Source organism: Rana temporaria, chromosome 5 (genome assembly GCF_905171775.1).
Source record: "Rana temporaria chromosome 5, aRanTem1.1, whole genome shotgun sequence".
Taxonomy (NCBI): domain Eukaryota; kingdom Metazoa; phylum Chordata; class Amphibia; order Anura; family Ranidae; genus Rana; species Rana temporaria.
This window is the reverse complement of record NC_053493.1, coordinates 225,800,989-225,873,077: the sequence shown is the minus strand read 5'-3', so window position 1 is coordinate 225,873,077 and position 72,089 is coordinate 225,800,989. Positions and strand designations below refer to the sequence as shown.

General features: G+C 42.2%; 1 protein-coding gene and 1 long non-coding RNA gene across 6 annotated transcripts; one reads left to right on the top strand and one right to left on the bottom strand.

Moving 5' to 3' along the window:
- The first annotated feature begins 62,501 nt into the window (after positions 1-62,501).
- Positions 62,502-69,448, top strand: LOC120940614. 5 transcript variants are annotated; one of them, XR_005749462.1, is made up of 6 exons: positions 62,502-62,886; positions 62,976-63,083; positions 63,478-63,635; positions 66,489-66,611; positions 67,061-67,364; positions 69,124-69,448. It is a non-coding gene; the product is annotated as an uncharacterized LOC120940614 (long non-coding RNA). The 5 variants fall into 5 exon arrangements; XR_005749461.1 differs by having other exon boundaries at positions 62,502-63,083; positions 67,061-67,132; positions 67,258-67,364; XR_005749463.1 differs by having other exon boundaries at positions 62,502-63,083; positions 67,258-67,364.
- LOC120940613 lies at positions 65,484-69,906 on the bottom strand. The gene is made up of 5 exons (XM_040353568.1): positions 69,520-69,906; positions 69,118-69,287; positions 68,915-68,983; positions 67,271-67,330; positions 65,484-66,152 (listed from the first exon to the last, which is right to left on the bottom strand). Exons 1-5 carry the CDS (start codon positions 69,759-69,761, stop codon positions 65,776-65,778), a joined length of 918 nt encoding a protein of 305 aa, XP_040209502.1. The 5' UTR covers positions 69,762-69,906; the 3' UTR covers positions 65,484-65,775.
- Positions 69,907-72,089: the final 2,183 nt, after the last annotated feature.

Genomic DNA, 72,089 nt, shown 5'->3' with positions numbered 1-72,089 from the left:
CCGTGGAAACCCGTGCATGCTCGAAATGACTTTGAGGCATGCAAGGTAGCTTCCACGGCATAGGTAGGGTGAAGCAAGATGGCGTCGACGGCATTGAATGTGACGAGCGCATGCCAACAGGGCATCGTCATGATGAATAATCGTGTACAAGGAGGACATATCCGCCGTTACTAGAAAGGCAGGTGTGTCTACCCCTAATTCTATTCTATTTAGTGAACACAACAAATCCTTGGTGTCTTTCAAAAATGTCTTTGTTTTTACAACACTAGGCTGGAGGAATTTGTCTAGATATTCCCCCCAGTCTAGCTGTAACCAAACCAATACCATTTACTATGGGTCGTGCAGGCGGGTGTTTGTCATCTTTATGTTTCTTGGGGAGTGTATAGTTAATAGGGATTCTACAGGCACTCGGTACTTAGTATCTTTTTTCTTTATTAGTTAAAACATGGGTTTTGTATCCAAAGTCTATTAAAGATTTCAGTTCACCTTTGAATCTCAGTGTGGGATCTTTGGATAATTTGGTATATGTCATCTGATCAAAGAACATATTGCTTAACTGTTAGGGGGAAAACTCTCTATCTAAAATCACCACCCCTCCCCCATTATCTGCCGGCCTAATTATAATGTCTTTGCAACGTTCAAGGCTTTATATTTCATCTCTAATATGTCTATTCCTAAAATCTTTCCTGGGTTTAATCTGTTTTAAATCTTTCAGAACTAGACCTTAACATAATGGTTATTTCTCAGGGGGGGTTACAAATTGATTTATTTCGCAGAACACTATCAATTCCACATACTATTAGAATTAGAATTACTAATAGAAGTGACAGGGTTATTTAGAAAGGGTTTCTTTCAAGTTCAACTTCCTAATATATTTATGTGTATCAATATAAACATTAAACTTATTAACTGGTCCTTAAGGAGTGCATTTCAGGACCTGTTTTAGATTATGTAATTCATTTTTAGTTAGATTCACCATACTCAAATTTAATATCCCTTGATTTAATAATCTCGCCTGTGTTTTTTTTGTACTGGACCCTTCGTCCTGCTCTACAACCTCTTCTTGTCTTGTTCCTATCCTATCTCTTATCATGTCCCATTGATGATTTTGGATGTATGGACAATTTTGTCCTCTGCCTTTGCCCCTCCCCCTCCCAAAAAAGGTGGTGGTTAGGGTTTTGTGGGAACCCATCTACTTCCAAATAATCACTTAGGGCCTGATAATTATTATATTTTGGGATTTATCCATAATCAGATTTATTTTGCCAGCTCTGAGCTGTATACAGTTTATTACCTTGTAGGTCTGAGTTACCTCTGTAGTTACCGCTAAAATGTGGCAAAAAATTACCTCTCAGACTCCCTCGCCTTTCGGAAAGAACTGGTCCACTATGCGATTTCCTCCCCTCCTACTCTGACCTTTCTATTAGTATTTCTAGGTGTCATAGGTTGATTATTAACCACTTCAATTCCGAGCACTTTCCCCCCTCCTGCCCAGGACAATTTTCAGCTTTCAGTGTTGTCGCACTTAGAATGACAATTGCGCTGTCATGCAACACTGTACCCAAACTACATTTTTTATAATTTTCTTGCCACAACTAGAGCTTTCTTTTGGTGGTATTTGATCACCACCATTTTTTTTGCTAAAAAAAACAGAATGGCCACTGATAGGCGGCACTGATGGGGACTAATAGGTGCACTGATAGGCAGCACTGATGGCACTGATAGGCGGCACTGATGGACACTGATAGGTGGCACTGTTGTACACTGATAGATGGCACTGGATAGGCAGCACTGATGAGGAGCTACTGACTGGCATATGAAGGGCACTGACAGGCATTACCATTGGGGCACTGATTGGCACTTTTATGGGCAATGATTGGCACATTTAAAGGCATTGATTGGCACTTTGGGCACTGACAGGCATTCTTTATGGGGTACTGGCTAGCAGCTAAAAGACAGTGATTGGGAACTTATGGGCACCTGTGATGGGGGCTGCACAGATAATCAATGTGCTGATTATCAGCACAGACCAGTGACATTATTACAGTCATCAGTGCTAAAAAAAATGCACTGAATATATAAATGATACTGGCAGGGAAGGGGTTAACACTAGGGGGCGATCAATGGGTTAACTGTGCTCCCTGGATGTGTTCTAACTGTGTGGGGGATGGGCTTACTGGGACAACACAGAGATCGTTATTACTGATCGCTAGGTACAGCAGATCTCAGAATTGTCCCCTGTCAAAATGGGGATCCCCTTTTTTACATAGGCAGAACCCTGTTATGCCTCTCTGTACCACGATCGTGGGTGGGCAACGGACATCAAGTCCACCGGACCTGGGGGCACGCACCTGCCCACTGTATGTCATGCATGGACCGACGTACAGGTACGTTGATTCGCACAGCCAGGCTGCCCTTCTGCAGTATATGTGTGGTGGGCGGCCTGAAAGTGGTTAAAGAGGACTGCTATTGGACTTATTTTTATAACATTATAATTGTACTGTCTTTTATATTTTTTATATTTTCTTTGCATATGGAATATTATATATATTCGAGCATTACATTTTTGTATTGAACATTGAATTAATTAGGTGTCATTTCGGTATATATACAGGTATTTCATTTTAACTGGTCCAAATAACAAACAACAACAAAAAAATACAACCAATGCTACTACTTACAACCATAAATATCAATATTTATGGTTGTAAGTAGTAGCATTGGCCCAGATTCAGGTACGACTTGCCCCTTTCTTACGGAGGCGCAGTGTACCGTTTTAACACTGCGCCTCCGTAAATTTCCTGCGCTACGCTTGATTCACGGAGCAGTAGCTCCGTAAATTGCGTGTGCACTCCGGAAAAATGCCCGGCGTAAGGGCGCGTAATTTAAATGATCCCGTAGGGGGCGTGGATCATTTAAATTAGGCGCGTTCCCGCGCCGAGCATAGTGCTCATGCTCTGTCGGGAAACTTTCCCGACGTGCATTGCGGTAAATGACGTCGCAAGGACGTCATTTGCTTCAAAGTGAACGTGAATGGCGTCCAGCGCCATTCACGATTCACTTACGCAAACTACGTAATTTTTCAAAAACGCAACGCGGGAACGACGGGTATACGTAGCATTGGCTGCCCCTGCTAATAGCAGGGGCAGCCTTATGCAAAAACCGGCGTGTGCAAACAACGTAAACTGCGTACGCAGGGCTCGCGTAGGGTTGTGAATCGGCGTTAGTATGCAATTTGCATACTATACGCTGACCACTACGGGAACACCCCCCTAGCGGCCATCGTAAGAATGCAGCCTACGATATGACTGGCATAAGAGCCTTATGCTTGTCATATCTTAGGCTGCCGTCGGGGTAACGAGGTTCCTGAATCAGGAGCATTCGAAACGCAGGCGCAAGTAAGCAATTGCGATGCGTAACTATGGTTACGCAGACGCAATTGCTACCTGAATCTGGACCATTGATTGCAATTTTACCATGGCGGCAAAAGCTGCAGGGTGCAATGGTGCTTTAGCCAGTAGAGGCTCACACTGCAGAGCTGAGTCACTAAAACATTTTGTTTGAATAATGCATTTTTGTATGTTTCACTTATAGAGTTCAGTAGGGTTATCTGTTTAGTTTGGGTTTGCAAATTTGAAAAAAGGATACAATAAACTCCCACTAATTCCGGGGGCAGAATTGATCTTTCATACTCAGCAGCGTGGGACAATTTTAATGTTTCTGTTGTTGAATGCACCATTGTGATCAGCAGCCTACACTTGCAAATTGATAAGTGGATGATTTGCTAAGGGGTTTATTATCTTTAATCCAAGAACATATTTTTTTACACCATTTTCATTTTCAGATTGCTCTGAAATATTATCTACTCATAGTAATCTCAAAAACTTAAACTGCTATTATTGGTTGATTTTATTTTGTTTATTTTAAAGGCTAAGTTTACCTTTTCATCTATGTTTTAACATTTATTTCTCTGCGGCAGAAAATAGCTTGACTTTTAAAGTTAGGTTGGATCATGGAGCAAAGGCTGGAGCAACAGCCGTTTTGAGATTTACTAAAGGAATGCGCTGCTAAAGCAGCACAATTCCTTATTTACTATAATGCCTAGTGCGCCCAAGAGGGGGCACATGGTGCGCCTCTATGGACCTGGCGCACAGCATTTAGAAATTAAGGTGTTTGTGAGAGAGTTTATTAGGGGGGATGTGGGGTGATTTGGGAAAGTGTAGTGACATGTGTATGTTTAAGTTTTAAGGGCCGAATTGAAAGTGAAAGTGATTTTTGTGAAAACGAGCGGCTACGCAGGCAAGTACGTTTAAACCTCCGGGAGCAGCAGATTCGGCCACTTACGCACGCCGCTTCACTACACCGGCAAAATGTTGGTAAATATCAAGCGGCGTAGCTTGAAGTGGCGCACGTGAATGCCCGAATCGTTTTCAGCTTATGCTGGCCATGAAGGGGAACTCCGCAGCGTGGGTTCCCCTCCAAGAGCACATCAGGCCCTTAGGTTTGGTCTGGATCGTAAGGGGGAAAACCTACGCTGAAAAAACGGCGTGGGGGTTCCCCCAAGATCCATACCAAACCCTTATCCGAGCACACCGCCTGGCCGGACAGGAATGGGGGTGGGGACGAGCAAGCACCCCCCCTCCGGAGCCGTACCAGGCCACATGCCCTCAACATGGGGGAGTGTGTGCTTTGGGGCAGGGGGCATTGCACCCCCACCCTAAAGCACTCTTGTCCCCATGTCAATAGGGACAAGGGCCTCTTCCCGACAACCCTGGCCATTGGTTGTCGGGATCTGTGGGTGGGGGCTTATTGGAATCTAGGAGCCCCCTTTAATAAGGTGGCCCCCAGATGCTGGCCCCCACCCTATGTGAATGAGTATGGGGTACCCATTCACCTGGGGGGAAAATGTTAAGTTAAAAAAACACACTACACAGGTTTTTGAAGTCATTTATTAGTCAGCTGGGGGGTCTTCTGCTGGACCCCCCTTTCTTCTTTAAGCTCTTTTACAAGGGGGGGAAGGCCCGGTCTTCTCTGCCATTTTCTGCAGGGGGGGGCAGGTCTTCTCTGTTCCCTCTTCTGCCAGGCTCCAGCACGGGGCCCGGTCTTCTCCTCCGCTGTCTTCTCTGTTCCCTATTCTACCGGGCTCCAACGCAGGGCCCGGTCTTCTCCTTCGCTGTCTTCTCTGTTCCCTCTTCTGCCGGGCTCCAGCGTGGGGCCCGGTCTTCTCCTCTGCTGTCTTCTCGGTTCCCTCTTCTGCTGGGCTCCGCGGGGGGGGGGGTCTTCTCTTCTAGCAATTTTATCTTTCAATACGTTTTTATTGAAAATTTTTCAAGTAGCAGATAACAAGGCTCGAGGCCCATAGCTGATGCAACAGCAACATATACGTTCATTACTTAGCAATGTAATCTCAAATGAAGCGTTCAAGTACTTTTAGAAGGCCTAATGGGCCAAGAAATCATAGAAAATAACATAACAAAGAAAATAAATTTAAGATACTATAAAACAGTAGAAACAAGGTACAAAAGTAAAATAAACAAAATAAACAAGCGCAACACTCCGTCCGCCCTCCACCACACCAATGGAGGCAACAAACCTCGTTTTGAAGAGTTAAGGAATCAAAATTCTATATTCTGCAAAATTTGTATTCAAAGAATCTTGTACCGCTCGTACCAATCAAGCCATAGTTGCCACAGGGGGCGTATTTTATGTATGGAATTTTGCGAGGAGGCGAATAGTAGTTCGTATGTGGCATGAGTGTGGGTAGTCGTGATCACCTCTAGTAGGGGAGGGGGATTTACTTGTTTCCAGTGGCGGGCGAGTACTATTCTCGCACTTAGGAGAATGTGTGTGGCTATTATTCTTTTATCAGGGGGGAGAGACTCAATACCCAACGAAAGCAAAGCCATACCTGGCTCCATTGGTAGTGGTAGACCTAGGACATCGAGTATAACCTAAAAGACATCCTTCCAGTATTTAGTCACCAAAGGACAATCCCAGAAAATATGGAACAGAGTTCCTAAATTCCCACACAACCTCCAGCAACAGTTCGGGACCTGTGGGGCGAATTTTGCTATTCTAGAGGGAGTTAAGTACCATCTTAATAAAATTTTCTGGTTAAGTTCCCACAAGTTCACACATTTTGTAGCCGTATATGTTATGTTAAAAGCCCTGTGCCACTGTTCAGCGGAATATGCTGTACCCCACTCCCTTTCCCACTCAAGTACTGCTGAAGATTTAGTAAAGACCTCTTTATCATTGAGTAACATGTAGAACATAGAAATACCCCTAGTCTTGACTGTAGGGCTAGTGTAGAACAAGGTGACCTGCCATGGCAAGGAGATGGTCTTTATCGGATGAGTTCGCAAAAGGTGACTAATCTGCAAATAATAGTAAACATCTTTAGCCGATAAGCCAAATTCCAATTGAAGAGCACGAAATGATTTTAGGGCCAGGCCTACCATTAAGTCCGTTACGTCTCTTATCCCTTTGGCCACCCATTCGTCCAAATTCACATTAGGAATTGCACTGGTTAGACACTGGATCGGGACAGGTACCTTTGAGCACACTTGTTGGTGAAAACTAAGAGAGGTAAATACCTCCCACCCCTGAAGCGACGCCAGAATTGTCGGGGAAAACTCGTCCCGTTGCAGATTGACGCTACGAGACATTATGAGGAAGGTGTATAGATCATGACCTGGTATCTGATAACTCTCTAATTCCGACCATCTCCTATGCCCTGAATTTGGAAACCATGCTTTAATTTGGGCTAGAAGAGTTGCTATGTAGTAATCCCTTAGCACCACCATGCCCACTCCTCCCGCTCGTCTAGACTTGACTAGTTTGGAGAATGCACAACGGGCCCTCCGACCTTGCCATAAATATTTGCTGAGAAGTGATTGTGCGGCATTGAAAAAGGATTTTGGCACTGGAATAGGGAGCGTTCTAAACATATATATCATCTGCGGCAGTACTACCATCTTAAAGGCCGCCAATCTGGGTGGTCTGGGTGACCAGGATAATTCAGTTTTCGCCAGCTCCTGCAATTTGCCCCTAAGCCTGTCCAGAAAGGGCGTGTAGTTGGCTCTGACCAAGGTGGCGGTTGTTGGTGTTAGGGTGATGCCTAAATATTTTATCCCCACCTTGTCCCAAGTATATGGAAAGGAGTTGGCTAGCTTTTTCTGTAGACCATCACTTATGTTTAAGCCCAAAATGTAGGATTTGTGTTCATTGACCTTGTAATAAGACATTTGACCGAATATTTGCAATACCTGATGTACCGAAGCCAGGGATCTCTCCACATCCGACAGTATCAATATTACGTCGTCCGCAAAAAGGCTGATCTTATGTGTGGATCTGGGGGTTTTAAAACCAGAGATCTGTGGGTGTTCGCGAATGTAACACGCCAGGGGTTCCATCACCAAGTTGAAGATCAGTGGTGAGAGCGGGCAACCCTGGCGTGTGCCATTTGTGATTTGGAATGGTGTGGATAAAACTCCAGACGTGAACACCTGTGCCATCGGACAGGTATACAACGCTATAATGGCCGATAAAATTGATCCTGTAAAGCCAAAAGCACTCAGCACCTTAGCTAAGTAGCCCCAGTGAACTCTATCGAACGCCTTCTCTGCATCCAAAGCGAGGAGCAGAGAAGGCGTTCTTGTTCTATTTAAGCAGTGGATAATGTTGATTAAGCGCCTGGTGGCATCCGACGTCTGGCGTCCCATCGTGAAGCCAGATTGATCAGGATGCACCAGGCCCGGGAGAACTGTATTCAAACGAAGGGCAATGAGTTTAGCATACAACTTTAAGTCTATATTAAGAAGCGAGATGGGCCGAAAATTTTGCGGTTCAGTTGGATCCTTCCCTGGCTTGGGTAAAGTAATAATCAATGCTTTCAACATTTCTGAGGGGAAAGAGGCCGAGGCAACCGCACCATTGAACACCTCAACCAGGTAGGGAGACAATATTAGTTTAAATGTTTTATAATATTCCCCTATAAACCCATCTGGGCCTGGGGATTTATTAGATGGCAGAGAATCTATGGCCCTGTGAACTTCCTGTGTGGAAAATGGGGAATTTAGCATCTGGAGTTGATCGGATGTGAGACGGGGAAGTGACAGCCTGGACAAAAAGTCATCTATCAGGGCAGGTTTAGGTTGATAGGTGTGGGGGTCCTGCTCGAGATTGTAGAGGGAGGCATAGTAGCTGCTAAAAGCATCCGCTATATCCCTAGGATGGTAATGTTTAATTCTAGACGTGGGGTGGATGATGAAGAGTATCTTAGATTTATATCTATAGCCGCGGAGTCGACGAGCTAAGATTTTGCCTGCTTTGTTACTATTAGCGTAAAATTGGGCTTTAAGTCGTCTAGATGATTTCTCAAAGTCATCCAGAAGGCATAGTCTAAGATCACATCGTAGCTTCGTGAGTTTATTAGAGATCGAAAGAGATGGGGCCTTTTTGTTCTGGTCTTCTAAAACTTCAATTTCACTGGTTAAGTCTTTGATACGTTTTTGCCTCCGCCTCTTTACCCCTGCTCCAATCTTAATAAATATTCCTCTCATGTAAGCTTTATGAGCATTCCACAAAACAGAACAGTCGCTAACTGAGTTCACATTAACCTCAAAGAATTCCTTCAAATGATCCTCCAAGGAGGCTTTCGAGTCTGGTAGTTGTAGGAGTGAGGGGTTAGCTCTCCATACTGGGCATGTACCCACTGAAAAAGCGTCAGCTAGTGAGAGAGAGATGGACGCGTGGTCCGACCAGGTGATAGCATTGATGGCCGTTTTGGTAGTTTTGTTTAACAGGCCAAAGTCAACCAAGAATAAGTCAATCCTCGAATAAGATCTATGCGGGGATGAAAAAAAGGTGAAGTCCTTTTCATCAGCATGTTGACACCTCCAAGCATCAAATAGACTGTGTTGTCGTATTGTTTGCTGAAGCGAAGGACCCACCCGGGAGGGTGTGTAAGTAGAATCCATGGATCGGTCAGGGACCAGGTTGAAGTCTCCACAGACGAGCAAGGCGCCTTTCCTGATACGCTCAACCTTTTCATAAGTCTGTTGATGAAGCGTAATTGATGACGGTTAGGGAAGTATACGTTGACCAGCGTATATGTGACTGTGATAATATGTGAGTTAAAGTCACATATTATGATCAGGAATCTTCCATTGCTATCACTGATTTCCTTGTGTAATTTAAAGGATACTGAGTCTCGTATAGCCGTGAGGACGCCCCGCTTCTTAATGTCGGCACTCGCCGTGAAAACATGTGGAAAATTTTTGTGAGAGCAGTGGGGTTGTGCTGAGGTGCAGAAATGCGTTTCCTGGGCGCACAGGATGTCTCCTCCATGTTGCAGGGCTTCGGCCCACATTTCCCTACGCTTTACGGGGTGGTTTAGTCCCTTAGTATTGATGGATAGGAACGTTACTCCCATAATACCTGAGTAGTATCATTGATATGAGAGCTCCCTATTGGAGAGAGGTGAGGTGGAAGTTGAGCAGACTCCCTCAATGTGTATATAGAGCAGTCCCAGCACTTGTATAAGCACATAGTGAGTGTAATCATATTACTCACGGTTGTGAAGATGGCCATACGGCTTTGGGTTTCATCGGTGTCGGTGGCGCTCCATGGAGGTTCACAGTCGAATCCAGGTAGCAGGTAGTGAGGTGATTGTTCAATAAGTGAAATCTCAGACGGATCTTGGTGGATGGCCAGCCGGCCCTCCGGGTGCGCTTCGGCGGACGGAAAAAAACAAGACAAAAGTACTAAACGAAATAAGTTGAGAAAGAAAATAGAAAAACAAGGTTGTAATTCCGGCATCAGAGCCGTAGCAAACATTTAACTGAAGAACTGACCAATTGGTCAAGCGAGAACAACAGTATCTCAAAGTGCAGCAAGAAGCTGCTCAGGCACAATTGGGGGGAAAACGTTTGTGTTAGAGAAAGCCAAGCCCCTCCTCAGCGGGACTCAGTACTGCGGTCATGTAAGCCAGGCTTTAGGTGTGTTTTGTAGAGTTTTTGGCGGTGACCTTCGTCCACTCCTGGGTCACAGGTTTCGGTTTTTTCACAGCGTCAGTATCGTTTGCTGCATCAGGGAGAATATTCCATGCTCTGAGTAAGACCAAGCCACCATCCAGCGAATTCACCACATGGTTTCTGCCCTCTTTAGTAATGGTGATGCTAGTTGGAAAGCCCCATCTATAGGTTATCTGATGATTTCTCAGTGCCTTAGTTATAGTAGCCAGATTCCTCCGTTTTTTCAGGGTATACTGAGAAAGATCGGCGTAGAATTGCAATTGTTGATATACTCTTTGGAGCGCATGACCGCCATTAATTGCTCCTTAACGTGAAAGAAGTGCATTCTCAGGATAACATCTCTGGGTATATTTTCGGGAAGATAAGATGGTTTCGGGAGACGATGGATCCTGTCGATCGTAATGTCGATCGCTGTGAGATCTGGGAGTAGCTCCGAGAACATAGTGGTGGCGTAGGTTTTGAGCTCACCTTGCTGTCCTGATTCAGGGACTTCTCCTACTCCTGTCTTCCAAGTCTGCTAATTTAGCTTTGACACCCTCCAACTCATCTTCTCCCTGTTCCTGGGCGTCTACCAGATCATTGATCGTAGTGGCGTATTCGCCCATCTTGGTTTCAATATGTTCCACCCTCGATTCCACTGCTTGTATGTTTTTGTTAAACTTATTCATGCAGGACATCATGTCTGCCTGGATGGTGCTCCTGAGGGAGAGCAGCATGTCCTTCAGCATGGTATCCATGACAGGCTGGTTTGTGGTGGGGAATTTTTCGATCTGAGCAGGTAGTTCCCTCGTGTCATCCCCCGAATCAGCATCAGGTCCCGGCACTGGGCTGCATTGTGGCTCCTCCATCCTAAACCTAGCCTTTGCTGGACTGGCTGTTTGTGGAGTGTCTGGGTATGATTGTGGGCTGCCCTGGGATCCACTATGCCTGCTATGTGAGGCAGAGGAGAGGGGAGGAGAGCGAGCAGGGCGCGTCGGCGTGGATGACACACCGACGCTATTCCGCCTATCTCCATGCTGACTGAGCGGGAAGAATTCCGTCAGTTTGTGCGGCTTTCTGTCTTCCTTCCTCTTCCTTGTCATGGTCTGAGTGTTACTCAAGGGTGTGGGAACTGGTCACTGGTCGTGCGATTCGCCTGGTCTGCTGCTTTGTGTTGCTAAGTGTCCCACCGGTATGGGGCTCCGCTCTCAAGTGTCCATCTCTGTCTGCGGCTAGTCTCTCCTAAGGAGGGTCACTCCTGAAGCGGCGATGTTGTTACAATTGTTAGCGGTTTATGCATCTGGAGTGGGGCAGCGGTGTCACAAAGCCATTGGGTGCGTAGCAATAGCGCTCCCCCTTTGCTCTCTAGATTGGTGGACTACATTAAAATTTTCTGGATGCAAGTGTTCCTGGGATTAATTCAGACAGCGGTTAATGAATGAGCCCAGTATTCTGTGGGTGAGTCCAACGAGGCACTGATCAGGGAATAGGGGTAGTTCGGCTATCTGAGAAGTCTGGGAGTGCGTGGAGTAGCAATGTCTCCGCCGACCTCCAGGAGTAGGCCGAAGCCGCTGATTTTCCTGAGAGGGGGGAGCTGGCTGATTGATCTCAGAGTCTGTGAGGGCCCAATGTCACCCCCCAAGCCGCGGTCGTATCCCCACACCTGGCCGCAAGCCAGAGACAGCCCAGAAAGTCAGTAGGTCAGGGGTAGGCCGGAGCCTGGCTACTCACTGTGACCCGCTGGAAGAAGAGCCCGGATAGTAGGCCGCAGGGTGGCGCCTCATAGCTCCGCGATCCACGGCTGGATTTTCGGGGCCGCTCTCCAGCAGAGCGGGCAGGTTGTGGCCTCCGGGGCCTCGGTTGCTGGTGGAAGCAGCTCTCCCCTCCGATGGGCAGGATGCAGGCGCCGCGGGCTCCGGATGTAGTGTAGGCCGCAGGATGGCGCCGCAGAACGCCACGCTCCACGGCCGGGATTTCAGGGGTATATCCCTAGCAGAGCGGGTAGGTTGTAGCCTCCGGGGGTGCCCCTTCTGGTGGTGTAGGCAGTACTTCTCTCCGATGGGTAGTATGCAGGCGCCGCGGGCTCCGGAGGTAGGGTAGGCCGCAAGATGGCGGCGGCGTGGAGCGAGTCTCCCTCCGGCCACGACCCGGAATCCTCGGTAATTGTGCCCCAAAAACACTCCGGGCCTACCCCAGGTAGCCTCCCAAGGCAGGCTTTGCTTTTGTTCTTGAGTAAGGTGTAGATTAAGGCAAGGATGGCGGTGGATTCGCTCTGTCAGAACGGAGCTCAGCTTCCACACGTCCTCCCTGCTTCACGTTCGGACACGCCCCCTTCTAGCAATTTTGACACGACAAGCTCTCCCGCTGTAATGCCGTGTGGGCATGGGGCGTGGTCACCGGGTGATGCCACCCAGCGACCCCACCCTTTGTTACATCACATTCCCATCAATCTGATGTAACCAGGGGTGGGGTCACTGGGTGGTACCAATGTAAAAGAGCTTAAAGGGGGAGGGTGTCCCGGCAGAAGGTGGCGGAGGAGACCGTACTCCCCCCCGGGCAGAAAACGACAGAGAAGACCAGGCGCACCCCCCCCACATGTAAAAGAGCTTAAAGGGGTAGGGTGCCCCGGCAGAAGGCGGCGGAGGAGACCGGCTCCCCCCGGCAGAAAACGATGGAGAAGACCGGGCGCACCCCCCCTCCACATGTAAAAGAGCTTAAAGGGGGAGGGGGCCCCGCCGCGACCCCCCAGCTGACTAATAAATTGCTTCAAAAACCTGTGTAGTGTGTTTTTTTAACTTAACATTTTTCCACCAGGTGAATGGGTAGGGGTACGATGTAGCCCATACTCATTCACATAGGGTGGGGGGCCGGTATCTGGGGGCCCCCTTATTAAAGTGGGCTCCCAGATTCCGATAAGTCCCCCGCCCGAAGACCCTGCAACCAATGGCCAGGGTTGTTGGGAAGAGGCCCTTGTCCTCATCAACATGGGAACAAGGTGCTTTGGGTTGGGGGGCGCAGAACCCCCCTGCCCCAAAGCACCCACCCCCCCCACGTTGAGGGCATGTGGTCTGGTACGGCTCAGGAGGGGGGGGGGGGGCGGGCGCTCGTCCCCACCCCCATTCCTGTCCGGCCAGGCAGCATGCTCGGATAAGGGTTTGGTATGGATCTTGGGGGGAACCCCCACGTCGTTTTTTCGGCGTAGGTGTTCCCCCTTACAATCCATACCAAACCTAAGGGCCTGATATGCTCCTGAAGGGGAACCCACGCCTTTTTTTTCTTTTTTTTTTGGTGCGGAGTCCCTTTTTATGATCAGCGTCCCCTGCTCGCCCCTGGTCCCGACGCGGGTGCCCGGAGGGCGCGATCATGGCAGGGCACCCGTGCTTGCTCATTACAGAGCGAGAACTGGGAGCTGTGTGTGTAAACACACAGCTCCCGGTCCTGTCAGGGGGAGAAATGCCTGATCGTCTGTTCATACAATGTATGGACAGCGATCTGTCATTTCCCCAAGTCAGTCTCACCCCCCCTTCAGTTAGAACACACACAGGGAACATAATTGACCCCTTACTTGACCCCTAGTGTTAACCCCCTTCCCTGCCAGTGGCATTTTTATAGTAATCAATGCATTTTTATAGCACTGATCGCTATAAAAATGTCAATGGTCCCAAAAATGTGTCAATAGTGTCCGATGTGTCCGCCATAAGGTCGCAATACTGATAAAAATCGATGATCGCCGCCATTACTAGTAAAAATGCCATAAAACTATCCCCTATTTTGTAGACGCTATAACTTTTGCGCAAACCAATCAATAAACGCTTATTGCGATATTTTTATACCAAAAATATGTAGAAGAATACGTATCGGCCTAAACTGAGGAAAAAAATAGTTTTTTTATATATATTTTTGGGGATATTTATTATAGCAAAAAGTAAAAAATATTCATTTTTTCTAAATTGTCGCTCTATTTTTGTTTATAGCACAAAAAATAAAAAACGCAGAGGTGATCAAATACCACCAAAAGAAAGCTCTATCTGTGGGAAAAAAAGTACGCCAATTTTGTTTGGGAGTCACGTCGCACGATTGCACAATTGTCAGTTAAACTGACGCAGTGACGAATCGCAAAAAGTGGCCCGGTCATTGACCAGCAATATGGTAATAATAAATGCTATCCACTACACCACTGTGCTGAACGAACATGATTGCGGCTGAAAGCATGAGATCAGTGTTTTTTTTTTTCCGATCTCATGCTTTCCAGCCTGGAGGACAGATGTGGGGTCTTATTGACCCCACCTCTCTCCTTAAAGAGGACCTGTCACACACTAGTCCTTTTACAAGGGATGTTTACATTTCTTGTAATAGGAATAAAAGTGATCAAAAAAAAAAGGAAAAAAAGTGCAAAACTACAAAAAAAAAGACGCCCCTGTCCCTAGTAGCTCACACTCAGAAGCAAAGGCCCATGTAAGTCCCACCCACATATGTAAACGCCGTTCAAACCACACATGTGAGGTATTGACACGTGCATTAGAGCGAGAGCAATAATTTTAGCACTAGACCTCCTCTGTATCTCTAAACTGGTAACCTGTAAATAAAATTCAAGCGTCGCCTATGGAGATTTTTAACCCCCGAAGGTTGGCGCCATTCCATGAGTGTGTACAATATTAAAGCGTGACAAGTTAGTGAGTGAGTGAGTGAGTGAGAAACTTATATAGCGCAACACATGCAAACTGAATCGCCTCTGGGCGCTTGGTATCCATGATCTCAGAAGAAATGGGTTTTGATCTTTCTTCTGAATGCCAAGTGGTTCTCCTCTAACCGGATGCTGGTTGGTAGCGCGTTCCACAGTCTAGGTCCTTGGACCGCAAATCTTCTTTCTCCTTTGGACCTATACTTGGCTTTGGGAATCTGAAGTAGATTTTGGTTTGTGGATCGCAGAATGCGATTGGGGTTGTGAGCTTTTAGTTTTTCACATAGATATTGGGGGGAATTTCCTAGAATACACTTATGCGTAAGACAGAGTGCTTTGAAAGTGATTCTGGGCCATATTCTGAGTAAAGTTACGATGGAGTATCTCAGGATACTCCATCGTATCTCTCTTTTTTGTCCAGTGTATCTATGCGAGTGATTCTTAGAATCATTTTCGCATAGATACACTGAAGATCCGACATGTGTAAGTCACTTACACTTTCGGATCTTAAATGTAATTACTCCGCCGGCCGCTAGGTGGCGTTTACGTTCAGGTCTCATTTGTTTATGCAAATGAGCCTGATACGCCGATTCCCGAACGAATTTGCGTCGCGTAACCGTCGCTTACGTCGTTTGCGTAGGCGTAAGGTTAACCCTGCTATATGAGGGGTAACCTTACGCCAGTCCCACGTAGGCCATGTTAAGTATGGCGTCCGGTCCGCGTCGTGTTTTCCCATCGGGAACATCGTTTTACTAAGTCGTTCTTGAATACGACTTTACGTCAATGACGCACATGTCGGCGTCATTGACGTTTTACGCCGAGAACTGGAGAATGCGCACTGGGCTATTTTAAGCCCGGCGCATGCGCAGTTCGTTAGAATCGGGGGCGCGCTTAATTTAAATAGAAGCCGCCCCCTTGGAGATACGCGGGGATACGCCGGGCCAAATACACTCCGCCGCCCCAAACTACGGAGCAAGTGTTTGGGGAATACAGCACTTGCTCCTGTAGGTTGGGGAGGCGGAGTGTAAATGGCTTACGCGCCGCCCGCCGGAAATCTACGAGAATATGGCCCTCTGTCTTTTACTGGCAATCAGTGAAGGGATCTCAGTGAAGGTGAGATTGATTCCCACGTTTTTTTCCCAGTCACCAGTCGATCGGCCGTATTTTGAACGACTTGCAGACGAGTGATTTGATACTTTGGGAGTCCAAGATAGAGGGCATTTGCATCGTCGAGTCTGGAGTTAATAATTGTTCCCACTACGACTGAATGTCCTCTTTTGGGATAAAGGGGATGAGTCTGCGTAGTAGGCGCAGCAGATGATGTGATCCGCTGACTACTGACCCAATTTGTGCATCCATTGCCATGTAAGTGTCGAAAATTACTCCGAGACTCTTGACTTTGGTGCTGGGGGTGATGATTTTTCCCAGAATGTCCATGTTGTTGCCGGATGATTTTTCCGATTGGCACGAAACAGGAGACGTTCTGTTTTTGAACCGTTGAGTTTAAGATAACTCTTTGTCATCCAATTAAGGTATCTATTTACTCGGTGTAACATCGTCTTTCACATTATTCCTAAAAATTGGGCTAACTTTACTGCTTTGTTATTTTTTTAATTCATGAAACCGTGCATAGAACTGTCCCTGTACAAGATGTAATTTCTGAAGGAAAAAAAAAAGTAATTTAAAAGTACTCATGGCTATAAAGAATACAGTCATTGCTCATAAAAAAAAATGTGGGGGTCCCCCCCAAATTCAATTACCAGGCCCTTCAGGTCTGCTATGGATATTAAGGGGAACCCCGCCGTCAAATAAAAAAAAATAACGTGGGGTTCCCCCCAAATATCCATACCAGGCCCTTCAGGTCTGGTATGGATTTTAAGGGGAACTCCATGCCTAATTTAATAAAACAAAATGGCCTGGAGTTCCCCCAAAAATCCACACCAGACCCCTTATCCGAGCACGCAACCTGGCCGGCCACAGAAAAGAGGGGGGGGACGAGAGAGCGCCCCCTCTCCTGAACTGTACCAGGCCACATGCCTTCAACATGGGGAGGGTGCTTTGGGATCAAGGGCCTCATCCCCACAACCCTGGCCGGTGGTTGTGGGGGTCTGTGGGCAGGGGGCTTATCGGAATCTGGAAGACCCCTTTAACAAAGGGGACCCCCAGATCCCCCCCCCTTTGTGAAATGGTAATGGGATACATTGTACCTCTACCATTTCACCAAAAAAAAGTGTCAAAAATGTAAAAAAAGACAATAGCCGGTTTTTGACAATTCCTTTATTAATGTCTTCATTACGCGCTTCATTTTCCTCCATCTTCTTCTCCTTCCTTCAGTCTTCTCGTCCACATCTTGCACGGCTTCTTATTCCCCGGACGATCCGCTTGCAATTGAAGTTCTTGCTGTGTGACGCTCCTGTGACCCCGCCCCCTCTGACGCCATGGGGAAAGTCATAAGAAAGTCCCCGTGTGGTGCATGTGCATCAGAGGGGGGCGGGGTCACAGGAGCGTCACACAGCGGGAACTTTAATTGCAAGCGGATCGTCCGCATCTTGCATGGCTTCTTCTTCCCTGGACGATCCGCTTCCAATTGAAGTTCCCGCTGTCTGACGCTCCTGTGACCCCACCCCCTCTGACGCCACGGGGAAAGCCATAAGAAATAAGAAATTCCTGTGTGGTACATGTGCGTCAGGGGGGGGTCACAGGAGCATTACACAGCGGGAACTTCAATTGGAAGCGGATCATCCGGGGAAGAAGATGCGGACGAGAAGACTGAAGGAGAAGAAGATGGAGGAAGAAGCCGGTGCAAGATGCGGATGAGAATACCCAAGAAAGAAGCAGAGGAAGAAGAAGATGAAGGAAGAAACCTGAATGAAAGCAGAAAAGAAGAAGATGGAAGAAGAAGAAGCGCGGAAAGAAGACATTAATAAACGAATTGTCAAAAACCGGCTATTGTCTTTTTTTACATTTTTGACACTTTTTTTGGGTGAAATGGTAGAGATAAAATGCACCCCATTACCATTTCACACAGGGGGGGCAGGATCTGGGGGTCCCCTTTGTTAAAGGGGTCTTCCAGATTCTGATAAGCCCCCCACCCGCAGACCCCCACAACCACCGGCCAGGGTTGTGGGGATGAGGCCCTTGTCCCCATCAACATGGGGACAAGGTCCTTTAGGGGGGACCCCAAAGCATCCTCCCCATGTTGAGAGCATGTGGCCTGGTACGGTTCAGGAGAGGGGGAAGGGCCTGGTAATGGAATTTGGGGGGAACCCACGCTTTTTTTTTTTATGAATGAATTGGCTCTGAATTGCCGGGAGCCGACAATTCATTATAGCCGCGAGTCATTTTTCAAATGACTTTTTTTCCTTCAGAATGTCATTTTAAACAGAAACAGTTCTAAGTACGGGAAACATGCGCTATTTCACATGCTTACTTTACACCCCCCTAGGTACGAAATTTAAAGGAATTTTCACTTTTATTGTTGCACTTTAAGCTCCCGAAAAAACGGATGTTTTAAAAAATAAAAAAAAGCATTGATACAGGTCCCCAAACACTTTTTAGGACAACAATTTGCATATTCACCTTTAAAATTAACACTTTTGATTTCTCCCATAGACTTCTAAAGGGAGTTAGGCGGCGGCTTTACATATTAATTGCATTGCGCCCGCTGCTACGCCGGTTCATGCGCCTAATTAAGGATTCATCTGGTGCACTAATTAAGCCATGAACCGGCGCAGAGCATTGTTTTTAGTAAGTCAGCCCCAATATCTTTTACTTTTTGCTATAATAAATATCACATTTTTTTAATCTAATAAATACCTCAATTTAGGCATATACCGTATATATGGAATTTAATTGCACAAAAGTTAGGGTGTTTACAAAATAGGGGATAGACTTATGGCATTTTTATTATTATTATTATTTTACTAGTGATGGCAGTGATCAGAAAATTTTATTGGGACTGCAACATTGCGGTGGACACTTTTGACAAATTTAATGGAACCAGTGACAATTATACAGTGATCCGTGCTATAAAAATGCACCAATTACTTTATAAATGTCACTGGCAGGGAAGGGGTTAACACTAGGGGGAGATCAAGACGTTAACTTGTTCCCTAGGTGTGTTCTAACTGTGGGGGGGATGGGACTGACTAGGAGAGAGAGAGTTCATATTTATTATGAACATATGATCAGACTTCTCTTCCCTGAGAGAACTGGGATCTGTGTGTTTACACACACAGATCCTGGTTCTTGCTCTGTCATGAGCTATCGCAGGTGCCTGGCGGTCATCACGTCAAGCCTCAGGTGTGCGCACGTGCCTACGGGGGAAATTGCGGACCCTAGTGGCCAAAAGGCGAAGCAATGTAAGGTAGCGTTTTGCCCAGGGGAGCCAACCTGTCACAGTAAAACTGTGGCAGCTGGTCGGGAAGGGGTTAACTTTACGTTTCCTTAATTGATTATCCCTATAGGCAACATCTAAGATATGCATCTGTGTACAAACACAACAACATCATATTGCAGACATGGATCAACAAGGCCTCATCTGTATTTCTTGTCCTTATGCTCAAAGATTTGATAGATCATTTTTCTGAAACACTTCTCATCTCTATAAAAGTCAAATACTGAATAATGATAAAGGATATGTTATCACCTTTACTTTTGAGGTGAATGATTGGCTAATAATTAAAAAAATAATTGGTTGCCTAAAGTCTTCATACATGTTTGGTGTTATGTGCAATTATTTGAAAACAAAAAAAAAGGCTAAATTGAAAAAATGTGTTTATGTGCTTTCCATGTTTTTTTATAACAGCAGAAATGTTGACTTGGGGCCAGATTCACAAAGCAGATGCGCCGACTTAACTCGAGATGCACGGCGTAATTGAAATTTGCGCTATGCGGGTATTTTTGCGCCTGATCCTCAAAACGAGATACGCCTGAAATCCAGGTTTTTCCGTCCTACCTAAAATAATTACACCGGCGCTTCTTCACACGCAAAATACGCTAGACACGCCGCTGTTTTGATAGGCAAAGATGCAAATGAGGGAGATAAGGCGATCCACAAAATTAAGTGTGTGCGGCGTAGATTACGCCCTGTGCGCTTCTGTTAGTTTCATGGTGTAAAATTACACTTTATAAAAGGTGCCCTAATTTTACACAAGCCGTGTAAAGGTCAGCTAAAGCAACACCATTAAGGAAGAGCTGAGCACACACACTTGCAGGACAACAATCTGTATGCCAACATGCCAGGGGCATCCATGCTCATAACTATACTAGTGACTTCAGTAACCGAGGGTACCCCCTCTTCTGAGGGAACAGCAGTCAGGAGACGCCTCGCAGAATGCATCTTTGCACAGTAAACACACACATTAATCATGTCACAATGAGAATGCATGAATGCACACCACTGTGGTCCCTAGCACAGACACATCACATGCACATCTAATTGGATTAGATCCAAGTACCCCCAATGGTACTTGGGAGCAGTAACACCCCGCCATGGCTCCAATTATGTCACTGTGCATTCATACACCATTCACATGGACCTGGGATCACTTCTCCCTGGTCCTGGGGATCCCTACTCCACCAAAACTGAGGGTGACACCCTTATTTAATCAGGAATGCCACCCGCACATTCACATATCATTCACACACATTAAACAAATCATAAGTACAGTATACAAAAAAAAAATCAAAAGTACCCCCACAAATTAACGGTGGCGGCGTAAGCTACGCCTGGGCCGCCCACGGGCATGGCCATGGCCAACCAGGGGAGCCTCCTGGGGGGTGTGAGCAGGGGAAGGAGGATCATCCTGGGGGGGTGGGTGAGCAGGGGAAGGAGGATCATCTTGGGGGGGTGGGTGAGCAGGGGAAGGAGGAGCCTCCCCTGGTGACTGTCCTCTTGCTGGCCTGCCCTCCAAAGCCACTGCTATCCTGGTCAGACTGAGAGTGAGGGCAGCTGTATTGTTCTGGACAGCCTGGGTCAGGGTACTCACCTCCTGGGCCACGCCTGTTGTGGTGGTCTGCAGGTCACAAAGGCATGTGATGACCGCCAAGGAGTTTGTGGCCACATCAGTGAGTGACTCCTTAATTGAACCCAAGCTGTCCTCCATCTGGCTCACAGTCTGTTTGATCTGAGCCAGATTGCGGGTCTTCTGAGCATTGTCCCTCTGCAGATTGGCCAGCAGACGCTCGGCCACCCCCCTGGTCTCATGGGTCGCCATCCTGCCTGCAGCTGAGGCTTGTGGCCTGGGAGGAGGGGAGAGAGAGACCCTTGTGGGTTGAGGCCTGTTGGGGGAGGAGTGGGAGGGCCTACCCCTGATGGTGGCCTGACTGCTGCCAGCCTCAGGGGTAGCCTCAAGGGTCAACAAATCCGAGGCCAAAAGGACTTGCCTGGCAATGTCCATATCTTCATCCTCAGCCTCCACCCCCTCATCCTCCTCCCCCTCAATCTCCTCATGAGGGGAGGTGTGGCCACTCCCCTCCCCTGGGGACTCCTGCCCTTCTTGGGACTCTTCTGCAGCCTGTTGTCCAGGGGATGGTGCAGCAGCCTGGTCTGATGGCCCAGCAATCTCCTGGCCTGATGGCCCAGCAATCTCCTGGCCATCTGTGGAGGACACAAAACAATCACAGGTTGGAGGATCCACACACTTGGCACATCTTCCCTTCCCCCACCCACACATGCTAATCACCAGATAGACAAACCCAAAACTTACCTGTCCTCACAGGAGAATCAGATTTTCAAGTGTGTGGGGTCATTTTGGTGTACTTCGGCAAAGTGACGGGATACACTGTGTTTGGGAAAACCGCATTCTATGTTTTTGACATGCTCCTTAATGCGGATCCTCAGGAGCCTTTTAGTGCGCCCAATGTACTGAAGGCCGCAGCTGCATTCCAAACAGTATACCGCACCTTCCGTATTGCACCCAATAAATTCTCTGACCTCGTATTGGGTCCCATTACTATTGGACTGGAACTTAGTTACTTTCTGATTGGGTTTATTGGTATGGATGCATGAATAGCATTTTTTTGCAAGGATAAAACCCTTTGCCCGTAAAGAAGGAAAATGCTTTTCTAGGGGGATCAATCACGTTCTTAACCAGTTGGTCACCCTTCCATAAAACGAAAATATTGTCTATGTATCTTTTATACATTAGAAGATCTGGTGGAGCATCAGAAAAAACGGACTCTTCCTCCCACTTGGACATAAACAGTCCTGCTACGCTAGGTGCAAACTTTGCCCCCATTGCGACCCCGGTTCTTTGTAGGTAATATTGATTACTGTACCAGAAGTGACTATGCTTGAGGCAAAAGTCCAGGCATTTGATCAAATATTTCCTTTGGAGGCATGGGAGCTTGGTGTATTGGCGAAGGCCCCATTTTGTGGCATCACAAGCTAGATGGTGAGGGATGATAGTATATAAGGAGGATACGTCCGCCGTCGCCATCAGAAGTGGTCCATTATTACCTCTACCATCTAGAAGTCTCAGCATTTCTTTCGTGTCTTTAAGGTACGCACGCGTTTTCTGCACGGCCGGCTGTAAGTATCGGTCGACATATTGGCCAAGTCTGGCTGTTAAAGACTCAATCCCGTTCACTATAGGGCGAAATGGGGGGGTAACTATGTCCTTATGAATTTTAGGCAGCGCGTAGATAATGGGGGTTCTACAGGCCTCTGGGACAAGATATTTGGCCTCCCTTTTATCTAGAATATTCTTCCTAATGCCTAATTGAACTACTTGTTCTAGCTCTTTTTTCCATTTAAAAATGGGATTTTTGGATAGCACACTGTATGTGTCAGGATCTTCTAGTAATTTCATCATCCTTATGTGATATTGTTCAGTGGTTAGAATGACAATTCCTCCTCCCTTGTCTGAGGGTCTGATCACGAGATCTTTCCTTTTAGTAAGTCTGCTAATGCCAGTTTTCATAGAAATAGGTTCTTCCACTTTTTTGATATTTAAATTCTTAATTTCCTCAGTTACCATTTGTTTAAAAACCTCAATATGTTTCCCATCTTTCAATTTAGGGTTGAAGGTCGATCTATTCCTCAAATGGCTGTGCACCACCTGCTGATTATCCCTCGTCTGGGTCACAAAGGGTTTCTCTAACATATATTTCTTTATATTTAGTTTCCGAACATATTTCTGTATGCCAATGTAGGTTTGGAATTTATCCAAATTCTTCACTGGTGCATATTTCAGACCCTTGTCCAGTACTAGGATTTCTTCAGTGGTAAGTGGTGTGTCAGTGAGGTTAAAGATCCCTTCGCCCATTAGTCTCTTCTTCTGTTTTCTCTTCCCTGCTCGGCAGCCTCTTTTCTTATAGGACTTTTTTGCTTCGGTTCCTCCAGTTTCCTTGGGGGATGGTATACTGTCCCTCGATCTAAAAAAGTCGAAGGGTAATTGTATCCGTGTTCTTGACGTAAGTCTTGGTCTCTCCTTACGTCTCTGTGGGTATCACGTATGTCCCTCGAGGAGGCATAATAATTTTGGGTGTACACTGGACTTCTCTCTCTTGGTCTCATCTGAGATTGTGGATCATGCCTATAGTAGGCCTCTGAAGTTGGGGTTCTCCTGTACGGTGGTTCTCCATGGTGTTGGTCTCTTCTATATTCTCTATTTTCGTGATATCCTCTAGGATAGTCCGGACTTCTTGTTTGTTAATAGGGTACATCTGGTGGTTCTCTATTGTCCCTTGGTCCCGGGTTTGCTTTATTCCAATTATTATGTGTTTTTTTTATTTTTGTTTTTCCTTTTCGGTTTTTTCCAACCTTGCTGTGGGGTATGTTCATACGATTGGTGTTGCCTCCAAGTGGTATGAGGAGAGACATTACTTGCATATCTCTGTCTTTCTTCACCATGCGGATCTCTTGGATAATCATCCCTCGGCCTTTCTTCCCTCCTACCCCTATGGTCCCACCCCAGAAGTGGCGGGATAGAGGTCGCCTGTGTCCTCGTTAGAGGTGGGGCTCCCCTTTCTGGCGTGGAAAAAGTGGAGCTGGGGTCCGGGGGGCCTGGAGGTTTAGCTTTATTTTGCCATTTGAAAACCAGGTCGTTCTTATAGTCGTTGATGTCTCTCGTGTATTTCTTACTTTTTCTCAGTTTAACTTCCGAGTCTTTGATCACCAAATCTTTATTTAGTTGGGTGGTAAGACGTGTAAATTCCGCCGTATCTTTATGTGTATCTAATTGTGTTTTAAGAGTGGCTAGTATTGAGTCAATCTTGCGGAGCTTCTTCTGTTTCCTTTTGAGTAGGAGGTGTAAGAGCTCCATCCCTTTTAGATTGAAAAACCTGAACCATTCATCAATTGATTCCTGGTCACATAGGCCATCATTGGGGGGTACATCCCACCTAAGCCGTCTGGGTACAATGTTAGCTTTAATATACCGGTAAAAGGTGGTGATGTCCCACCAGGTGTTAATCTTCTTTTCTAGGCCGTGTCCTAATTTGCGTATTAAATGTTCAACATTACTGGTATTTTTAGGGGTATCTTCATCGTTGAACACGAGGTCTAAATCGACTTCTCGTTTTTCAACAAAGGTGAAAATATCCATGACTGCTGCTGGAGTGGTAAAGCAAGGTAAGTGAAATATAAGTGAAGTGAACTCCTGCGCTGTCTAGAGTGAGGGGACAAGTGAAAAGTGGGGATACTGCTGCAAATAAAAAAGAGGTCTACCTCGATAGACAAAAAGTGATAATTGTAACAAGTGAAATATTTGCGCTGTAAAGTGTTATACAAATTAATGTGTGTGTGCATATAACCACATACATATACAAGTACAAAAAATGGGTGGGGAAAGTGCAAAAAAGGGGGAGTGACACTAATATACCAGTAAACAATATTGTTGAATAGTCATTAATCGAGGGCACAGTGCTGAAGAGGTCGAGGTACAACAAAATCCAACCATGTAGGGGTGCAGTTCATCAATACTTTATCCAATCAATAACGTTGTGAAGTGAAAAATGTTGAAAAACACAACAATAAAAATAAAATATAAAAATAGAAATAAAAATAAATATAAAAATAAAAATAAAAATAAGAATAAGGGTCAAAGTATTTCAGAAGAAGGAGGCCTTGTATCCAAAAAGGGTGAAAGATAGAGAGTGAGCCGTAACCAAGATCTCATATATGCACCTCTAGTGATCCCAGCAGCACACCTCTAATCTGGCAAGCTGGATTAAATCAGCCTGATCCTGATGGGTGTGGTCCGTTGTTGAATATCACATATGGGTCTCCATAAAGTATATTACATGAAAAAGTAAAAGGAGTAGAAACCAAATGGTGTGATAACGTCACAGAGAGGGATAGCAATGTCTTCTGATTTCAACCAGTGGAGATGCACTGTTCATAGAGAAGGGTTATGAAGTAACCTTCATCCAAGATAAAATAAGAGAAGTATCTGAGCTACCGAGAAGTCAGCTTTTGGAGACTCCTAAGCCTATCATTAAGAAAGATCAGGTCCCCATTATTCTAGGATTCAATGTACAGCATAGAAAAGTAGAGAAGATCATCGCACGCCATTGGCACATCCTAAAGTCAGACTCGGGCCTTAAGGAGATCTTGCCTAATAGACCGAGGTTTATATACACCAGAGCACCTACTTTACGTGACCAACTGGTTAAGAACGTGATTGATCCCCCTAGAAAAGCATTTTCCTTCTTTACGGGCAAAGGGTTTTATCCTTGCAAAAGATGCTATTCATGCATCCATACCAATAAACCCAATCAGAAAGTAACTAAGTTCCAGTCCAATAGTAATGGGACCCAATACGAGGTCAGAGAATTTATTGGGTGCAATACGGAAGGTGCGGTATACTGTTTGGAATGCAGCTGCGGCCTTCAGTACATTTTTGTTTGTTCTTTATTTTTATTTTTATTTTTATTTTTATATATATATTTTTTTCACCAGTGGACTATCATTATCCAGACTGCTGGGTATTCTACATCCCAAGTATGTATACCCCTATTACTGATCTATCTGTGGCAACAGATGAGAAGAGAGATGTCTGCCTCTTTATACCTTACAGATAGACACCTGTGCCCTGTGGATATTTCCGCTTGGATCCTTTTGTCTATGGTATACCGTCTCACTTCCAGGATTATATATATCTATATGTCCCCCAGATGCTCTTTCCAGGTCTTCTAATTATTGGCAACATGCACTGAAGAGAGCTTGCTCTGTCACGAGTGCCTCTTACGTCCCAGTCTGTGTTTTCAGTTTCCAATACCATTCTCTGCCACCAGGGGGATTCCCTCGTCCTCCGTTCCCCCCCACCCCCCCTCTCCTTATCTTTTCGAGTTCCTAATTCTCTTTCCCGTTCTGTATATTTCATTGGTAATAGGTTCTTTGTGCCCTTGGCACACCATCCGCCTGCCTGCACTGTAGGGACTGACAATACTGTGGATGCATTCGTCGGGTTCCCTGTATGTCGACAGTATTGAATATAACCAACAACATGGCGCAGGTGGGTTGAAATAATCTCTGTCCCCATTGAGATACATGGGCTTCTACAAAATGGCCGCCCAATTTCACAGACTATAAATATCTGTTAGTGTGTCCCCTACATCATCCCCTGATGAAGTAACATGTTGACGATACGCGTCGGGATTGGAGGGCTTGACACACTCCAGCATCCGACCACTGGATATACGAGTTCGCCACTCGTCGGATTGATGCAGCAATTTCGATTTTAAATGTGAGTTTTTAAGTGCTTTTAAAATAAACTTTTCACGTCTGACTGGGCTACGCTGTGGTTGTTTATTCCACTTCCCCCCATGTATGACTGCCACATCTGAGTGTCCGGACTGAGCCACAGATAGAGGGGAAGTGTTGGAGGCACAGATTTATTGCGAGTCCGCACTCGTGGAGGAAGGTCTTTTATGTTATATTGTTCATGTGAGTGCATTACTACCTGGGCATTCCTGGGGTTTTTTTTTGTTTATTGTTGATGATATCACACGATCAGGCTTGTCCTTCTCTCTTACCCCACATACACCACCGAGATCCTCATACATAACAAGAGCCGACTCGTGAACCATTGGGGACACGGGACTCCTAACCCTGGAGAATCAGTAAGGGAGAGGAAGGAGGGACTGACGAGCTTGGCGTTCGTGGATAAGAGCCCCAGTTTTTTCACCCACATGTGAGTGCATCTCCACTGGTTTAAATCAGAAGACATTGCTATCCCTCTCTGTGACGTTATCACACCATTTCTACTCCTTTTACTTTTTCATGTAATATACTTTATGGAGACCCGTATGTGATATTCAACAATGGACCACACCCATCAGGATCAGGCTGATTTAATCCAGCTTGCCAGATTAGAGGTGAGCTGCTGGGATCACTAGAGGTGCATATATGAGATCTTGGTTACGGCTCACTCTCTATCTTTCACCCTTTTTGGATACAAGGCCTCCTTCTTCTGAAATACTTTGACCCTTATTCTTATTTTTATTTTTATTTTTATTTTTATATTTATTTTTATTTCTATTTTTATATTTTATTTTTATTGTTGTGTTTTTCAACATTTTTCACTTCACAACGTTATTGATTGGATAAAGTATTGATGAACTGCACCCCTACATGGTTGGATTTTGTTGTACCTGGACCCCTTCAGCACTGTGCCCTCGATTAATGACTATTCAACAATATTGTTTACCGGTATATTAGTGTCACTCCCCCTTTTTTGGACTTTCCCCACCCATTTTTTGTACTTGTATATGTATGTGGTTATATGCACACACACATTAATTTGTATAACACTTTACAGCGCAAATATTTCACTTGTTACAATTATCACTTTTTGTCTATCGAGGTAGACCTCTTTTTTATTTGCAGCAGTATCCCCACTTTTCACTTGTCCCCTCACTCTAGACAGCGCAGGAGTTCACTTCACTAATAAAAAAAAACAAACACAAAATACAATCAGAAAAAACACACAACTACTACACTCTACTACTCCTCCAAATCTTTTAACTAACACGAAACTCACCAACACACACCAACAGACGACAGAGCAGAAGCAACTTGCTCTAGGAAGGGGAACACAGGGATGTACTTTTGCAAGGGAAGTGTGTTTGTCTGGGGCTATTTATACACAGGGTGATTCTCAAACTAAGTACGCTTGGCCTTTTTCCTATCTCACTCATTGCGCCGAGCCAAGTTCTGCACACGCCCAGTGAGGTGCAGATTCGTGCGCACATGCGCAGTATGGCCGGCCCTTCATTTGCATGGGGTCACGGCTCATTACAATGGAGCACGCCCGCTTCCTTCCCACTTGCAATAACCCCGCCTTACGCCTCGGGATCTAAGTTACGCTTGCGCAATTTGGGGCGCAAATGCGCTGTGGATACGGCACTTACGACACAAAAATAAGGCGCCGTAACTTAAATGACATACGTTTGGAGTAACTTAATTTGCGCCGCTGTTTGTGAATCTGGCCCTTGGTTACTATTTTATGTAGTGTTGAAAATAATAAACACCATTAATACTGATGTACTGGTTTACTCTTCTTTATCCCAAGAGAAAAAAGAGTTATGCAGTAGAGCATGGCCTAGTTTACACGCAATATTGCCTTATCATATGCCTGATAAATTGGCCTCCGTGATTCTGCCTGTTTGATCTGCCTTTAATTCTCAGATATATTATAAGGGAATTTATTTAAACATACCTTATGTTCAATTTCATTAAGAGAGGCTTTCTTTTCTACCTAACAAGTCGCACTTAAATATTTGTAAATCATTGCCTTGTATAAACTAGACAAAATCATCTGTTTCCTCTTCTGGGGATTTACAATTGGATTTCTTTCACAACACATTGACTAGTTTTCTGCGAATAAATAGCTTTGAAAAAAAACTTAGAATGAAACACTATTGAGTGCTGAACCCATATGGCCGAGCGATTTGTTTTTTGTTAATGTTGGTTTGAAACATGAGTGTAATCTGTAAGCTTTCAGAATTAGATGTACACAAGATGTAATTAAAAAATATTTTGGTATGTTTCTAAGCTTTACTTCCAGCATTTTTTACAAACAGCAAAATCATTTTAACATGTGTACTGGATGTGAAGTAAAAATAGTATTGCATACATTCTGTGCACTTAAGAAAATGTAATTTTATATGTTGACACATACTGTATTTGCTTGGATTTTATTTTTATTTTTTCTTATGCACACTGTAATCTAACAAAAGCTCAATTGGCTAAGCTATAACACATACAACAGTCACTGTAAAAAAAATCTATATTTTCAGCCATGTCATTTTTTATTTCAACTTCCATTGGTTCGCACTACTGAAAAATAATTGTCCTTATTCTAGTAGAGTAAATGCAGTGACAGCAACAACACACTCTATTTGATTAGTTATTTAAACATTTCCATCAGATGAATTACTGCTAATATTAGAATTCACTAAAGCCTTTTCCATGGATTTTTCCAGCCATTTAATAAAGTTTCATGACTTCAGAAAGAAACATGCAAATAAGCATTAAAAGTGTTTTATTCTTGTTATTTTTGCAGGAAGACTATATTGGTAAACCACTGTTATTATAGTTCCAGACCCCAAAATAAAAATACACTTCTGCCTCAGGTCACTTTCTGTTAATCATAGATGTGGATCTGGAGGCAACTTAAACTCATTACCTTGTGTCCAGAAGTCTTCACAAATACATTAGCCGTTGGCACATTTTAATCCCTTCTATGTGATATTTTCTCTTGTTTTTATTACTTTCTAACAATGTAATGGTGCTGAATATAACAACACGTATTTTATAACAAGGCTCCTATATTTTTTAAATGAAGTCATAAAATGTTTAACATTTATGTTTTCTCTAAATTATGCTTTAAATTTCCAAAGGAACATTTTGATACATGGAATACACGTGCATATGTTATATCTATGTTTTTCTATATTTCAGACAATTAAAAAACATTTTTATCAAGAAAAACATTGCATTTATAAGCATAATATTCTACCAATGCATAAAAAAATAGAAATACAAAATAACTGTAAAAGCAACTGCTGGGTACATAGTTACACAATGGAGGTGATTTACTAAAACTGGAGAGTGCAAAATCTGGTGCAGCTCTAATTAGAAAATCAGCTTCAAGGTTTTATTGTCAAAGCTTAACTGAACAAGCTGAAGTTAGAAGCTAATTAGCTACCATGCACATCTGCACCAGATTTTGCATTCCAGTTTAAGTAAATCAACCCCAATAACCATTATACATTTTTTTGAAGACCTATAGCTTACAGAAAATACACTGCTCAAAAAAATTAAAGGAACACTTTGAAAACATATCAGATCTCAACGGCCAAACATCTTATGCTGTATATCTATACTGATATGGATTGGGTAATGAGTTAGAAATGAAAGGATGGCACATCATTTGATGAGATGAAAATGATCCACCTACAGAGGGCTGACTTCAAAGACACCCCTAAAATCAAAGTGAAAAAAATATGCAGCAAGCTAGTCCATTTTGCTGAAATTTCATTGCAACAACTCAAAATGATCCTCATTAGTTTGTATGGACCCCAAGTGCTTGTATGCATGCCTAACAACATTACGGCATGCTTCTAATGAGATGAAAGATGGTGTCCTGGAGTATTTCCTCCCAGATCTGGACCAGAGAATCACTGAGCTCCTAAACAGACTGAGGTGCAACCTGGTGGCACCGGATGGACCGAAACATAATGTCCCAGAGGTGTTCTTTTTGATTTAGGTCAGGTGAGTGTGGGGGCCATTCAATGGTATCAATTTATTCATCCTCCAGGAACTGGCTGCATGCTTTTGCCACATGAGGCCGGGCATTGTTGTGCACCAGGAGAAACCCAGGACCCACTGCACCAGTGTTGGGTCTGACAATGGGTCCAAGGATTTCATTCCGATACCTAATGGCAGTCAGGGTGCCATTGTGTAGCCTGTAGAGGTCTGTGCGCCCCTCTATGGATATGCATCCCCAGACCGTCACTGACCCACCACCAAACCGGTCATGCTGAACGATGTTACAGGCAGCATAACGTTATCTGCGCCTTCTCCAGACCCTTTCACGTCTGTCACATATGCTCAGGGTGAACCTGCTCTAATCTGTGAAAAGCATGGGGCACCAGTGACGGACCTGCCAATTCTGGTGTCGGCCATCAGGCCACTCCCATGAAGTCTGTTTCTGATTGTTTGGTCAGAGACATTCACACCAGTGACCTGCTGGAGGTCATTTTGTAGGGCTCTGGCAGTGCTCATCTGGTTTCTTCCTTGTACAAAAGAAGCATATACCCGCCCTGCTGATGGGTTAAGGACCTTCTACGGCTCTGTACAGCTCTCCTAGAGTAACTGCCTGGAATATCCTCCATGCTCTTGAGACAGTGCTGGGAGACAGGACAAACCTTCTGGCAATGACACGTATTGATGTGCAATCCTGGAGGAGTTGGACTGCCTGTGCAACCTTTATAGGGTCCAAGGATCACCTTGTGCTACCAGTAGTGACACTGACCCTAGCCAAATGCAAAACTAGTGAAAAACAGTCAGAAAAGAATGAAAAATAGGGAAAACGTCAGACACCTCCACCTGAAAAAACATTCCTGTTTTGGAGGTTGTCTTGTTGTTTCCCATCTAGTTCACCTGTTGTTAATTTCAATTAACAGCAAAGCAGCCAAAAAATGATTAACAACCCCCTCTGTATACACCCCTTCCCCTCTGCCACTTACCTGACCAGATCAATATCCCAGGAGTTCTGATTCAAAAGTGTTTCTTTAATTTTTTTGAGCACTGTATATATATATATATATATATATATATATACATATATATATATATATATATATATATATATATATATATATATATATATATATATATATGTTTTTTTTTTACCAACATCCTTACGTAAACACATATGCACTCCAATGGATCTTTCTTAAAATTCTTTTGAATTAAAAGGTGGCCTAGATCTCAAGAATACTTACTACCTGTTTATGTTCTGTCTGCTTTTGAGAAGACTTGCAGCTTAAACTGAGCAGGATTTCTTGCGTTTTCATTCTAAATATTTAGGCAGCTAACTAAAAACCACCTACCCTCTCCCAAAAGCAGCAAGCATGTCAGTCTGTTTAGGTAACTTACCTTATTTCTTTATTTTTTCCTTTCACTTCTGGGTGACGGAACAAAGCTTGCCATAGTTTTATAAATTGTGGCGCTTTAAATGTTTTTAAATAACAGTCATTTTTCATATTGACATTGTATATTAAACCTTGTGGTTATTTCTCTTGTAGTATGGAGAACAGGGGATTTCCATTTACTAGCAAGAGCAGTTCTAGCTGTGAATAGGACATGGGAGATTACTGTTCTAACTGTAATCTGGTATGAGTCAAGGCCTATATTCAAGTGGGCTAGTTCCGTAGGTGTAGGGAGGAGAGGGCAATTCTCTGGATTTTGCTTTGCCAAATGTAGTTCCTCAAGAGGGAGTTGCATTTAGTGAAAAAAAAGAGAATATGGCAATCTGTTCAGGAGTGGATAATTTTCACAGAGTATGACCTTGCATAGCTAATGCCCCATTCAAGAGAAGGTGATGTCCTGGCCTAATTCCCAAAAGAGGAGGTGCTAGTGAGGGGCTGAGCTATGCTAAATCAAGGAATGGGGGTATTGTCCAATCCTGGATGAGATACACCCAAAGGGAGGAGAAGGGTAAGATAGTTCCACCAATCAGGGTGGCCCTGTGCAAGACTATGAGAAATTGTTTTTTTATTAGATTAAGTTTGACCTATTTCCCTTCTCTGTGCAGATGCTAAAATATTGGCTAAAATAATGGTGGGTAGGCTAAATAAAATTGTTGCAAGACTTATACATCAGGATCAAACTGGATTTATACCGAGCAGATAAACCAGCATGAATATTAGGAGGGTATTTCTTAACTTGCAAATGCCAATAGAGAATGGGGGCACAAGAGCAGTAATGTCCTTAGATGTGGTCAAAGCTTTTGACAGCCTGGAATGGGGGTATATTTGGCATGTTTTAGAAGTTTTTGGGTTTGGTCCAAAATGTATTAGGTGGGTCAAGATATTGTACAACGGCCCTAGTGCGAGAATTAGAGTTAACGATGACTATTCAGCTAAGGTTCAGTTAGAGAGGGGCACCATTGTCCATTGTCACCCCTGCTTTTTTCTTTAGCAATGGAACCATTGGCCACTGCAATAAGAACGGATACAAAAATGGAGGGATTCGTGAGACCGACTGGGGAGGAGAGGATTGCTCTCTATGCGGACACAGTTCTCCTCTTCCTCGGTGACACGGATCACTCCATTAAACAGGCAATGACTATTTTCAGAGAATTTGGAAGACTCTCAGGATTGGTCATAAATTGGGAGAAATCAGCATTAATGCCGGTAGACCCAATGAGGATCCAGACATTGGTAGCAATCCCACAGTTGGAGATAGTGGGGAGTATGAAATACTTAGGAATATATATAACAAGTGACCTTAACAAATATATAGGGAATACATTTGGCGGCATCTCCCGCTGTCGGTCGCGGGGAGATGTAATTTGATTAAAATGCTGTGGATGCCACAATTATTATATGTGTTGCATAACGCACCTATATGGATACATAAAAAATGGTTCAGGAAAATAGACACCTTGTTTAGAGAACTAATATGGAAAGGAGGACAAGCTAGAATCAGGTTACAAACCCTACAACTACCAATAAGAGAGGGGGAAATGGCAATACCACATCCACATTGTTACTTCCTGGCAGCACAACTGGAGCATATAGGAGTAAGAACATAGCCAGGAGGCGACACAAATGGAGGCCTGATGATTTTGGGGGCACCCCATAAAACAGTGGTAGAGGTGTTGGAAGCCAACTCATTTGTTAATAAAACCCCCACGGTCAAGATGGCCATTAAAGTATGGAAAGCAGTAAGATCATTAGAAGGACAGGGCGGTGTAACAGAATATGTGCCTCTGTGAAATAACAGGAACTGGAGCCAGTTGGGGAAATTAGGGAATGGGCAGTAAAGGGGATAGTTAGATTGGCTCAGCTATACGAAGGAAGAACCTTAAAAACGTCCGCCGCCTTAAGACAGGAATATGACGTACCTAACCAAAAGTTTTATAGATATCTCCAAATTAGACATGCTTTAAATGTCCAGTTTGATAGAGTAGGACCAACGAAGAAATTGAATAAATGTTTGATATTGAAAAGATTATGTTATATGAGTAATAAGAAAATATAACATTAATATTGTATATGGATGTAATCTATTTTTTTATATGATGAAGAAAATTAATAAAGAAGATATAAATTAAAAAAAAGGATTAAGTTTGAAACTGAGATGGCAGAAGGAGAAGAGATTCATCTAATCTGGGCCCACACACAACCACACTGGTAAATATCAGGACACCTCATAGCACTTGCAATGTATACATGTTTGTTCTATTTGTTGTTAGTTTTGCTGTTTGTATCATTTGAGGTATATACTGTATTCCTTCATTTAACCTATGATTTTCTTCCTTTGTCTGTACTATAAATAGATAGATTGCTGTGTATAAGTTTAGACCTTCTTACTACTAACCAATACATTTTGTTATGGTGTTAAAGTTGTCACTCATGGTCAAAGAACTCTCATTTAACTTAACTCATATTTGAGAGATAATATAACTGTTGGGCAATACCAAAGGCTTCCTCATTATTCTTTTACTGTCAGTAGCAGAAGGACCACCAGGGGAAAAAAAAAAATCAGTCCAGCGAGATTAAGCAATTTTGGTCCACTGGTCTGGTGCACCTCAGGTTGCACATATGACAACTAGTATTCACTGGCATTGTCTAAAGACTATGTGAGCGGCAGAGTGTCCTGGACAAATCAGAAGAAGTGATGACACCATGGAATATTAGGTTTTCTAACTAGGCATGTTGCTGGAACTAACTCAATATGCCAAGTGTTGTCTTGACTAACCAGTGTTATTTCAGAGAGCGTTTTCAATGCAGTAGGTGGTGTGGTGACTAAGATGCATCCAGACTGCCCACGTGTAGCATGGACTTCCCAAACCTTAAAAGGACTTTAAAAGGTACTGGGAAGAGTCATAAAGTGCAAACATTATAATGAATGTTGGTAGTTTTTGTTTAAACAATCATAAAATAGTACATAATCAATTCTGATACAACAAAACTCACACATTGTAAAACACTACACCGCCATGCTTATATTACCCATGTTGCCTACCTATTAATCTGAATAATGAGAATACCGTCTTCTAAAGTCCACCTATATCATAATGGTGACATTGAAGAAAGATGACTTGTTTAATTGATTTCCAACTTCTTCAGGCATTACTGGTGGGTAAGTGATCTAAAGTATGCAATACAAAAATAAACTGTAAATAGCTATAAATAATTTTAAATATCAATACAATCTACAAATTGCAAACTAAAGAACCAATGCCCTATTTTATCATGTGTACATCCATATAATTTATCTTCTATATTGCTGCCCAAGCAAGAGTTATGCACTCACTGTAACCTATTATAGCTCATGCATGCCAATGGACTCCACATTTGCAAAAATGTGTTGCAGTGATTTGGGGCTCAGCAAAGATCTGAGCATATGTGCAAAATTTTCTACACATGCATGAAGGAGCCAAAGAAATGCAGATCTCTAACTGTGTCTGTGCACGTCCTGGCCCCAGCATGTTCATACAGATGTGGCATCAGGGCTGTCTTAATGAGAGGGCACACCTGGGCACTGCCCAGGGGCCCCAGCAGCATGGGGGCCCTGCACTTTCCCCAAAGAAGCTGGTCCTTGAGTCAACGCTGCCCCAAAATTAGGGGCCCCATGATGGCACTGAGAGTGATGGATACACAGGGGAGGCAGGCTGGCAGCGGTGTGCCGTTCTGTGCAGAACGATGCCTATTATTTCACAGCCAGCAGGGAGTGGCAGCGCCGGAGCACCAGTGATGCTCTGACCCCGCCCCATGCAGCTTGAATGCTCGGGACTCGAAGGCTGCGGGGTAGGAGCTGGAGTGGGAGCTGCTGAGTCTGCAGCACTGAGAGCCCACCTGCTGAAGTAACATTGTGGATTGTGTCATGGTGAGCCCAGCTGTCCAGCACTGTTTGCACCGAAAGGCTTGGAATGCCCAGAGAGATGCTCCCTCCTTTGCCCCTCCTTCTGCCTGCGTGACTGGTATAGGTGAGTGCAGTGCTGAAGGGGGGCACAGATCCAAAAGTTTACATTGTATCTTCACTGGAAAAGGGGGTTCTACACAGATGGAATAATGATGCTGGGGAATATCAAGGGTGTATTATGGGGGAAAACAATGCTGAGGGTGGGATCTGGGGTGTATAGGGGGTAGCAATGCTTGGGGTAGCTTGGGTGGCTATAGTGCTAGAGGTATCAGGGATGTAGAGAGGCCACAGTGTAGGGGGTATCAGGGATGTAGTGGTGTCACAATACAAGGGGTATCTTATGGTATATCGTTACAGTGCTGGGTGGAATATCTAGGGTATAAAGGGGTCAGAGTGCTGGGGGGATATTTGAGGTGTAGAGGGGTCAGAGTGCATGGGGGATATGTAGGAGGTAGAGGGGCCAGAGCATTACTTTGCCCAGGGGCCCATGATGCTATTAAGACGGCCCTGTGTGGCATGAGTCTCTGCTAGAAAAAAGTCTGGGCTTTGGGACCCAGAAGTGACTCATGGCACATCTGTACATTCACCCTAATTTTGGCAGTGCCAGATGGGGGGAAAGCACCAACTGTAAAGAGGACTGAAGTTCCCCTTTGAATACTAGATTTAGACATTTTCTAAAATCTTAGCATTTTCATATGCTCCTCTAAGATCCTAAAGTTCACATGTAGTGTGGTAACCCCATGAACATAATAGGCCTGTCAGTGGGTCCCAACCTTTTACCTTAGTTTAACTGATGAAAGTTTGCGGTAACGACTCAATCTGAATCTGTCTTATATCTGCTTTTGTTGTTGGCTGAGCACCCTTAGCTTGACTATCGGGACCACCAGGTTTTTCCCTTCTACCTACTATCTCTGTTTCATATTTTAAACATGTAAAGCTGATACCTGTGCACCTATGCAATCTACAATTGTTACCTTGCCACACCAATGCTCTTGTTACTTTCAGGGCCAAACTCTGAGAAATATCTCAGCATCCCTGGCCCCTTATTTATAATAAGAGGCACTGTTCCAGTCCAAGTCTTCTGCCAGTCGTAAAGACCAAACTCTATTTTTTTATCTTTCTAACCATAGTACAACTTAAAGAATGAGTTGCTCATGCAATAGTGTTCTGTGTTCCATTGCTCCTGGCACTAAAACTATAACACATGACAATCTGTTTTTTCCCCCCAGGAAGATCTGCACACAATTGCATCTATGGCTGCTAGGAGCTGCCACAGGTTTATTTCTGATTTATCTAGCTTGTTTTCCAAATATTTCATAATGTTTTCATCATCCTGGCAGGTAGGATGAATATTATATTATACTGCCAACGAGCTTCCCTAACTAATCTGCAAAAATGTCAATCTTTTTTTTTTTATTTGTAATACATATTTTTTCTTGGTACCTGGTTTGGGATACCCAATTGACTTCAATAAGACTTCTAATTTGCAAAATTGCAAAAATTGCACAATTCCATCATTTCAGAATAGGAAAATACACTTGACTGTAGTTCAAGAAGTGATTTTAAATGTCATGCCACGGTGGATTACAATTTATAATTTGAAGAAGATTGTATATGATCAACAAGCAAGTATTCCTGATGAACTTTGGACATTTGGAATACAAATTATATGGACTTTTTAAGTGGAACTATAGGATGAATATTATATTATACTTGTTTACAATATTTATATACACACGCAGTTTGTATATACAGTATGTTTTTGTGTGTGTGTGTATGATCTTCATGAGGTTAAGTAGCAGAGGAAAATCTATAGTATATTTATATGTTAAGTGCAGTGGAAGGTTTTTGTTAAAAAAGCAAAACAAAAAAAAAAACACCTTCCATCGATTTACAAAGCAATGCAGCTGTCAGCAAGAAAAAAGCAAAGCACTATCTACTGTTGGTTTTGCTGAACTGAAGAGAGCAACAGACCACCATCTGTGTACAGCTTTGTTAAGCAGCATGATTTGTTTCTGTTTCTTTCTTAGACCTGTACTTCTTTCATAGTATGCATTATCAGGTGACCCACTATCCATCTGTAATGTAAACACACAGAGGCACATTTGTGAAAACCATAAGAAATGGAACAACAACAATCCAGAAAATCATTTTATTTAGTGAAAATTAATTTAGAAATCTCCCTTCCCTTCCCCATTTTTCTTAAAAAAACTAGACCTTGTGGTTTCTTATGAAATAAATCCTGTATAAAACTGTATGTAGTGTGATTTGCACCATTTTTTAGAGAAAGAATAACTAGTTACCAATTCATGACATCTATTGTTACTGTGCCTCTGTGTTTGATGCACCCTGCTATTCTGCTGTTTGCTGCTATGTTGTTGAACTGTCATTTCTGATATAGATAATGATTGTCAAGATTTTACTGCTGCTTTTCTTGTGTGTTATTCAAAATAAACAAACTTTATTTTAAGAAAAACAAGGATGAAGGAGATAGACATGTGCTTTAAATTTTTTGAACCTCCCACAATTATATAATCTTTTGAAAGACATTTAATGTCATTTTGATATTCAAGAAACTATTTTTAAGCATCCTAGAGTACAAGATTATCAAGAAGAGAGTACAGTGTTTGCACTATACTGCACACCCATTATTGTATAATGAGCTTACATTGCTTGTGCATTAAATACTGTATATATTTTTTTGTACTTCAGCTCCCTAAACTTGTTTGCGATGCACCATGGGTCATTCCTGCTTTATGCAACCAGGCACTGATTGTTTCTTTCTATACAGAAATGGCTCCCAGTCATGTTTTCTTGTCTGACCTACAAACATAGCTGCTTATGTCACTCTTACTTCCATGGGTGCATATTCCTGCGCAGAATTTCGCTAAGACCTGATCACAGCCATTGATTGTCTGGCTGCAAAAACAGTCACTGTCTGCCGCACTGCCCTTGCTTGCTTCTTGAATGTGTGACAGAGATGTGCCAGCATTGCTAAAGTGCAGGAACAATACAAAAACAGTACTGTAATTGTTTACATAATGTAACATGCAGACAGCAGACATACAGTGGTGCTGTGATGAAGCCTAAATGGTAAGAGACAGTGTTGTGGGTAGTGACTCCAGTCATTGCTGATTCCTACTAGCTCACAGCACAAGTGTATAGAAGCACAATAACCATTGACTCGCCTGCATACACTGGTTCAGAGGAATAATAGGCATAGGTAATGATGGGGGGTCACTACCAGCAGCACTGCCTCTCCCTGTCATAATGTGCCTCTGTTAATAAGGTTAGCCAGTACTTTTAAAGTGCTGGCACATCAAGCAAGGCCATGTCACAAACATCCATAGAGTAAAAGCTCTCTGTTATTTAATGGGTGATCAAAAAGGAATTATGAATTTTTCACTTCTCAGACAGGAGTGTGTACAGCAGTAGCACCAGGTCAATTCTCCCTGCCTGAACATGCATTTGTTCTTGCTGTAAACTAATATGTGTCGAGAATAATAGAGGGTTCTAAACCCCTCTGCCACAGTCCACACACCTGCCCAGAGCACTGCCTTCTACCTTTAAGCCAGCCTCAAATGTCTTTGGGAGTTGTAGGTGTCACAATCAGGTGTCAGTCTTGAAGACCAGTTGCTATAGAAGTTGCAGGGCTACCACCGACCAGCAGGATAGGTGCACAGGCAGTCACCCTGGCAGATGACACAGGCTCACCTGAGGTGTGGAGTCTAAGTACTAGCGGTGTTCACCAGAGCTTCTGATGGTGGAGATGGACTTAGTTGCATGCTAGTACCAGGCCACGGTCCTCAGGTTTGACCCACAAGGGTGTGAGCAAGCCAGGGTCCAGTAGTGGATGAGCAGATAAGGATCAAACGGTAGCATGGTCAGTAAACTATCCAAAAGGTTGGTAACAAGTAGTTGCAGGTTGGGATCAGTCAGTAGAGTAGTCAAGGCCAAGCATCAATCATGAGTGGTAGCAAAATACAGACAGCAGCAGGGCAAAAAAGAGCAAGGCACTGGCTGAAAAGGCACAATAACCTGGCAAAGAGGAAGTGCTGAGACAAGGCCAGTATAGGAAGTTCATGGGAGGAGCAAGGAGTTCAAGGTTCAACAGCAATCAAGACACAAGGCAGGGTTGTCCAATGGATCAGATAGGAATGTCCAATAGATCAAGCCCAGGTCCTGACAGTATAAAAAACTGTTAGTAATAAGACCGCCTACACTAGAATTATCACCACTGTGCCTAGGGTCCTAATATAAAGCTAAGCTGCCACTTAAAAGAAGGTATGAAATGTAAACTGCGTTTAACCCATAACAAAAAAAAAGAAATTATCTGAAAAGTAGGATAAGATTTTATGGACTATTATATTTAAACTATTATTGAATCAGTTGTGTTTTCACTTGTCACTGGGTGATAGAACTGTTTAATATTCAGTCATATTTATAAAGTTTTCGGATTTGATTTATATCATTTCAATTCTGTCTATATAGATTTAACGCCTACAGTATATATAACAGAAGTAGCATAGTGCACATGAAAAATTCCTTTAAATGACTGTTGCAAACTCAAGTTTAGAAGCCCTAAGATAATGTCAAAGCAGAAAAAAAGTATGAAAAAGGACCAGATGAAAAGATGAGTGTAATTTCTAATTGAGAGCCTCCTTCATCCCAGGGGAAGGTAAGGAGCATTTTTTATAATTTTCCTGGAGTACAGCTGTAAGTAAAAAAAATAGCAAATGGCAAATTTTAGAAGGTCTAGTGATTACTTGATAACAATTATAGTTCATTTTTATTGGATGACAAATATACTCCCTACTATTTATGTATGTGCAAAATGAAACAACATCATGATAAAGGGAACCCATCCACATGTGTGCTGCTCACCTTAAAATGTACAACAAGATCATGAAATAACATTATAGGCTTTCTTAGACATAGTAGAATGGGTCCATGGAAAACTTTCTGAATTGGGTTCACATTAACTTCATGGCATCAAAAAAATAAGCCCAACAAAAACTCTTGTCCAACAAAAAGTCTTTGAAAGCACAGGAATCATATCTCGTTATACAATATATAAAAAAAAAAATTCCATGGCGCACAACAGTTGGCTAAATAAAATGTACTGGGACACTGAGGAATGCAGCTCTATATATATATGAGGAAAGACATAACAGAAAATATCAGAAGCAACAAAAAATGTGTCCAAAGTTTTCCTGGAGTCCAATAGGATAAATGTATAGTGAGTTTACAATCAAACAATAATATCAAAAGTCCTGGAAAATCCCAGTTGAAACAATTGCTGCACTTTATATTCTGTTCCATGGCTGACAGGCTGTTGTAGAAATGGCAAGTCTCTTGTCTGATCCCAGGCCCTGTACTAAAAATGATACAATGGGACTTGAATGTGATTGGCAAAACTGTCATTTCTATTAAAAACATAATATCTACTCACATCTAAGAAATAGAAGGGTTTACAAGCCAGCCTGTTGGTCTGATGGCACTTTCCCTGATTCTGTAGCAAGTATTGAGGGGGAAACAACAGCCAAAGCTTATCACACAGGAACTCACAAATAGGTGGCCACGGGTGGCATTATTACTGTGTATCGGCTTGACTTGCCAGTGCAGAACTCCACTTCCAGGTATAAGGTGCAGTCTTCAATGCAATACATTTTGAGGACACTGTCTTATTTTTCAAGCCTAACAAAGGGACACTAATGTAGTGCCCACACTTGATAAAGGTCTGATATATTCCTGACATATTCCTGTGGAAATACAATGACTCCCCCAAAGCTAAGAAACCTACTTAAAGAAAACAGTAGAACATACACCATCATTTAAAAATGTTTAAATATTATGTGCCATCCAATAAATCACAACAGTGTCAAAACATAAAAATATTATACTAATTATACTAATGACTAATGACAAAAATGTAAAGTACATAAATACAGTCCTGATCAAAAGTTTAAGACCACTTGAAAAATGGCAAAAAATCATATTTTACATTGTTGGATCTTAACAAGGTTCCAAGTAGAGTTTCAACATGCAACAAGAAGAAATGAGAGTGAGACAAAACATTTTTTGAGCATTCAATTAATTGAAAATAACGAATAAACTGAAATAGGCTGTTTTTCAGCTGATCAAAAGTTTAGGACCACACCTCCAAAAATAAAAAAACTAAACCCCCCAAAACAGAAATCCAACTTCCAAACATGAACTCAGTAATGGGTAGCTCCGTCGTTATTGTTGATCACTTAAAAAATTTGTTTCGGCATGCTTGATGCAAGCGTTTCCATGAGGTGAGTGGGAACATTTCTCCAAGTGGTGAAGACAGCCGCACGAAGGCCATTTACTGTCTGGAACTGTTGTTCATTTTTGTAAACTTCCCTTGCCATCCATCCCCAAAAGTTCTCATTTGGATTTAGATCAGGGGAACATGCAGGATGGGCCAAAAGAGTGATGTTATTCTCCTGGAAGAAGTCCCTTGTCCTGCGGGCATTGTGTACTGTAGCGTTGTCCTGTTGAAAAACCCAGTTGTTACCACACAGACGAGGGCCCTCAGTCATGAGGAATGCTCTCTGCAACATCTGGACATAGCCAGCGGCCGTTTGACGCCCCTGCACTTCCTGAAGCTCCATTGTTCCACTGAAGGAAAAATCACCCCAGACCATTATGGCGCCCCTCCACTGTGGCGCGTAGAAAACATCTCAGGTGGGATCTGCTTGTCATGCCAGTAACGTTGGAAACCATCAGGACCATCAAGGTTACATTTTTTCTCATCAGAGAATAAAACTTGCTTCCACCTTTGAATGTCCCATGTTTGGTGCTCTCTTGCAAAGTCCAAACGAGCAGTTCTGTGGCGTTCAAGGAGACAAGGTTTTTGAAGATGTTTTTTGTTTTTGAAGCCCTTCAGTCTCAGATGCCGTCTGATGGTTATGGTGCTGCAGTCAGCACCAGTAAGGGCCTTAATTTTGGTCGAGGATCGTCCAGTGTCTTGATGAGAGACCCTGCTAATGCAGTTCAGCAACCCGACCACGTTCAAAAAGGGAGAGTTTTTTTGTCTTTGCCATCACAACGTGTGACTACCTGACAGAGAATGACAATGAATCTACATCTTTGCACAGATTTGGCCTTTTAAAGGCATGTGGTCCTAAACTTTTGATCAGCTGAAAAACAGCCTGTTTCAGTTTATTCGTTATTTTCAATTAATTGAATGCTCAGAAAATGTTTTTTCTCACGCTCATTTCTTCTTGTTGCATGTTGAAGCTCTACTTGGAACCTTGTTAAGATCCAACAATGTAAAATATGTTGTTTTGCCATTTTTCAAGTGGTCTTAAACTTTTGATCAGGACTGTATATATCATGAACAACCCAAATCCACAGGAAAAGTTGAAGGTGCTCAGTGATGGACACGGGGTCAGGGATCGATTTGGAGGTTTAATGTTGTGAGTACCACCTCTTCTTATTGAAAAGTGTGTTTAACCCTCCTGGCGGTATCCCCGAGCGTGACTCGGGGTTGATTTTTTCTACCAAAATCGGTAACCCCGAGTCACCCTCGGGGTAGATATGCAGAGCCTGCAACGCGCGCTGGCTTACCTTCTCCTGGATCCAGCGATGTCACCACGCTGTGTGAGCGAGCGGGACCTCGCTCGATTCACACAGCGTCCTCCTGTGCCGCCGATCTCCGTTCCCTGCGACATTACGACGCACGGGAGCGGAAATCAGTGCCAAATTCAAAAAAGTAAACAAACACTATACATACAGTATACTGTAATCTTATAGATTACAGTACTGTATGTAAAAAAAACACACCCCCCTTGTCCCTAGTGGTCTGCCCAGTGTCCTACATGTCATTTTATATAATAAAAACCTTTCTTTCTGCCTGAAAACTATAGATTGTCCATAGCAACCAAAAGTGTCCCTTTATGTCAAAAATGGTTTTAGATCAGCTAGAAAACAGCGATAATAAATTATAATCACTTGCAGAATTGTGCGATAGCGATTTGCGGGGAAATTCGTCATAAAAAAAAATAATGACAGCAACAATTCTGCAACTGAGCAAATTTCAGTGATTTTGAGTTGATTACATCATTGAATAAATTTTATTTTAATTATATTATTACTTGCTATAATTATTTATAATTATTTATTATATTATAATTTAAAATGTTGTTTTTAAAAAAATGTCATACCCGGGATGCCTATTAGATTCTTGTTTGGTCAGATTTAAGTGAGTTATTCCTAAAAATTACAGGCCTACAGTATAAAACACCAAATTTCCTTGCAAATAATTGTACCGCTTTCAGCATGTTTTTTCAGAAAGAATCATACCGCCAGGGAGGTTAATATCTAATATTGGTTTTAAATCAATTTTGTCCAGTAAGAGGCTAAGCTTGGGTACAGCACTTTGAACACAGCAGCAAACAATTTGTCTGTGTGTCCAGCACTGAGTACTAAAAGTTAACTGGAAACATTTCATGTGGATTTGGACTATTCACAATCTATATTTATGAACTTTATATGTTTGTGATAATTGTTTTAGAAATATATTTTTTATGTTTTGAAACTATTTTGAATAATTGGATATCACATAATATTTAGAATTTTTGAAATAGGGGTTGATACGCAATATTTAATTGAGACATGCACACCTTTTTTCTGTTTGCAGTCTATAGCGTTTTTCAATCTAAGTGTGAGGGGTTTTTTTATTATAGACTATACACAATTTCCTGTTCCCTTACCCTGGTTGACAATTCCAATCAGCATGTGCAATGCCAAGACCCCAACAGTAATAAATAATTTAATTAACCATAACTTACTTCACTTTTGGTTAGCTTTAAACCCCCAGCCATGTATTTGGGTTACCCTTCTTTGTGGAATTTGTGTAAGAATTGTAATTAAAGCTAAAAGAAAGGCAGCCCTTTTCATCTTTTGATACTTTTCTGTTGTCATAGCTGTATTCTATTTTAAATGATTGTGCTTAATTTAAGAGCAAATGCAGGGTATCCTTTCTTACTATGACTCTTGACAACTTCTGTTGCTGCATCAATTAAACACCAGCATAACCCTCCAAGAGCACTCTTCTCCTTGTTGTCTTTTGACTGTGTACTTTTTGACAATACAGCAAGCAAGGTTGTCACAAAGCACAGTTTGTATTGAAAAATGTTTGTGCACAAACTATATTGACAGAAGAACAAACGTTTGTGCATTTCAGTTTAGTAAATTAGACAATTACATTAGTTGTATGAATATCCTCTACTGTATGTAATTGTACTCTAGATAATAAAGTGACTAATAAAAACACACTTTTCTTATTTTAATTAGCTCTTGTCTTTTTTTAAATCTTATTTATCACTTGTATAATAGAAAAATGGATCAGCAATATTTTGATGTATAAATAACTACACACACACACAGCATAGTTTTACTTAAACACTGCATTTGTATGAAAAACGATTTTAATAGTATGCCATGGAAAAAAGACTATCTATCGTTATAGATTCATTTGCTAATTTATTGCTTGTATGCAATGTTCATTAATAAATGCTGAAAAATCATTGTGATAAGATTGATCCCATCAGTCATAATGTGAATTTAATTTACAGCAGTGTCCTAAAGCTTTCTATGATGATACATTTATCAGATAGGCCATAATAATGTTTTCATAATTCCCTGAAATGGACAAGATAAAAAGCATTTTAGTCTGCTTTTTTAACTACAACCACAGTAAAAAAATCTTAAAAAGGTACTTGTCAAGTTACCAATCATTATTTCCTTTTCAAGCTCTTGACTTTGTTCTCAATATTGTCAGAATCTATTATTTGACTGATCAGTTCCTGAGGGTTTATGTATGTTTCATGCACTACCCTTCTCATTTCCAAGATGATCTTTTTTTACTTTGTTCAAAGCAGACAATATTATATTGGACCTTTTGATATCCTGACAATTATGTGTTTACACCTGCTAGAGTTCATATTATTGTAGCTACTCTTCATGAAACTTGAATGGTTAATTTAATCATGAAGGTTGAATGGTGATTTATTAATGTTGGTCTATAAAATAATATGCAAACTTGACGTATGCAAACTTTTGTACATACAGTATATACTGTATGTAAAAATTAATATTCATGTTCCTCATTCTAGGTGCCTTAAGCTGTGATTTGTTTCACCATGGTGCGCTATGGAAAAGGCATTAATATATTTGTGATATGGTGAAGCATTGTTTCAAAAGAAAAATTTCATATTAGATAATTTAATATAGAATACACATCCATCATTTTGGCAGGCAATGGATAAATATTTAAGCATAATGCCACAATGTGTCAAAACTATTTTAATGCAAAATGCAAAGCTCATCCAGTGAGTACATTTTCACCTTAGGTATAAAATGTGGTATTTAGTAGTGAATTGTACAGGTTCTCCTGTGAAATGATTTTGGTGAACTTGGAAACAGTCAAGACTGACACACAGAAGGGTCTCTCTGTTAGGTTAACACACTACAGACTTCCCTTCAGGGTATTCAAGACACGTAGGTGGGATTTGTGCTTCAATAGAGGTTTGGATATCAATTTCGTTGGGAATCACATGCCTTTTTTGTTCATTTTTTTGGATGGAGTTTTCCTTAAAATGCATACAATACTCTCCCATCACTCTCAATTATGTCCTTTTTAGGCCATTTTAGCAAGAATGTGCATTTAAAAATAGCCCACAAAAAAAGGAAAATGGATTATCATATACTTACCGTAATTTTCCTTTCCTGATGGACTCCATGGCAGCCTATGTGTGGGTTAATCCCGCCTCCTCTCCAATGCTATAGGACCCCATACCCATAAAAGTCAGCTCACCTTCCAGTACTGTGTTCCGTAACTAGCCGACTACTTTCTTTTAGGGTGGGAACTTCGTCTGCCATGGAGTCCATCAGCAAAGGAAAATTACGGTAAGTATATGATAATAAATGTTCCTTTTTCCTGACAGACTCCATGGCAGCCTATGTGTGGGAAATAACTAGCCAGAACAAAGGGGTGGGTATGCTTAACAAAAAATCGTTTTAATTTGTCCCGTTTACCGACAGGAGTCTTGAACCTAAATTCACAGAGGAAAGAGATGCAGGCTCAATACAGTAATGAGACATAAATGTATTTATGGAGGACTAAGAGGCCGCTTTACAGATGATGTCCGGGGCCACATGGCGAGTCGCTGCCCAGGAACCTGTCATCCCTCTGGTGGAGTGTGCTGTCACTGCCTGTGGGGGAGCCAAGCCCTTAGCCCTATATGCCTGCTGGATTGTCTGGACGATCCAAGAAGCGATTGTCCTGGATGAGGCTTTCTTTCCTTTATTACTGCCTGAGTGCAGGATAAATAGATGATCGGAGCGTCTAAAGGGAGACGTAACCTGAAGATACTCGGTAAGAATCTTGTCTATGTCCAGGGAGTGAGTTTCGTTAGACTCTGGAGACTTAAAGGTAGGAAGAGCAATTTCCTGACTCTCGTGGAATACTGAAGATTAGACATGTGCAGTTTTTTAAGTTACGAATACGTTTTCCGTTATTTTTCGTTATTTTCGTTGATTCGGTAACCAACGAATGAACGAACGGCTTAGCTAAAATTATAACGAATAACGATATTTCCCTAGTTAACGAATATGGAAAACAACGAATATACGAAACTGTTAAATGTAAAAAAACAGAAACAACGAAAGAAAAAATGAACGAAAACACAGAATTAACGAAAACATCGAACACCCCCCATAAAATCATAATTACGAAAAAATAAACGAAAATGCAAACTTACTATTACTAATAGTCGAATAACGAAATGAAAACAACTAAAATGCCAAACAAAGAATAAAATACGAAAATCGAATCTAACGAAAAATAACTTACGAATCTTCGTAAAACGTAAATGAAAACAACGAATTTTAATAAATAAGGTAATTTCAGTTTCGTTTCTCCTAAAATACTTCTGGACATTGACCAATAGCCACTCAGCCCTGTCCCTTCCCCTGAAGAGGTTTGTTCCTTCCCCCAATGAGCTTCTTTCTCATTATCTAGTGGCTCCTTGACCTTGTGTCTTTTTCTAGGCTAGACTGCATTTCATTCCATCCAGAGTCCAGATAGGGTGTCTTTGGGTAGGTTGCACCGGTTTTGTGGATCTTAGAGCTAATTTGTAGTTGTTATAGAGAACTTCTTAAGCATACTCTAGATTCTCATTCCTAGATTTGTAATTGTAAATATCTCTGACATATTTTAGTTTTCTCCTACGTCAGACTGCATTCTAGACAGGGTGTGTGTGGTGTTGGATTTGTGACTCAGTGACTCACTCATTGGTGACACTTAGAAATTATACATTTATACTTATTATGCAGTGCTCACTGATTACTATTCATTTTTTCTCATATTTTCTGCAGTTATTTTTTCCCCTTTTGTGAGACAGTGTAGGACTGTGTTTTATTATCTTGCCTATATATTTTTTTTACTTTAGCATAGCCACCAGTGCCATTATAGTCTAGTACTAGGCCAGCCCAGGCAGCAGCCAGTACTCTACTAAGATATAAATGGTGGTGGTAGAAGTTGATTAGTAGAGCTTTGTTGCATTTTAATCCTGACCAATTGTGTAAGGCCTGATAAATCAACAATCATACTCCGTCCTCAATACCTTTATTTTTCAGAATACATTATCATTTGTATTTTTTTCTGAAAAAAAACACAATAATAATATTTCTAATATAAAATTTTTTTGTACTTTTCCCACTTATTCTCACATTCTCACCATGAGGAAAGCAACAGAGGAAAAAGTTGAGTGTGACACAGCAACAACAACTTCTGAATATAGGCCAACTGTAACCCCAGATGTTTTTTACAAGACATGCCGGTCACGGGCAGTTCCTGCAAAGGTTGTTGCTAGTGTCCATAATTTTAGGCAGCCAAAACTTGAAATTTTACAGCTTGAGGAGGAGCAAATTGCTCAGCCTCCAGATGTAAAAACAGCACACAATATATTGGAAACAGATAATAGCAGCATCTTTTTTCATTCTCATAGTTCAGTATCTAATCCTAATCCAAGTAGGCACCTGGCAGAACAGGATGCTGCTAAAGTAGAATTACCTGAGAGTCTGACCCTTGAAGGCCTTGACCTTGAAGGAATTGATTTAGATTTTAATATAGAGGATAATGCACAACTTGTAAACCAAATTCATGAGGATATTATATCTATGAGTCCTTACTCCTCTGCCCCTGAGTCCCCTCTGTTATTTCCCGACTCCTCACCTTCAAAAAAAAAATTGCCTGCACCATTACAAACCTCTTCAGGCTTAGTTGTTTTGCCTAAATGTCTTTCATATCCAAGTAGTGCAACTGCCACCATTGTTAGTCCACCAAATTCCTCCAAAGACACGGAAGCTGCACATACCCATCAGCCAGAGGCAATTGTAAAACAATCCTCACCGGCCACTGGGAACCGCAGATCAAAAATATGGGAACATTTTGTTACTGTTGGTGACGGGCGCATGGTGAAATGCAAATTATGTGGCAGGGAAGTGAGCCGTGGGAGAGACATAGCCCATTTAACCAATGCCGGGATGAATTACCATTTCCGTGCACACCATACACCGGTGCTGCTGAGAGAAGAAAGTGGAGTTGCAGCTCCACCTAGTAAAAAGAGAGGAAGCAGCAACACTACTGCTGCCATTAACCCCAAAAGGCTCAACAAGGGGCAGGAAGATGAAGGGACTTCTTGTGTAGTTGACACATGTCGCCCCATTCCTTTACAGCAGCCCACGCTGCAACAATTTCCCAGTTTCCAATCAAGGGGTATGTCTCGTCAACAGTCCCTTAAAATCACCCGTCTGATAGGGGAACTTATAGCAGTTGGGGGAGCACCCTTTAATATAGTTGAAGGACATACATTTAAAAACCTCATGAAGGTGGTTGCACCTCACTATGTTCTCCCCTGCCGTACTACCTTTAGTAGGAAAATTGTACCCTCTTTATATAATTCCTGTGTTGGATTACTGAAAGAGGAGCTGGGCAGAGCAGCTGGCCAGTCTGTCCATTTTACTACAGACTTGTGGAGCGCTCCCAGTGGGCAACATGCCTTTTTGTCATTGACGGCTCACTGGTGGCAGCCCAAGGAGTCACAACCAAACAAACCAAAAGCAGGAATGAGAAGCACAGGTGCTAAGGCAGCAGAACCTCCTGAGCATGGGCAACGCACATTCTTGTTGCATGCTGAAGTCATGGACGACCAGCACACTGCTGTAAATATTTTACGTGCACTTCAGAAAATGGTGGCGCAGTGGCTTGGGGAGGAGTCAGGCACACGGGCAAAGATGGGCTTTATAGTCACTGATGCTGCAGCAAACATGCTCAAGGCAGTGAGAGATGGCAGATTTGTTGGCATTCGTTGCTCTGCACACGCCCTGCATCTCGTTGTGAAGTCTGCTTTGGACGATGAAAGTGAAACATCAAAATTGTCTGCTATCTTAGACAGTTGTAGAAAAATAGCAGCCCATTTTCATCGTAGTGTGAAAGACAGTCACATACTCAGACTTGAGCAGAGTAAGGCTTGCGTTCCACAGCACCGCTTGAAGGTAGATGTAGCCACCAGTTGGAACTCCACTTTGGAGATGCTCGAACGTATCATGGAACAGCAAAAGCCAATACACGCCATGTCAAATGAACATGTTATTGGTGTAGCAAGGCCAATAAGCAGGGAGGAGTGGAAAATAATTAGTCAGGTGGTGGCTGTGCTTAGCCACTTCCGAGATGTAACAGAAAAATTGAGCCTAGAGAATGCAAGTCTGGCTCAAGTAATCCCTCTCTACATCTATCTTATCACTAAGATGGATGGCTTTCTAAACAAAAGCGAGCCCTTGCCTGGCGGCATAGTTCAAGATGTAGCTGCAATTATAAAGAAACTGAGGGGACAATTGAATAGAAGGATGAACGAGCTCATAGAGGCATGCCCTGAGCTAATGCTTGCCTCTATGTGCGATCCACGCATTAAAGGAAAAATGGCAATAATTCAGAGTTCCCTTACCACCTATAGGGATCTATTAATTCAGAGGGTGTTTGACAGTCACCGAAAATTGTTTAGGCCGGCAGAGGGTGAAGAGGAAGAAGATCAGGAGGAGCCTGATAGTGACATTGTGCCACCATCACCTACTGTTATTAGTACAACCACTGCTGAGCATTCCACTAGAAGACCTGACGTTTGGAGTTTGGCATTACATACTTTAGTTGGACCCACAAAAATGCCCACCATGAAAAGAAGCATTGTGTCAGATCATGTTAAATTATACTTGTCTGAACCCCATTTGGCCTCCACTACAGATCCATTAGAGTATTGGGATGAGAAAAGGGGTATTTGGCCTGCTCTTTCTGTGGTGGCACAAGAGCTACTTTCTTGCCCCCCGACCTCTGTGCAAAGTGAGCGTGTATTTTCTATCACAGGAAATATTCTGTGCCCACAGAGGTCCCAGCTGGCCCCACAGCTGATGGAGCAGATGGCATTTCTGAAAGTCAATCTTCCAAAGCTGGGCTACCCAGAACTAAGCTTTACAACAGAATAATTCTAATTATACTACTTCTTAAGTTCTTATGTTTATCAAATCGATAAAGATATTGTTAATAATTTACCTGTTCCAAGTATAGATGGCGATGCCAAAAAATAAATACAACAAAACCAAATATAGTGCATGTCATGATATACTGTATGTACCAAAAGTAATGTTACATGAATACAATATACGATAAAGTATCAATCACAATGTAGATACAGCAAGCATGAGAAGCTGTGATCAGCCACAGTCTATATAATTCAAAGATTTATTTTTTGTTGGGTGGGCAACATTGATTACCTCAACATTTTATTTACTATTTTTTTTTATAATTTCCTGACCCCAGGCCCCCCCCCCAAATAATTCAGAGGTTGTAAACATGAAAAAAGAGTTTATACTGTAAGGGTGATCCTAGCTTGTTAGGCTCTCAATCTCTAACTTTGAGATTTTAGCTTTTGAAATACAAATATTTAATAATGTGGTTGCAAGCCCACTTTAAATAAAATACAAAAATAAAATACGTGCAAGACAAAGGCAAATACCTGCATACTATATCATAATGAGCTAGTATGCATAGCATACTAGCTCATTATGTAATACCACTGATCGGCGAAAACCTCGCTGCGGTGGCCGACACAACGGCTGGCGACATGTAATCCCGCTGTTAAACGTGCAGGTTTAGCGTCTCTGGGCAATCACAGCGCAAAACCCGGAAGTAACTCCGGGCCTACATGCTGCTGCCCGATGATGTGTCGGCCACTGCAGCGGGGGCTTTGATCGCAGGTGAGTATTACATAATCAGCTTCTATGCTATGCACGCAGGTCTGCCAGTCCTGGCATGACCACCTTAAGAAAATGCACGATCGTTCTAAATTATCCCCTAAACCATGAATGGAGGTATTTCAAGCACCTACATACAGGTAAGCATTAATATAGTCTTCCAGGTAGCTAAAAGTACTATATATTTATTCATTTCTGTTGATATATCTATTTTGAATCCTGACATGCACTATGTTTGTTTTTGTTGATTTTATTATTTCCCATCACATCTTACAACTTGCAAACGTTTGAATTGAAGTAGATCTATGCATAAGGGTAATAATAATAATAATAATAATAATAATAATAATAATAATAATAATAATAATAATAATAATTAATAAATAATAATAGTTTTTGTTTACATTCACAAATCCAATATCTACTACCACCGTTTGCAAGAATGTTATCAACCCAAGCTGGGGTTAGTTTGTTTATTTTTCATTCGTTTTTGGAGTAATGTTTTGACTCCTTGGCTCTGAAATTAAGCCACAAAAAAAAAAAGCTACCATTCCATAAAGAAACCTACTCCACAATTCCACGGCTCGCAATACTCCCACAAACACTGGGGCTCTCCTCCTACTGTGCTCTTGCTGCAGTGCAGACTGCTGCCACCTGCCCTCAAAGAAGAAATATTACAGTTCACGTTTGGAAGACATCTCACCACACTATGGATTTAATCCTGGTTAAGTATGTTGCCTGTGGCACCCTTAAACACGTGAGTGGCTTATCAATTTTCCCCTACTCACCTTCCATCATTCCATTAATTATTTCTTCTAATTTATATCCCTCTCTCTTTTTTTGCAGTTGCAATTTACTGACGTCATGTCTCACATGCATGCCTAACATTGGACCTGGATGTGGATGAGGAGGAAGCAAATAGAAAAACACATGAGGTTTTTTCAGCACTTCATAGTAAGTATTAAGACTAAGAGTAAACCCCACTTAGGATGTTATAATGATATACTTGTATGACTTTTTTTTTTAAATAAATCACATTTATTTGTCATTGTGTGTGAGTGAGTATGGGGTTAGTCTGTGTGTTTAAGGGTCAATGTGAGTATGTCTGTGTTTTTCTGTGATTAAGTGTCTGGGTCAGTCTGGCTTTGTTTACAAGGCACTTCATTTATTGGCCAGTGTGTCTGTCAGTTAAAGTGTGTGTCGTCTTTATGGGTCAGTGTGTGTCACTGTGTATATGTATATTTTAAGTGGGTGTGAGTAAGTATATTGGTGTGTGTCATGGAATGCATAATGTGCAAAAATGTTATTTTGATGTATATATGGAATACAGTTGTGTTACTTTTTTTAGGTTTTTTGACATCGAAATAATTTCTTCTATGCCATTGTCAGTGTATCAGCTCCACACTTCCCAGAGCTACAAATCTAAACTCATGCTTTATCTTGGCCCTGGTATTTTGATTCCATTCTGACCACCAGGGATCTGAATGCTGCTCAGCTCCATGCAAGGTAAGAACAGGGAGACTGGGAACTGTATTATCTTTTGGAATAGTGATTAAAATTCCATTGCAGCGAAAGCAGATATTTTCTCATTAGTTTACCGATCGGCAGGGATGGACTGGCCATTGGGACTACAGGGAGTTTCCCGGTGGACCGATGGCTCAGTGGGCCGGCTTCAGTGACAGCAGACCGCCGCCCCCCTCAGCTCCTCTGTCTCTCCCTACCCACAGCGCTCACCTGGGGGGGAACAAAGAAGCAGAGGGAGGACCAGAGGAGCAAGGGGGGACGACAGAGGAGCATGGGGGAGGGGACGGACAGCTGATTTAACAGCTATGGCCTGGGAGTTTCTCACTTCTGCCTAATCTTGTCCCATAAGGGGGGGGGGGCACCAAACTGATTCTTTGCCCCGGGTGAAATAATGTCTAGCTTCCCCAGTGGTACTGCCTATAAGAGTACCAGTACCAGCCGTTCTACTCTAATAAAGTAGAACGGCTAGGGGCTAATATTGGTTTTAAATCAATTTTGTCCAGTAAGAGGCTAAGCTTGGGTACAGCACTTTGAACACAGCAGCAAACAATTTGTCTGTGTGTCCAGCACTGAGTACTAAAAGTTAACTGGAAACATTTCATGTGGATTTGGACTATTCACAATCTATATTTATGAACTTTATATGTTTGTGATAATTGTTTTAGAAATATATTTTTTATGTTTTGAAACTATTTTGAATAATTGGATATCACATAATATTTAGAATTTTTGAAATAGGGGTTGATACGCAATATTTAATTGAGACATGCACACCTTTTTTCTGTTTGCAGTCTATAGCGTTTTTCAATCTAAGTGTGAGGGGTTTTTTTATTATAGACTATACACAATTTCCTGTTCCCTTACCCTGGTTGACAATTCCAATCAGCATGTGCAATGCCAAGACCCCAACAGTAATAAATAATTTAATTAACCATAACTTACTTCACTTTTGGTTAGCTTTAAACCCCCAGCCATGTATTTGGGTTACCCTTCTTTGTGGAATTTGTGTAAGAATTGTAATTAAAGCTAAAAGAAAGGCAGCCCTTTTCATCTTTTGATACTTTTCTGTTGTCATAGCTGTATTCTATTTTAAATGATTGTGCTTAATTTAAGAGCAAATGCAGGGTATCCTTTCTTACTATGACTCTTGACAACTTCTGTTGCTGCATCAATTAAACACCAGCATAACCCTCCAAGAGCACTCTTCTCCTTGTTGTCTTTTGACTGTGTACTTTTTGACAATACAGCAAGCAAGGTTGTCACAAAGCACAGTTTGTATTGAAAAATGTTTGTGCACAAACTATATTGACAGAAGAACAAACGTTTGTGCATTTCAGTTTAGTAAATTAGACAATTACATTAGTTGTATGAATATCCTCTACTGTATGTAATTGTACTCTAGATAATAAAGTGACTAATAAAAACACACTTTTCTTATTTTAATTAGCTCTTGTCTTTTTTTAAATCTTATTTATCACTTGTATAATAGAAAAATGGATCAGCAATATTTTGATGTATAAATAACTACACACACACACAGCATAGTTTTACTTAAACACTGCATTTGTATGAAAAACGATTTTAATAGTATGCCATGGAAAAAAGACTATCTATCGTTATAGATTCATTTGCTAATTTATTGCTTGTATGCAATGTTCATTAATAAATGCTGAAAAATCATTGTGATAAGATTGATCCCATCAGTCATAATGTGAATTTAATTTACAGCAGTGTCCTAAAGCTTTCTATGATGATACATTTATCAGATAGGCCATAATAATGTTTTCATAATTCCCTGAAATGGACAAGATAAAAAGCATTTTAGTCTGCTTTTTTAACTACAACCACAGTAAAAAAATCTTAAAAAGGTACTTGTCAAGTTACCAATCATTATTTCCTTTTCAAGCTCTTGACTTTGTTCTCAATATTGTCAGAATCTATTATTTGACTGATCAGTTCCTGAGGGTTTATGTATGTTTCATGCACTACCCTTCTCATTTCCAAGATGATCTTTTTTTACTTTGTTCAAAGCAGACAATATTATATTGGACCTTTTGATATCCTGACAATTATGTGTTTACACCTGCTAGAGTTCATATTATTGTAGCTACTCTTCATGAAACTTGAATGGTTAATTTAATCATGAAGGTTGAATGGTGATTTATTAATGTTGGTCTATAAAATAATATGCAAACTTGACGTATGCAAACTTTTGTACATACAGTATATACTGTATGTAAAAATTAATATTCATGTTCCTCATTCTAGGTGCCTTAAGCTGTGATTTGTTTCACCATGGTGCGCTATGGAAAAGGCATTAATATATTTGTGATATGGTGAAGCATTGTTTCAAAAGAAAAATTTCATATTAGATAATTTAATATAGAATACACATCCATCATTTTGGCAGGCAATGGATAAATATTTAAGCATAATGCCACAATGTGTCAAAACTATTTTAATGCAAAATGCAAAGCTCATCCAGTGAGTACATTTTCACCTTAGGTATAAAATGTGGTATTTAGTAGTGAATTGTACAGGTTCTCCTGTGAAATGATTTTGGTGAACTTGGAAACAGTCAAGACTGACACACAGAAGGGTCTCTCTGTTAGGTTAACACACTACAGACTTCCCTTCAGGGTATTCAAGACACGTAGGTGGGATTTGTGCTTCAATAGAGGTTTGGATATCAATTTCGTTGGGAATCACATGCCTTTTTTGTTCATTTTTTTGGATGGAGTTTTCCTTAAAATGCATACAATACTCTCCCATCACTCTCAATTATGTCCTTTTTAGGCCATTTTAGCAAGAATGTGCATTTAAAAATAGCCCACAAAAAAAGGAAAATGGATTATCATATACTTACCGTAATTTTCCTTTCCTGATGGACTCCATGGCAGCCTATGTGTGGGTTAATCCCGCCTCCTCTCCAATGCTATAGGACCCCATACCCATAAAAGTCAGCTCACCTTCCAGTACTGTGTTCCGTAACTAGCCGACTACTTTCTTTTAGGGTGGGAACTTCGTCTGCCATGGAGTCCATCAGCAAAGGAAAATTACGGTAAGTATATGATAATAAATGTTCCTTTTTCCTGACAGACTCCATGGCAGCCTATGTGTGGGAAATAACTAGCCAGAACAAAGGGGTGGGTATGCTTAACAAAAAATCGTTTTAATTTGTCCCGTTTACCGACAGGAGTCTTGAACCTAAATTCACAGAGGAAAGAGATGCAGGCTCAATACAGTAATGAGACATAAATGTATTTATGGAGGACTAAGAGGCCGCTTTACAGATGATGTCCGGGGCCACATGGCGAGTCGCTGCCCAGGAACCTGTCATCCCTCTGGTGGAGTGTGCTGTCACTGCCTGTGGGGGAGCCAAGCCCTTAGCCCTATATGCCTGCTGGATTGTCTGGACGATCCAAGAAGCGATTGTCCTGGATGAGGCTTTCTTTCCTTTATTACTGCCTGAGTGCAGGATAAATAGATGATCGGAGCGTCTAAAGGGAGACGTAACCTGAAGATACTCGGTAAGAATCTTGTCTATGTCCAGGGAGTGAGTTTCGTTAGACTCTGGAGACTTAAAGGTAGGAAGAGCAATTTCCTGACTCTCGTGGAATACTGAAGATTAGACATGTGCAGTTTTTTAAGTTACGAATACGTTTTCCGTTATTTTTCGTTATTTTCGTTGATTCGGTAACCAACGAATGAACGAACGGCTTAGCTAAAATTATAACGAATAACGATATTTCCCTAGTTAACGAATATGGAAAACAACGAATATACGAAACTGTTAAATGTAAAAAAACAGAAACAACGAAAGAAAAAATGAACGAAAACACAGAATTAACGAAAACATCGAACACCCCCCATAAAATCATAATTACGAAAAAATAAACGAAAATGCAAACTTACTATTACTAATAGTCGAATAACGAAATGAAAACAACTAAAATGCCAAACAAAGAATAAAATACGAAAATCGAATCTAACGAAAAATAACTTACGAATCTTCGTAAAACGTAAATGAAAACAACGAATTTTAATAAATAAGGTAATTTCAGTTTCGTTTCTCCTAAAATACTTCTGGACATTGACCAATAGCCACTCAGCCCTGTCCCTTCCCCTGAAGAGGTTTGTTCCTTCCCCCAATGAGCTTCTTTCTCATTATCTAGTGGCTCCTTGACCTTGTGTCTTTTTCTAGGCTAGACTGCATTTCATTCCATCCAGAGTCCAGATAGGGTGTCTTTGGGTAGGTTGCACCGGTTTTGTGGATCTTAGAGCTAATTTGTAGTTGTTATAGAGAACTTCTTAAGCATACTCTAGATTCTCATTCCTAGATTTGTAATTGTAAATATCTCTGACATATTTTAGTTTTCTCCTACGTCAGACTGCATTCTAGACAGGGTGTGTGTGGTGTTGGATTTGTGACTCAGTGACTCACTCATTGGTGACACTTAGAAATTATACATTTATACTTATTATGCAGTGCTCACTGATTACTATTCATTTTTTCTCATATTTTCTGCAGTTATTTTTTCCCCTTTTGTGAGACAGTGTAGGACTGTGTTTTATTATCTTGCCTATATATTTTTTTTACTTTAGCATAGCCACCAGTGCCATTATAGTCTAGTACTAGGCCAGCCCAGGCAGCAGCCAGTACTCTACTAAGATATAAATGGTGGTGGTAGAAGTTGATTAGTAGAGCTTTGTTGCATTTTAATCCTGACCAATTGTGTAAGGCCTGATAAATCAACAATCATACTCCGTCCTCAATACCTTTATTTTTCAGAATACATTATCATTTGTATTTTTTTCTGAAAAAAAACACAATAATAATATTTCTAATATAAAATTTTTTTGTACTTTTCCCACTTATTCTCACATTCTCACCATGAGGAAAGCAACAGAGGAAAAAGTTGAGTGTGACACAGCAACAACAACTTCTGAATATAGGCCAACTGTAACCCCAGATGTTTTTTACAAGACATGCCGGTCACGGGCAGTTCCTGCAAAGGTTGTTGCTAGTGTCCATAATTTTAGGCAGCCAAAACTTGAAATTTTACAGCTTGAGGAGGAGCAAATTGCTCAGCCTCCAGATGTAAAAACAGCACACAATATATTGGAAACAGATAATAGCAGCATCTTTTTTCATTCTCATAGTTCAGTATCTAATCCTAATCCAAGTAGGCACCTGGCAGAACAGGATGCTGCTAAAGTAGAATTACCTGAGAGTCTGACCCTTGAAGGCCTTGACCTTGAAGGAATTGATTTAGATTTTAATATAGAGGATAATGCACAACTTGTAAACCAAATTCATGAGGATATTATATCTATGAGTCCTTACTCCTCTGCCCCTGAGTCCCCTCTGTTATTTCCCGACTCCTCACCTTCAAAAAAAAAATTGCCTGCACCATTACAAACCTCTTCAGGCTTAGTTGTTTTGCCTAAATGTCTTTCATATCCAAGTAGTGCAACTGCCACCATTGTTAGTCCACCAAATTCCTCCAAAGACACGGAAGCTGCACATACCCATCAGCCAGAGGCAATTGTAAAACAATCCTCACCGGCCACTGGGAACCGCAGATCAAAAATATGGGAACATTTTGTTACTGTTGGTGACGGGCGCATGGTGAAATGCAAATTATGTGGCAGGGAAGTGAGCCGTGGGAGAGACATAGCCCATTTAACCAATGCCGGGATGAATTACCATTTCCGTGCACACCATACACCGGTGCTGCTGAGAGAAGAAAGTGGAGTTGCAGCTCCACCTAGTAAAAAGAGAGGAAGCAGCAACACTACTGCTGCCATTAACCCCAAAAGGCTCAACAAGGGGCAGGAAGATGAAGGGACTTCTTGTGTAGTTGACACATGTCGCCCCATTCCTTTACAGCAGCCCACGCTGCAACAATTTCCCAGTTTCCAATCAAGGGGTATGTCTCGTCAACAGTCCCTTAAAATCACCCGTCTGATAGGGGAACTTATAGCAGTTGGGGGAGCACCCTTTAATATAGTTGAAGGACATACATTTAAAAACCTCATGAAGGTGGTTGCACCTCACTATGTTCTCCCCTGCCGTACTACCTTTAGTAGGAAAATTGTACCCTCTTTATATAATTCCTGTGTTGGATTACTGAAAGAGGAGCTGGGCAGAGCAGCTGGCCAGTCTGTCCATTTTACTACAGACTTGTGGAGCGCTCCCAGTGGGCAACATGCCTTTTTGTCATTGACGGCTCACTGGTGGCAGCCCAAGGAGTCACAACCAAACAAACCAAAAGCAGGAATGAGAAGCACAGGTGCTAAGGCAGCAGAACCTCCTGAGCATGGGCAACGCACATTCTTGTTGCATGCTGAAGTCATGGACGACCAGCACACTGCTGTAAATATTTTACGTGCACTTCAGAAAATGGTGGCGCAGTGGCTTGGGGAGGAGTCAGGCACACGGGCAAAGATGGGCTTTATAGTCACTGATGCTGCAGCAAACATGCTCAAGGCAGTGAGAGATGGCAGATTTGTTGGCATTCGTTGCTCTGCACACGCCCTGCATCTCGTTGTGAAGTCTGCTTTGGACGATGAAAGTGAAACATCAAAATTGTCTGCTATCTTAGACAGTTGTAGAAAAATAGCAGCCCATTTTCATCGTAGTGTGAAAGACAGTCACATACTCAGACTTGAGCAGAGTAAGGCTTGCGTTCCACAGCACCGCTTGAAGGTAGATGTAGCCACCAGTTGGAACTCCACTTTGGAGATGCTCGAACGTATCATGGAACAGCAAAAGCCAATACACGCCATGTCAAATGAACATGTTATTGGTGTAGCAAGGCCAATAAGCAGGGAGGAGTGGAAAATAATTAGTCAGGTGGTGGCTGTGCTTAGCCACTTCCGAGATGTAACAGAAAAATTGAGCCTAGAGAATGCAAGTCTGGCTCAAGTAATCCCTCTCTACATCTATCTTATCACTAAGATGGATGGCTTTCTAAACAAAAGCGAGCCCTTGCCTGGCGGCATAGTTCAAGATGTAGCTGCAATTATAAAGAAACTGAGGGGACAATTGAATAGAAGGATGAACGAGCTCATAGAGGCATGCCCTGAGCTAATGCTTGCCTCTATGTGCGATCCACGCATTAAAGGAAAAATGGCAATAATTCAGAGTTCCCTTACCACCTATAGGGATCTATTAATTCAGAGGGTGTTTGACAGTCACCGAAAATTGTTTAGGCCGGCAGAGGGTGAAGAGGAAGAAGATCAGGAGGAGCCTGATAGTGACATTGTGCCACCATCACCTACTGTTATTAGTACAACCACTGCTGAGCATTCCACTAGAAGACCTGACGTTTGGAGTTTGGCATTACATACTTTAGTTGGACCCACAAAAATGCCCACCATGAAAAGAAGCATTGTGTCAGATCATGTTAAATTATACTTGTCTGAACCCCATTTGGCCTCCACTACAGATCCATTAGAGTATTGGGATGAGAAAAGGGGTATTTGGCCTGCTCTTTCTGTGGTGGCACAAGAGCTACTTTCTTGCCCCCCGACCTCTGTGCAAAGTGAGCGTGTATTTTCTATCACAGGAAATATTCTGTGCCCACAGAGGTCCCAGCTGGCCCCACAGCTGATGGAGCAGATGGCATTTCTGAAAGTCAATCTTCCAAAGCTGGGCTACCCAGAACTAAGCTTTACAACAGAATAATTCTAATTATACTACTTCTTAAGTTCTTATGTTTATCAAATCGATAAAGATATTGTTAATAATTTACCTGTTCCAAGTATAGATGGCGATGCCAAAAAATAAATACAACAAAACCAAATATAGTGCATGTCATGATATACTGTATGTACCAAAAGTAATGTTACATGAATACAATATACGATAAAGTATCAATCACAATGTAGATACAGCAAGCATGAGAAGCTGTGATCAGCCACAGTCTATATAATTCAAAGATTTATTTTTTGTTGGGTGGGCAACATTGATTACCTCAACATTTTATTTACTATTTTTTTTTATAATTTCCTGACCCCAGGCCCCCCCCCCAAATAATTCAGAGGTTGTAAACATGAAAAAAGAGTTTATACTGTAAGGGTGATCCTAGCTTGTTAGGCTCTCAATCTCTAACTTTGAGATTTTAGCTTTTGAAATACAAATATTTAATAATGTGGTTGCAAGCCCACTTTAAATAAAATACAAAAATAAAATACGTGCAAGACAAAGGCAAATACCTGCATACTATATCATAATGAGCTAGTATGCATAGCATACTAGCTCATTATGTAATACCACTGATCGGCGAAAACCTCGCTGCGGTGGCCGACACAACGGCTGGCGACATGTAATCCCGCTGTTAAACGTGCAGGTTTAGCGTCTCTGGGCAATCACAGCGCAAAACCCGGAAGTAACTCCGGGCCTACATGCTGCTGCCCGATGATGTGTCGGCCACTGCAGCGGGGGCTTTGATCGCAGGTGAGTATTACATAATCAGCTTCTATGCTATGCACGCAGGTCTGCCAGTCCTGGCATGACCACCTTAAGAAAATGCACGATCGTTCTAAATTATCCCCTAAACCATGAATGGAGGTATTTCAAGCACCTACATACAGGTAAGCATTAATATAGTCTTCCAGGTAGCTAAAAGTACTATATATTTATTCATTTCTGTTGATATATCTATTTTGAATCCTGACATGCACTATGTTTGTTTTTGTTGATTTTATTATTTCCCATCACATCTTACAACTTGCAAACGTTTGAATTGAAGTAGATCTATGCATAAGGGTAATAATAATAATAATAATAATAATAATAATAATAATAATAATAATAATAATAATAATAATTAATAAATAATAATAGTTTTTGTTTACATTCACAAATCCAATATCTACTACCACCGTTTGCAAGAATGTTATCAACCCAAGCTGGGGTTAGTTTGTTTATTTTTCATTCGTTTTTGGAGTAATGTTTTGACTCCTTGGCTCTGAAATTAAGCCACAAAAAAAAAAAGCTACCATTCCATAAAGAAACCTACTCCACAATTCCACGGCTCGCAATACTCCCACAAACACTGGGGCTCTCCTCCTACTGTGCTCTTGCTGCAGTGCAGACTGCTGCCACCTGCCCTCAAAGAAGAAATATTACAGTTCACGTTTGGAAGACATCTCACCACACTATGGATTTAATCCTGGTTAAGTATGTTGCCTGTGGCACCCTTAAACACGTGAGTGGCTTATCAATTTTCCCCTACTCACCTTCCATCATTCCATTAATTATTTCTTCTAATTTATATCCCTCTCTCTTTTTTTGCAGTTGCAATTTACTGACGTCATGTCTCACATGCATGCCTAACATTGGACCTGGATGTGGATGAGGAGGAAGCAAATAGAAAAACACATGAGGTTTTTTCAGCACTTCATAGTAAGTATTAAGACTAAGAGTAAACCCCACTTAGGATGTTATAATGATATACTTGTATGACTTTTTTTTTTAAATAAATCACATTTATTTGTCATTGTGTGTGAGTGAGTATGGGGTTAGTCTGTGTGTTTAAGGGTCAATGTGAGTATGTCTGTGTTTTTCTGTGATTAAGTGTCTGGGTCAGTCTGGCTTTGTTTACAAGGCACTTCATTTATTGGCCAGTGTGTCTGTCAGTTAAAGTGTGTGTCGTCTTTATGGGTCAGTGTGTGTCACTGTGTATATGTATATTTTAAGTGGGTGTGAGTAAGTATATTGGTGTGTGTCATGGAATGCATAATGTGCAAAAATGTTATTTTGATGTATATATGGAATACAGTTGTGTTACTTTTTTTAGGTTTTTTGACATCGAAATAATTTCTTCTATGCCATTGTCAGTGTATCAGCTCCACACTTCCCAGAGCTACAAATCTAAACTCATGCTTTATCTTGGCCCTGGTATTTTGATTCCATTCTGACCACCAGGGATCTGAATGCTGCTCAGCTCCATGCAAGGTAAGAACAGGGAGACTGGGAACTGTATTATCTTTTGGAATAGTGATTAAAATTCCATTGCAGCGAAAGCAGATATTTTCTCATTAGTTTACCGATCGGCAGGGATGGACTGGCCATTGGGACTACAGGGAGTTTCCCGGTGGACCGATGGCTCAGTGGGCCGGCTTCAGTGACAGCAGACCGCCGCCCCCCTCAGCTCCTCTGTCTCTCCCTACCCACAGCGCTCACCTGGGGGGGAACAAAGAAGCAGAGGGAGGACCAGAGGAGCAAGGGGGGACGACAGAGGAGCATGGGGGAGGGGACGGACAGCTGATTTAACAGCTATGGCCTGGGAGTTTCTCACTTCTGCCTAATCTTGTCCCATAAGGGGGGGGGGGCACCAAACTGATTCTTTGCCCCGGGTGAAATAATGTCTAGCTTCCCCAGTGGTACTGCCTATAAGAGTACCAGTACCAGCCGTTCTACTCTAATAAAGTAGAACGGCTAGGGGCTAGTGAAGGGGGAGAGGGGGCTTGGGTGGCCGGGGGGGGGGGTTGCGGGAGTTGTCCTGTCAAAGTGGGCCAGTCTGGATGAAGTCCAGGGCCAAATTTTTGTCCCAGTCCATCCCTGCCGATCGGGTACATTCTCTGCCTAACTCAGCTCTGCTGCATACCATTTGAAGATACAAAATTGCAAAATGCCTCCACGTGTCTTTACAAGATGTGATAGTGGGATACATGTTTTTCCCTAATGTCTACTTATATTGTCCTCCGCTACCTCCCTAGCCCCTCGGTCTATAATTTTTCACCCTGGCTATCTTATTCCAGTATCCACACTCCCACTGCTGTTAGTATCCCCCCCCCCCTGCTTCCTGTGTTGTTTTACTGTCCAGTGTCCACTAACAGTGGGGAAACATTAAAATATAAATGAATAGTTTAAGGTAGACTGTGTGGGCCAGATTCACATAGAAGAGCGGCGGCGTAACGTATCATAGATACGTTACACCGCCGCAATTTTTCATCGCAAGTACTTGCACTTGCGATGCAAACCTACGCCGGCGGCCTCCGGCGCAAGGCGGGACAATTTAAATGGGCGTGTGCCATTTAAATTAGGCGCGCTCCCGCGCCGGACCTACCGCGCATGCTCCGTTTCCGAACTCCCGTCGTGCATTGCGCGCCGTGACGTCATTTTTTCGAACGGCGACGCGCATAGCGTAATTCCGTATTACTGGACGGCTTACGCAAACGACGTTATTTTTAAAATTTCAACTCGGGAACGACGGCCATACTTTTAGACAGCAATACGCTTGCTGACTAAAGTTAGGGCACCAAAAAAAAAAGACTAACTTTGCGACGTGAAACTAGACTAGCGGCGACGTAGCGAACGCTGGATCAACTGTGGGAATGGAGTTGGGTGTATAGGATTTTACTGTGTTTTTTATTTTTGTTTTTTTATTTTTTGTGGTTGAACTGGATGGACTTGTGTCTTTTTTCAACCTGACTAACTATGTAACTATGTAACTATGTAACGCGAAAAACCGCCGTCGATCGCCGTAACTCCTAATTTGCATACCCGGCGCTGGTTTACGACGCAAACTCCCCCCCAGCGGCGGCCGCGGTATTGCATCTTAAGATCCGACAGTGTAAAACAATTACAGCTGTCGGATCTTATGGCTATCTATAGCATAGATAGAACAACAGATACAACGGCGAATCAGCAGATACGCCGTCGTATCTACTCTGTGAATCTGGCCCTTAGAGTTTGAAGTTCGGAATAAAATACTATTGTGTGTGGGAAATGAATACATAATAATTTAGCAGATAATGTGATGATGTATATAAATAAATAATAATAATAATAATAATAATATTAGACCAAAAATAGTTTTATATTCACAAAAAAAAAAATATTTTCATAGAAATTACAAACACACATGCTGGGTAGGTGTAACTTGGCAGCATAAGAAAACGTTTCTACCAAAATCAAGGAACAGTAAAAAGATCGATTCTGCATAATAATTTGCGATGAGATGGGCAGAGGAAGGTCTAGCCTTCATTTTTCAAAACGTCTTTGTTGGTTATATGTTCATCGTAGCTCCCAGGCATTGGAGCAATGTGTCTGGAAATATCTTCAAGTAAACAAAATATACTCTGTCCAATGCCTAATTGTGTTGTTGGCTTGCCCGGGCCAAAATTATTTCAAAACTCTCAGTTTGCTGCCTGCTCAACTGATGGGTAAGCCGGGTAAGCCTTTTGACCTTTCGTTGTAGTTTTCGGTTGTCACACCTTAATTCTATAAGCTCCCTCAGAATGATCTCCTGCACAGTTGGGAAAGGCGGTACAGCAGTAGGTGGCATCAGGGCATGGGGTGGCTGAATGAATGAACCTTGTCCTCTGTGCTCCTCCTCTGGGCCGGGGGAGAAATCAGGAGTCTGGGGAATGATAGGGGTAATCTCTGGCTGAATCTCCAGCCTCTCCAAAAGAAGAACAGGAGAGTGCGGGCTGCACTGTACTCTCCTCTCAGGGTGGTATTGCTGATCTGAAATAGATAAGATAGGCAAAGTTTGATGAATGATGAAAGCGTTCATAGTAATGAATTTATTCAGATTAGACTTTTATGTAGTAGTAATATTGAATAATGGAGCAAATGAAAGATTGAGTTGGGGAGGGGGGATAAGTTGTATTAATGATTGAGAGAAAACAAAAAATCAATTTAAACTTATTTAGGTAAATCTACACATTGCATTTATATCCTAAAGTTAAAAAAATTTAAAAGGTTATTTAATAAAATAACCTTTATAGAAGTAAATAAATACAATATAAAAATTGCAGAAACAGAAAATGCCTTAAACAGAAAATCTTTTTTCTTTATTAGATAACATATTTATCAGCATATGACACGCACATTTAACTCCTGAAAAGCTTTCTGTTAAAGACGGAAGAAAGAGTGAAGATAATGTTGAAGATAAAGTTCTTAAAGGGTCCCAGTAGGTTGCAGGTAAAAAGGGCATATGTCTTCTAAATTTATTATCGTAGTATTTTTGATATCCTACTGCAAAAACCTTTGTAGCGCTTTTATACCCACTAAAAGATAAAAAAATACCTGTAAAGCAAAGGCATAATGAGCTAGTATGCACAGCATACTAGCTCATTATGAGCTAATAACCTTGTAAGTAATTTAGTGTGCCGTGCTAGGTTTGCAGGGCGAATATCTTCTAAACCATACAGGTTATAGAGATATTATGTATAGATATTATAGGCTTAACGGTAGTTTAAAAAAAAAGCGCAAAAGAGCTGTTGAACACCTTTCAATAAGGGCTACTAAATTCAAAATCATTAAAAGAACCAAAGGCAGAAAAAAAATTTCAACACAGTGGAGTTCAGCAAAAAATCTTTGTGATAGGAATGAATCTCTGACATCACAGCCACTCTCATTTATTTCCACAGTTTGCGCAGTCCTCCTTGATATATCAATCCCCCTTCAAATCACAGTGTCCCTTTCACAGTCACGTTCTAAAGGTATGAGGTGTCATTTTTGTACGAATTTTTAAATTGAACTTTTAGGTGTATTACATGAAAATGCCTATGTGTAAATAGGGTACATGATGATAATGGAGTTAGTGCTGTGTCCTGTTTCTTCCCAGATCATGCACTTACCCTGAGGAGGAGCAATGGTCCTGCCAGAAGCCGATGCTGGAGGGTCTTGAATGCAGCTTTCTGTTAAAGACGGAAGAAAGAGTGAAGAGTCAAGGTAATGTTCATGAAAAAGTCAACAGCTGTATTTACAATTTTTGCCTGAGATATGTCGTATAACTACAATATTTTCTACTATGAAATCAAATATTCAACCAAAAATGGACTGAGGAAATGTAAAATATAATCAGAAGTTGCTGATGTGTTAAAACAGATGTTACATTTCTGGCAATTTTTAAGATTAACAAAATATATGTAAAATATGCTATCAAGTATCTACATATCATTTACTACAACCCCCATATACATAGTACCAGGACTAAATTAGCTACTAGCCAGGCCTCAAGGGTTACTAGCCAACAGTTAGTTGCCACACCCAACCCTTAGCTTGCCCCACCCCTAATTCAACCCCTAAACACGCCCTCATAAATTATCTCATTAAATGACACAAAATTGTTTTATGCAGAATAAAATATTAAAAAAAAATATTAACACCAACTTTATCCAAAACCACCAATGAAGCCTGCCTGTGCCCACCTATGTAGCCTGTGCCCACCAATGCACCCTGTGCCCACCATGCAGCCTACATGTGCTGCAGGTAAAGAGCGATAAACGCTTTCATTTCAATTGATGTTTTCCCGCTACTAAACAGCCCTGCCCCATGGCCAGGAAACTTTAATTTACAGATCGCCCGTCCTGGGATTGGACAGGATAAAAGTCCCGGAGGAGGGGATGTATGTGGCAGCAAGCGGCGGGGAACACGGCAATGTCAAATCAAAGCTGTTATCGATGTGTTCTCCTCTCTCTTCCCCCCCTGTGATCGATGAGAGAAGGACTCCCTTTCAAACTATGCTGTTGGCGGAGCTCTCACCCCTTTCTCGGCATCCCTCAAAATCGAGTCACAAAATGAAAGCAGGCAAGTTTGAATTTGGAAGGGTGCATACATACTACTACTATACCCACCTTTTGATTTAAAAATCACATTTCTTACATCAGCTTCCTCAGAAGCTGATGTAACCTTCAGAACCTTCAGAACCTGATCAGAACCTTCACATGACAGTTTCCCCTTCACAATTATGTTCTGATCTGAACCCCCTTCACAGTGGTAAATTTCACCCACCTTCACAGCACATGTGAACAGCTGTGTTCTCTGTCCCACCCTGCAACTTGACCCACCTTCACCTAACAGCCCCACGCAGCTCTGCCCCCGTCACAATTCAGCATCCACAGCTCTGACCTTGCTACCTTGCTTGGGCACACAGAACCGTAGACACAATAAATACTATAGTGGGTGGAGCAGAAGTTGCTGAAGTTATCCAGCATAATGTTGTTTGTTATGGCCGCATAGCAACCAACCAATCACCTGCTGGTTAATTTTAAAAAGTTCTCTTCAGCTGCTCTATTGCTGCCCACTATTTTGCATTGCTATTTTTTCGGCTCACTGTGCATAACGAGCCTTCTGCTCTCGACTGTGATAGTGAAAGCTGAGTAGCCAGGGAGACAGAAACGGCACCTAATTGTCTCAACTGTGACGGTCTGCATGGCACAGTGACTTGGTCCAAGTAGTAAATAGCAGTTCATTAGATATCCTTTGTGTTGGGTACTCACCACCAGAATGTTGTTGATAGGATGAACTTGGAGTTGGAGCTGATCCTTCCAAGGATGATGTTTCTTGATCTGGAAAACATGAATGTAAAAAAATAAAAATAAAAGTCATACATGTGTAGTCATCATAAACAATAAGATAGCTTTACAAATATATTATAACTGCAATATATATAAATTATAATGATATATTTAATTTTCCTCACCACCAGCTCTATGATTTTGACCCCTGCTGCTGAATCCAGGGACATCCTCTGCCAGAAGGACATCTCTTAGCTCCGCCTCCCACTCTCGCAACTTGATAGGCTTTCCTCGGTTTTGTCCTAGTCGAAGCCTCTGCATCTTCTTTGTAACCGTTGCCCGACAATCATAGAACCTGCAAATGTACATAAACATTACAATTACATTAATAAAAAAACAAATACTTAGATTAATGTTTTTTGAAAACCACATTTCTTTTCACATTGTGATGGTTATATGTATACTGTTCAGCATGTGGCTGTGACAAATAAATTTTTTGGTTACGTTGAACTGTTACTTTTTTGTTATTGACTACAAAACTGTGTATTTTTTACACAAGAGTGAAAGAATATTTTAATATTAATTACCTGTGTCTGACGCCATTGGTGGGCCTGTGAAACTTGGAGACCGCATTCACGGAGTCCCGGACTCGTTCCCAGGCTGCTGACTTCTCAGATGCTGGCACGGATTGGCAGAAGAGTGTCACTTTTTCTTTTGATACTGCAGCAACCAATGCAGCATTCTCCTCTTTGGTATATATGGGTCCCCTTGATTTCTGTCTCTTGGTTCGCTTGTTCTGCTGCACATCTGAGTCCGCACTATCTGACATAGGAGGGGCCACATGTCTCCTTTCTTTGCCATGCTCCCGCTCCACTACACCTCCACATTCCCTTCCATGCCTCGGCTTCACTCCACACCAATCCTCCCCTCCCCGCCTCCTCTCCCCTCCATGCCTTTCCTCCACTACCCTCCTCTCCTCCCTTTCACGCCTCTTCTCTCCTCCACGCCTTTCCTCCACTACCCTCCTCTCCTCCCTTTCACGCCTCCTCTCTCCTCCACGCCTTTCCTCCACTACGCTCCTCTCCTCCACTCCACTACTCTCCTCCACGCCACTCCTCTCTTCCCCTCCATGCCTCCTCTTCTCTCCATGCCTCCTCTTCTCTCCATGCCTCCTCTTCCCTCCATGCCTACTCTCCCCTCCATGCCTCTCCTCGACTCTACTCCTCTCCTCTCCTCCACACCTGTCCTCCACTCCACTCCTCTCTTCCCCTCCACGCCTCCTCTTCCCTCCATGCCTCTTCTCCCCTCCATGCCTCTCCTCCACCACACTCATCTCATCTGCTCCACACCTCTCCTCCACTTCACTCTCAGTCACACCAACAAGTCTCACATCAACACACTGACTAACACCAACATTCTCACTCTCAGTCTCAACACTCACATGTCCATTCTCACTCCTATACATGATTTTAATTGCCCAAAAGATAGCAAACCAGTGAAACCACCACACAAAAACAAGTCGAAATTCGACAAGCCCACCTTTGCCCTGCTCTCTGTTCCTCCCTCGCCAAACCACGCACTCATACACCGTCTCAAAATGGAGTCCAGGGGCGGAGGCTATAAGCCGCGCATCGAAAACGAAAGTAAAGTATGAGATTTTCGAATGGTTAAGATTTGCTGCGATGTACTTACGAAAGTACGAATGATTTACAACACACATTAGCAGCGTTAGCGGAGCAATTCTGACACATTGCGTAAAATAACGAATTAAGGCCCGATTACAAATTTACTAAAACAATCTTACGAAAGTAATAATCAGTCAGTATCAGTAAGACCGTCAAGTAGTCTATCGCAGCCAAGTTAGATTTACAAAATTACAATGAGTAGTGTGTTGAATCAACGTAAAATGTATTTTAACTGAATTACGAATGCACTAAGATCTACTAAAGCACGTTTTTACAATCGAATGAAACAAGACACGAAAATACGAATGATGATAAAACAACGAAGATCTATTTCCTACGAAAATACGAATGCGGCACGATGGTAAATATAATGTAAATACGAATCTAAAAAAACGAAAAATATACCAACGTAAAAACGAATAAACAAATAAATTCATTCAAAAAATACGAACGAAGCAGAATACAAAACATAACGAAAATACGAATCTCGATTCAACGAAAAATAAACTAACAAAAAAAAACGGAAACGGAAAAAAGAGTGTTACGAAAATACTAAAGAGTACGAATACGATAACTAACGTCTTACGAAATTACGACTCGTTACGAATCACGATAAACGAACAGAAACGAAACAGAAATAAACGAAAATTTTTGCTGTGCACATGTCTACTGAAGATACCTTTAGATTTGAACTCAGCATGGGTATCAGGACTACTTGTTCCGGAAAGAACATCAGGAAAGGTTCTTTGTGACCAAGAGACCCGATCTCGGAAACCCTCTTGGCCGAGGTAATTGCGACTAAGAAGGCCACTTTAGCTGAAAAGTCCTTTACGAAAGGCCCCATTGTACTGAGTCCATTCAGAAAATCGAGAACAAGGGGAAGATCCCACTTGGGAAATCTTGGCTTCCTTTGGGGCTTCATTTTTGACGCTCCTCAAAAAAATTGCCTAAATAGTGAGTGTACTGCCCACAATATCCCGTTGAAGGCTGACAGGGCCAAGATTTGAACCCTCAGAGAGATGATGGACAGGGGAAGGTCTAACCCCGTTTGAAGGAAGCTGAGGATATCTTGTATTTTTGGGTTTCTGTAGGACCTGCCCGAAGCAGAGGAGAACTCTACGAACTTGGCCCAGATCCTTCAATATACTCTGTTTGTGCTTGCTCTACTCGAGCTCATCAGCGTTGAGATCACTCTAGAGGCGCAACCGAGGGATTACAGACTTTCCCTCTCAAAAACCAAACCATCAGTCTCCTCAGAGCCGGACAAGGGTGTAGGAGTGACCCCTGAGAGGTCCGGTCTGACAGGTAGAGGTACTGGGTCTCGATAGCTCAGCTGGACCAGGAGAGGGAACCACGGCCTGTTCGGCCAGTAGGGAGCCACCACTGTTACTTTGGCTGCCTCCACTTAAAGTCTCCGCAAGAATTTGAGAATTATTGGGATCGGGGGAAAGACATACACCCTCTTGAACCTC

Bases quoted from the DNA above. Each gene is read 5' to 3' on its own strand.
- LOC120940613 (XM_040353568.1), bottom strand. From the start codon at position 69,761: ATGTCAGATAGTGCGGACTCAGATGTGCAGCAGAACAAGCGAACCAAG. The intron at 69,288-69,519 runs GTAATTAATATT...GTACATTTGCAG, and splicing joins ACCAATGGCGTCAGACACAG to GTTCTATGATTGTCGGGCAA. The intron at 68,984-69,117 runs GTGAGGAAAATT...CATGTTTTCCAG, and splicing joins TCAAAATCATAGAGCTGGTG to ATCAAGAAACATCATCCTTG.